General features: G+C 31.6%; 4 protein-coding genes and 2 pseudogenes across 4 annotated transcripts; 2 read left to right on the top strand and 4 right to left on the bottom strand.

Annotated features, from left to right (window-relative positions):
• The first annotated feature begins 6,133 nt into the window (after positions 1–6,133).
• LOC111619906 lies at positions 6,134–6,580 on the top strand. Its single transcript, XM_023361732.1, has one exon. It carries the CDS (start codon positions 6,134–6,136, stop codon positions 6,578–6,580), a length of 447 nt encoding a protein of 148 aa, XP_023217500.1.
• Positions 6,581–8,643: 2,063 nt separating this feature from the next.
• LOC111619907 lies at positions 8,644–10,364 on the bottom strand (annotated as a pseudogene).
• A 3,424-nt stretch (positions 10,365–13,788) lies between these two features.
• On the bottom strand, positions 13,789–15,336 carry LOC111619878. The gene has a single exon (XM_023361701.1). It carries the CDS (start codon positions 15,257–15,259, stop codon positions 14,102–14,104), a length of 1,158 nt encoding a protein of 385 aa, XP_023217469.1. The 5' UTR covers positions 15,260–15,336; the 3' UTR covers positions 13,789–14,101.
• On the bottom strand, positions 15,283–17,950 carry LOC111619908. Its single transcript, XM_023361733.1, has 3 exons — positions 17,701–17,950; positions 15,398–17,505; positions 15,283–15,303 (listed from the first exon to the last, which is right to left on the bottom strand). The coding sequence occupies exons 1-3, from the start codon at positions 17,948–17,950 to the stop codon at positions 15,283–15,285; spliced, it is 2,379 nt and encodes a 792-aa protein (XP_023217501.1).
• Positions 17,951–21,751: 3,801 nt separating this feature from the next.
• LOC111619909 lies at positions 21,752–23,879 on the top strand (annotated as a pseudogene).
• A 4,945-nt stretch (positions 23,880–28,824) lies between these two features.
• On the bottom strand, positions 28,825–33,308 carry LOC111619879. The gene has a single exon (XM_023361702.1). It carries the CDS (start codon positions 32,294–32,296, stop codon positions 29,912–29,914), a length of 2,385 nt encoding a protein of 794 aa, XP_023217470.1. The 5' UTR covers positions 32,297–33,308; the 3' UTR covers positions 28,825–29,911.
• Positions 33,309–72,089: the final 38,781 nt, after the last annotated feature.

The following is a 72,089-nucleotide window of genomic DNA, read 5'->3' on the forward strand; positions in this document are numbered from 1 at the left end:
AAGGCTTAAAGCTGATAGCACTTGGATCTCAGATACTCTGAAAGCCTGCTGAAGGTTATACTCCTCTAGAAAGGACACTCAGGTACAGGTGAAGTCTGAGATTGGATGAAAAGTGCAGACAGCCTATCCACAGTCCCAAAATTATTGAGGAGGCATCTTATCCCTGATTATTCCAGTCTATTCTTAATTGTTAGTGTATCACTCGGTATAGTGTGGTGCCATAATAAATCTGTATGTTTACAGTAAATAAATTATACAGTGGGTGATCAGTTAACGAACAAATCGGATAATGAACACTTTCGCGAAAGACTTTTATGTTCAGACAACAAACACCTCACAGAACAAACATAAGAAGAAGCAACGTAAAATAATGAATACCGATTGGTCTTCCCTTTTCTTCAGGCAACGACTCAAAACTTTTCAGAGTGCGGGAGACGTCGACATCAATGCACAACCCGGTATATACTGATTGGATAGTATTCCTCCAAACTTTGAAACTCTCCCTTGTAATTCCAGCTTTTTATTTTTCTGACAGAAACAATTTTTTTGCAGTATTTGTGAGACTGTCAGACAGGCACTTGTTAAGTTTTGCATTGGTTTTTATTTTCAAAAGGTGAGAGTATAATAGCAAAGGTAGAGATTGGGCAGAACATGTCTGATGTTGCTGAGCAGTATGGCTTGAACAGGTCTACAGTAGTCCACAGTTCAATCTTATCTAAGAAAGACACTATAATCAAGAAGACTCAAGCAGATAAAAAAGTACCAAAAATTGCATCTGAGAAATAAAGAACATTGAAGAGCTCATAATGGAACCCAAAACTGTTCTGACAACAGAAAAATGCCAAGAACTCTTGAATGAAAAACACCAAGAAACTCAGCAAGATATGTTTTTTTCTGAAAAAGAGGATTAATGCCAACATCTGCTATTAAAAATCTTTTGAAGAAGTGGGAGGATGTCAGAACAATGATCTTAGGATGGCATTCGAACCAGTTTGAGGTTAATAGGCTTGGGGATCTCTACAATTACAATGCTATTAATTACTTCTGAAAAATGCTGAAGAAGAGAGAAAAGCAATCAATATTAGACAGATTCTCTAACCTCCACAAATGGAAAAAACATGACTAATAAAAATGCAAGACTGTGTTATTATTACATATGAATAAACGTAGTAAGAAAGTATATATTTTTTATTTTTTGGGGTCTCCAGAACAAATTAATCAAATTCCCATAAAAACCTATAGTAAGTCGATAATCAGTTAACAAACAATTCGGATAATGAACAAAGTCTTGGAATGGATTATGTTCTTTAACCACTGTATATACTGAATCGAGTTGATTGTGGAGAAATATTTCCTATGAACCTACAGTACATTTTGAAAATCTCGGGCACTGCTTACTCAAGAAATCTGCTTGAGAAGACAAATGACAGAGAGGAACTTTCATTCTAGGAAAGTTTTACTTTTAACAATGAATGTGTTACCATGTATAAAAAATTTAAGTAGATTGTACAATTCCATAAGAAATAATAATAATAGATTAATATTAACAATCACTGGGAGTCCAAGATTTATTTCAGATTTCTTTTTGTGGTTTGTTTTATAGTCTGTTATGCATTCAAACATTTAAACAAGTTGTCTAAAAGCAAATAAATTATTATTTAAAACATTAAACCATATAGTAAACAGAAAATAAAAATTAATTTTACAATTATCTTACTGTTACTAAAACCAAAATAGATAAAGTGTTATCACATGAGAGCTCAAAATTAATTGTTTGTTAACTGAAAGTGTACAAAAGTACAAATTTGGCACACACAAAGTGATTTAAGGGTAACAAATTATTATGTACAAATGAGCAAGTTGTCTAAAAGTTAAGGACTGCTTATAGAAATGCATATTAAACAAAAAGTGACAATTTATACTACATCTTTAATTATTATTAACACAAATCGTTTTTCATAAATATAACTCAGTAAAAATTATCTGACTTAAATTTGTTAATTTATAATATTCAAAAGTTATTAAGTTCATAAATTTACAGTTTATATAGTATAGGACTATGCCATATATACTATGCCAAATATGCATTTATAAATATGTGTAAATATTTTCTAAATTTTAGGTGAATACGTTGCACAAATAATAATTTTTTCCAACAATTTTTCAAAAGTAAAATAATACTCACCAACAGCAGTTGTAAAACTATTTGGAAAAGATTTATCAGTTCTTTCTCTTAAAAATTTCCATTGGTTATCTTCAAATTTACATTCTATTATTTTCTTATCATACAGTCTTAATGTTTTTGTTACCTAAAAAGCAAGTATTTCATATTTTAAATATATAATTTTTTTATTTTTATGATACATTTTGCTATAAACAGATATAAATAAATTCATTACATGAATATATAGTTTTTCAATTAAGTAAATTATGTTATGTAGTAGGCCTAGCAAAACTAATGCATATAAAAGTACATAACATATTTGCTTTTAAATGAATTTTAAAAAATATTCTATATAGTTTCATGAATATATTTATGAAAATCTTTCTATGAAAGCTTTATTTTTATCATTCTTTGTTATCTGGAGAAAGAATTCAGCTAAGAAAGTTCTTACATATATTTTATTGTTTGTTTCTTATATAACAAACAATAATATATTTGGAAAAAATTTCACATATTTTCTTCCTCTTAACTGTATTTGTATTACTGTCTTTTCTTTCAAATTTTCTTCATAAAAAAATATGTAATGTTCAAATTAAGATATTTTAAAATCTTTAGCTGTGCATTATGATATAAGTTAGCAAGAAGCAAAGGAATTATCAAGTTTGTAACTTAGAGATGATGAGCGAAAAATGACAAATTTATACTAATGATTAGTATTGCAAAGGATGATTGACAAAAAACATTGATGACTTAAAAAAAAGTCAAACTAGACAGATAAAACAAAAATAGAACAATGATGAGAACATAGAATACTAATAATGAATATGTGCCATGTCAAACTTCACAAAAAATGAACAGCTAGAGAAACAGAAGTAAAAACTTATACATGATAAAAATATCAAAAACTATTTTAGTAATTTCAATAATTGTAGCTCAGTAATTTGATTAATTATACAAATCTTTTATAACTTGTATAATTATTCAAATTACTGAGAGTACAGTTAAATTAGCCTTATTAATCCACCTGTTCCCAAAAATCATGATGATATAATAGATAGCTTAATGTGAGATACCAGCATGTGAAGTTAGCTAAAATTATACCCATTATGGATGGATCTGACCTATGATGAGATTGGCCAGCAGACACAAGAGATGAGGAGCAATGCCCAAACATCTGCTATGACGAATTGTGAAGTCTAAGTTAATTCAAATCCAAATCCTCTTCGGAGACAAGTTACTACTCAGATATCTAGATGATAATACTTTAATGGAAAATAAAAATTCCATGTGTGGATCATTATATAAAAATTTACAAATATTGCATATATGCCAATGTAGAAGTTAACCTCAGAATTTTCAGTTCAAAATTCTTGTTTAGACCTATACTTGCCATATATCAACTCCCAAACATACTATAAGCTAAACTGAAATGTAGCCATGGTATACAGTACCTATGGCAAAAGCATATACTACATCCAGATACTACCCTCAATATCTTTCAAATATCATCACTGGGATATTCACATATCCCATGAAGGATTTCAAATATTGTGCTTTGTGATGTTCTTTAGAAAAATGTTCTTTGAAGTGGTTTTGGTACAAGTGCTTGTAGGTAGAACAACTTTCCACAGACAATCATCATCTACAGGATTTGTGAAAATTAACATCTTGTGTCTGCTGTCAGTAATAACTGTGCTGGGACTTTTTTGTATTTACCTGGGAATACTATCATACCAGAATCTTTTCATGCTGTTCTAATTGAAATTGTCCTTCTGGACATCTGGACATGAAGTAACAGAATTTATTCAGCAATAAAGTCTTCATTCAGTTGGATGGAGTTCCATCTTATTGGGCATGAAAATTCATGCAGCTTGAAATAACCTCTTCTCTGGACACTGAATTGGGCATGATAGTGATATGTAATGGCCTATGAGATCACCCAACATTACCACTCTGAATTTCTCCCTCTGGGTTTTGAAAGTCCAAACACTGCATTGACATTGCATGCAGCTGAATTGAAATAAAGTGAAACTCAAAAATCCTTCACTGAGGTATGTTTTGTAATATCATGTAATTTAATGTGTATGAATTTCAACACAATTGCTTTAAAATAAAATAAGGACATAATTATGCCATAACATGTATATTATAAAGTTCATAAAAAATAGACACAGGCAAAAGGATAGCAGTTTTTTGATATCCTATATAGGATATCAAAAAACAGTTAATAACTTAAAATTTTTAACAGTTTTTTGATATCCTATATAGGATATCAAAAAACTGTTAAAAATTTTAAGTTATTTTGTTAGGAATTCTGTATATACTACTGATAAAAATGTAACTTCACTATTATATAAAAGTAAAACAGCTCTTCTGGTAAAACTATTATACAATATAAGATAACAAAACATTGTACAGTGAGACTGCTGTATCCATGATCTCAGCAACCATGGTTTCAGTTAACTGCAGTTCACAAAGTGCTGTATAGGAACAGTTGTAAACTTGTCAAAATGCATTTTGATTACAAAACTTGTGATTTTTTATATGTGGTGCATAATTTTATTTAGTTTTGCTTGATTTATTGAATCAAATAGTTGTTTTTTCTGTCTTTTTTCATTAAACCAAATTTAAAACATTTTTATTCAAGTAAGTTTTTTAAATAAATTCTAAAATGGATTCTAAGCCTAAAAGATGATGCAAAGTACTAATTATAATTGAGAAAGTGAAAATTCTCAATATGGTTGAAATAGAAAAAAAAATTGTTTGCAGAGATTGCCAAGCCACATGGAAAAAATGAATCTTTGATACATGAAGTAATGAAGAGCAAAAATAAAATTTGTGCCAGCTTTTCTGTTGCACTCCAATCCACAAAAGTTTCTTATACAGTCCATAATAAGATGTTACTCAAGATGGAAAAGTGTTAAATCTGTGGTATAAGATATGATTTCAAAAAGAGTGCAACATGTTACAGTAAAAGGTACTGAGATTATATGAGGACATTTGGTCACAAGACAGTATGGAAGAGAAAACTAAGCCATTTACAGCAAGCAAGAGATAGTTACATAGATTCAAAAATAAGTTTAATCTAAAAAATATAAAAATTATTAGAGAAACTGCATCTGCTGACAAGAATGCTTTTGTTGATTGTGTTTAATTCTGCTAGATAGCAGAGTTAAAAAAAACCATTGAGGAGAAAGTCTATAATCCTAAGCAAGTTTTTAATTGTGACAAAACAGGCCTTCTTTGGAAAATATGCCTGAGAGGACCTATATACACAAAAGTGCAAAACAGGCAATAGGTTTTAAACATACAAGGACAGATTAATGCTAGTACTACATGGCAATGTGGCCAGACATATGATAAAACCTGAGTTGTTTACTGAGCAAAGAATCTTAAAAACAAAAATAAAAAGTATATGCCTGTCTTCTAGCAGCACAATTCCAAGGCATGATTATAGTTGTATTATTCACTGCATGGTTTCATAAATGCTTCATTTCTAAAGTGAAGAAATATTTGGAGAATGAAGGGTAACCATTTAAGATTTTATTGGTAATAGATAATGTGTCTGGTCACCCTCATCCATGTTATGGTAAGATCTGGCAACACCAGAGAGAGCGCGGCACGTGCAAGACAGACGGCCATGTTTAATGTATGCAAGTGTAGATCGTCCGTTCCGAATAAACCCTGAATAAAGTATTCAGAGTAAGTGTTTGCATTCCTGTCTTACGGGGGGTCTTAAGTGCGTCACGGACGGCGTGGAAACACAAAGTAAGCCATATAAAACATGGTGGCAGCGGATAATTAAGCCAGTAAAGGAAACGAGGCTTAACGAACATGCGCCTGCTTAACTATACAAGTAATTAGAAACTTCGTTCAAAGGTTGACGCTGCGGCAGACAGACAGTCTCCTTTATATAGTAATATAACGATTACTTTAAAGTAACAGGAAAAAAAAAAAAAAGAAAGCGAGATGAATAGTTTAACTCCTCCGGAACCATTTTCCATGGACACGTCGAATCCAGAAAATTGGAGTCTATGGAAGCAACGATTTAATATATATGCAACGGCTATAGATTTACCTGCAAAAAGTATTCCACAGCAGAGAGCTATCCTGCTCCATATAATCGGAGAAAAAGGCTTAGAAATATACAATAATTTCCATTTAGACGAAAATGCCATGAATCCGACAGTGGATGAAATCTTAGCTAAATTTACAGACCATTTCCAGCCGTATAAGAACACTATCTATAGTAGATATGTATTTTTCTCGCTTGTACAGAAACCAGGACAAACTGTAGACGAATTTGTAACAGAGCTACGTACAAAAGCTCAAGGATGTGATTTTGGCACCCTAACCGAATCTCTTATAAGAGACAGANTGTACAGAAGCCAGGACAAACTGTGGACGAATTTGTAACAGAGCTATGTACAAATGCTCAAGGATGTGATTTTGGCACCCTAACAGAATCTCTTATAAGAGACAGAATTGTCTTGTCTTAGGCACACAAGATGATGGTATCAGACAAAAAATGCTGCAAGATCCGACCTTAATATTGGCCAAAGCAATAGACATGGCAAGAGCGTCTGAACTGTCTAAGCATCAATTATCTAAAATCAGGGCAACAGAAATAGCAGTGAACAAGGTGAAAAGTCAGTTTCCAAGACAAAAAGATAAACCGATAAAATCGAATACGTGTATGGTGAATAAAAATAGTGTCAAGAATAAAAAATGTCACAAATGCCTAACTATACATGAGTATGGAAACTGTCCAGCTTTTGGCAAATTTTGTAATAAATGCAAAAAGAAAATAAATGAAATTGATGATCCTAATTCCATCGTCATCTCAGATAAGGAAGATTATCTATTGGATAGAATCGTTGTGCTGAATGAAGTCATGCATGAACACTGGGAAGAAGTCATTAAAATAAATGGGACTCCCACTAAAATCAAATTAGATACTGGAGCGGACACTAATGTTATTTTTTGGATGTATTTGAAGCAGTGGACCAATTCTCCAAAGATAAAACAGAGTAAGGTCAAAGCCTATACCTTCAAACGTGAGAGAATACCTATCGTCAGTGAATGTCACCTTCGACTCAAGTCTGAAAGCCATGAAACCACAAGCAAATTCATCGTCATCAGGACACGTGGGCTACCTCTACTGAGTGGAGATGCATACAGAAAACTAAACCTTATTAAAAGGATAAATTCTATTACACCTGAACTTAACCCAGAAAATATTTTGAAATCCTATTCCAGTATATTTGAGGGAAGTGGCAAACTCAAACATGAGGTTATAATCAAATTAAATCAAAATGCAATTCCAAAACTTCTCTCCTAGAAGGATCCAGAAGCTTTAATTCTTGTTTAACTTCTGTTTTTTAGAGGATCTGGTTAGAAAAGGAATCTTAAAAAAGACAGAAGAAACTTCTAGTTGGCTCCACTCAATGGTCATTGTTAAAAAGAAACAAGGAAAATTACACCTGTGTATGGATTTGCATGAGTTAAATAAATACATTATCAGAGATAATTATCAGATACCATCACCAACAGAACTGCTATCAAACATTCCAAAAGCTAGATGATATACAGTTATGGATGCTAAATCAGCCTTCTTTCAGTTACCGGTAGAAGAACAATCACAAGAACTGTTAATAATGAATACACCTTTCGGAAAATATAAATTTACAAGATTGCCGTTTGGAATCACAACAGCATCAGAGCATTTTCAAAGAGCCATCGACACAATACTTTCAGATATTGAAGGCATTTACACATATATGGATGATGTTCTAATCTACGGCGACACATTAAGAGAGCATAATCAAAAACTGATAGAAGTCTTACAAAGAGCAGAAACTCTTGGCCTTAAATTAGAAAAAAGCAAGATCCAACTGGCACAAAGGCAAGTCACCTTTGTAGGGCACATAATAGGACCAGACAGTATAAAACCAGAAGAATCAAAACTTATTGCCATTCAACAATTAAAAGAACCAGAAAACCAAAAATGTCGCATCAGGCCGATTCTTGCCCCGTGTGATGATTGATTAATTTTCGTAAGTCTCACCTGACCGTCTTGTTCGTACTCCAGGTTCCCGTCGTATCTCCAACCAAGAAAAAGTTCACCAAGTTTGTCTTTTTGATTTTATTTACACAAAAAAACCAACAAATCAACTATGTACAACAATTCGAGAGGAAAGAGCACTCCTCTATATTCTCGCGCCTTTTAGTAACTCAACACCACTGTCTTGGTGTTGCCAACTCTCTCCAATAATATTAACCATAAAAAAACCATTAAGACTGCCCGCCATCTAGCGGGATGGACGGGTCATCCTCCCACCTTTGATTTTGTTAGGCAAAATCAAATCAAACTTAAATTTAAATTCAACAAAACACATACAGTATAAATTGAATGAGTTCGAACCAGTTTATAGATTCAACCGATTGGGAGTCTTTATGGGTCTGCCCCTTTTTGATACTCAATGATTCTCAGATGAGTTTGTAACATCACTTCCTGCAGTGGCAGAGGTCATTCGGGACTGATCACAGGACCCCTCGCGATTGTTTTCATCAGAGTCTGCAGTCTTGTCATGAAATTCTTCTCGCATAGCTTGCTTTTCATCCCCCGAAGTGGTCTCCAAGGGGTACAATCTCCTAACAGGACGGATGAGAAATCCAACTTGTGTTTTTATTTTGGCTACTCTTACCAATCCATCTTTACCTGGATAGATCTCGACAACTTTCGCCAGAGGCCAATCAAGTCGTTTTTGGTTGTCATGCCCAACCAAGACGATATATCTCTTACAGCAATAATTTTCGTGCCCTTCGCCATCCCCCTCGGGTTTTGCAATTGCGCCAGGTACTCAATTCGAAATCTATTTCGTAAATCTTTTCTCAACTTGCATAAATAACGGAATCTCTTCCCAAGATTGACTCCTAATATGTTTCTGCAAGGAGTAAAGGAAACTGGACTTCCCGATTTAGACCATATGGAAAAGGTCAAAGGAATTAAATCTTCGGTATCTTCTGAGAGAGTAGTAAGTGGTCAAGAGTTCATCAAACCCTCTACCTCATAGATAATGGTGTAGAGCTCTTCGTAAGTTAACGAAGCTCGTCCCAAAATTCTCCTCATAACCTGCTTTACACATCCTACCAACCTTTCCCACCAGCCACCCCACCAGGGCTAAGCTGGAGGAATGAACTTCCAGGTAATGTCCTGAACAAGAATTTCATCTTTAATCTTTGTAAGNCTTAAACTGTAATACAAAAACATGAGAATTTCACCATTTTCAAAGCTCTTAAATGTTACCTGCAACTTTGAAAAGTCTTTCACTTTCAATGGAAGATGCTGAGGGACTTAGATATTTCATAGCTATTTTGCTTAAATTAGGAAAAACTTTTGAACTTCTCCACAAAAAAAAAAGGGTCGCTATGTCTTTGTATAAGAGGTAAATGTAAATAATATTCTAATTCTTGATTGAAACGTTTGTTTCTTCGTTTTGTTTTTTCTTCCTTTTTAAAAGCATGCTTTTATTCATTGTTTCGTTCACCAGAGGTTAATTCATCAAAGAAATTAGAAAAACTCAGAGATTATCCTCCATCTTGATCGTCTCCAGAAGCAGAAGCTTCTTGAGATTTTGAATTATCAACATTATCTAAGCTATTGATTGTCCATCTTTTTATTTTCTCTATCACTTTTTTAAAATTTAATTTTGGATCTAATAAGGATGACAACTATAAAGACTTGTTTTCTATATATGCTGAAAATCTTTTTATATTGTATTTTCTAGTTCTTCTATTGTGGAATTAAATGCCACTAATGGAACTACTGCTTTTTACTTTTGATAATATGAGAGACCACTGATATGTGCTCAACGTGGGAATTTTATTATCTATAGCATATATGCACAAGGGCTTTTTGCTATTCAAAGTTTCTTTGCAACATGCAGTAAGTAGAATTCTAGCGAGTAGGAACATCTTGAATTAATTTGTGTTTCTGCAAACCTAACTTGTCTTGCAAATCTTCCAATTTACTTATAGCTACAGAAGAATGATTAAAATGTGTGACAATATTTCTATTAACTGTGATTATAGTTTTCATATCTTGTTGAGAAAATATGCATTCGTTTAGTGTCAGCTGCAGTGTATGTGTAAAGCATGATAATACTTCTAAGTTGCAATTCCTGATTCCAGCTACCATATTTGCTCTGGAATCTCTCAGTACTAAGAATATCTTATGACTTTTGTCAACTTATATCGTTCAAGAACTATCTTTATCTGTTCACTGATAAGTGTAGCTGTGTGGGAACCTTCAAAGGAAACAATTCGCAAAACAGCTCTTGCTGAAAATTATCCTTCAACCAGTGAGGCTGTTACATTTAAAAAAGGAAAATTATTTGTAGTTGCTGTCTAAATATCAGCAGTTAAATACTGTACATTTTGAATCATCAATAGCTTTCTGAATTTTTGACTGAACTTTTTGAAATATATCACGGATGTTATTTTCAGATATATATTTTCTGCTGGGAATATTGTAATTAGGAACGAGTTTTTTTAGTAATCTTTGAAATCCTAAATCTGATACAACAAAGTATTCTGTATATCTACGCTTATCATTTATCCAATCAAATAATAAACTTCTTTGTATCGTTGATATTCCACAATTTTTTCTTCTCTATTAATTGAGTTAAAGTAGCTTGTCTTTGGATATGAGTTTCCGTTGTTACTGATGAACATTCAGCTTCTTTCGTTTCAGAACTTTCTCTTTTCATCTTTTAAGTTTATTTTAAAAAATTTTCATGATGACATTTTTCCAGATGATTTATCATGTTTTTGGTGGCGAAAGTTTTAGCATTTTTTCCATCTCTCGAAATAAAAGACTGGCATAAATTGCACTTGGAAAACTTCTCGTTTTTATCTTTCTTAAAAAATTTCCAAGCAATACTGGAAGCCATGGGGGTTTTGGATTTAGATATTAATTAAAATTTAAAAGTTTATCAAAATAATAATTTATCATTTTAATTTAATACATAAATCTGAAAAAGAAAAAGTAGCTTCATATTGAAAATTATTTTTATAACAAGTTGTTACAAAATTATTTTGTATCATATGAAATGTTATCTTTTTATTAAGAATATATAATTACATGCGATAATAATCATAATATAATTAACTGTTTTTTTTAAAATACTCTTTCTGCCCTGTGGGCACTAAGAGGGCCTCTTATAGCAGGCCCAACATGTCTGAATGGACCCCCCAAAAATTTCCTGGGGACTTTTCGACCCATTCGGATTTGAGCCCGGGTCCCCCAGAGCGGTGGGTTGCCACCTTGGCTGCTTGGCCATCCGGCCTAGGTGGCAACTATTAACACAAAAAATTATTAACACTAATCGACCGATTAATCGGTCATTTTGCTTATTGGTGCATCCTTAATGATACTCCTCCAGAATCTTTTTCCATGGACACGTCAAATCCAGACAATTGGAGTTTATGGAAGCAATGATTTGATATTTATGCAACAGCTATAAATTTATCTGCAAAAAGTATTCCGCTCCATATAATCAGAGAGAAAGGTTTAGAAATATACAACAATTTCCATTTAGAGGAAAATGCCACGAATCTGACAGTGGATGAAATCTTAGCTAAATTCACAGACCATTTTCAGCCATATAAGAATACATATCTACTATAGATAGTGTTTTTCTTGCTTGTACAGAAGCCAGGACAAACTGTGGACGAATTTGTAACAGAGCTATGTACAAATGCTCAAGGATGTGATTTTGGCACCCTAACAGAATCTCTTATAAGAGACAGAATTGTCTTGTCTTAGGCACACAAGATGATGGTATCAGACAAAAAATGCTGCAAGATCCGACCTTAATATTGGCCAAAGCAATAGACATGGCAAGAGCGTCTGAACTGTCTAAGCATCAATTATCTAAAATCAGGGCAACAGAAATAGCAGTGAACAAGGTGAAAAGTCAGTTTCCAAGACAAAAAGATAAACCGATAAAATCGAATACGTGTATGGTGAATAAAAATAGTGTCAAGAATAAAAAATGTCACAAATGCCTAACTATACATGAGTATGGAAACTGTCCAGCTTTTGGCAAATTTTGTAATAAATGCAAAAAGAAAATAAATGAAATTGATGATCCTAATTCCATTGTCATCTCAGATAAGAAAGATTATCTATTGGATAGAATCATTGTGCTGAATGAAGTCACGCATGAACACTGGGAAGAAATCATTAAAATAAATGGGACTCCCACTAAAATCAAATTAGATACTGGAGCGGACACTAATGTTATTTCTTGGATGTATTTGAAGCAGTGGACCAATTCTCCAATGATAAAACAGAGTAAGATCAAAGCCTATACCTTCAAACGTGAGAGAATACCTATCGTCAGTGAATGTCACCTCCGACTCAAGTCTGAAAGCCATGAAACCACAAGCAAATTCATCATCATCAGGACATGTGGGCTACCTCTACTGAGTGGAGATGCATACAGAAAACTAAAGCTTATTAAAAGGATAAATTCTATTACACCTGAACTTAACCCAGAAAATATTTTGAAATCCTATTCCAGTGTATTTGAGGGAAGTGGCAAACTCAAACATGAGTTTAATTTTTAAGTTATAAACATTTAATTTGTTTATAACCATAAACAAATTAAATCAAAATGCAATTCCAAAACTTCTCTCCTAGAAGGATCCCAAAAGCTTTAATTCTTGTTTAACTTCTGTTTTTTAGAGGATCTGGTTAGAAAAGGAATGTTAAAAAAGACAGAAGAAACTTCTAGTTGGCTCCACTCAATGGTCATTGTTAAAAAGAAACAAGGAAAATTATGCCTGTCTATGGATCCGCATGAGTTAAATAAATACATTATCAGAGATAATTATCAGAAACCATCACCAACAGAACTGCTATCAAACATTCCAAAAGCTAGATGATATACAGTTATGGATGCTAAATCAGCCTTCTTTCAGTTACCGGTAGAAGAACAATCACAAGAACTGTTAATAATGAATGCACCTTTTGGAAAATATAAATTTACAAGATTGCTGTTTGGAATCACAACAGCATCAGAGCATTTTCAAAGAGCCATCAACACGATACTTTCAGATATTGAAGGCTTTTACACACATATGTATGATGTTCTAATCTACGGCTACACATTAAGAGAGCATAATCAAAAACTGATAAAAGTCTTACAAAGAGCAGAAACTCTTGGCCTTAAATTTGAAAAAAGCAAGATCCAACTGGCACAAAGGCAAGTCACCTTTGTAGGGCACATAATAGGACCAGACAGTATAAAACCAGGAGAATCAAAACTTATTGCCATTCAACAATTAAAAGAACCAGAAAACCAAAAAGCACTACAAAGATTCTTGGGATTAGTGAACTATTTAGGCAAATTTATACCTAATTTATCAAATCTCTCACAAAATCTTAGGCAGCTGCTCAGGAAAAATATTGAATGGACATGGACAGAAGAGGCAAGAAGGGATTTTAATTATATAAAGAAAATTCTAACGCAGCCTCAAACATTAGCACAATTTGATACAAACAAAATTATAACCCTACATACAGATGCCAGTCAACANCGTATCTTCAACCAAAGAAAAGTTCACCAAGTTTGTCTTTTTGATTTTATTTACACAAAACCAACAAACCTTCTATATACAATGATTCAGTAGGAAAGAGCGTCCCGCTCTATATTCTCGCGCCTTTTTGTCACTCAACACCACCAGCTTGGTGTTGCCAACTCTCCAATAATATTAAACATTAAATAAAAAAAACTATTAAAACTGCCCGCCATCTAGCGGGATGGACGGGTCATCCTCCCACCTTTGATTTTGTTAGGCAAAATCAAATCAAACTTAAATTCAAACTCAACAAAACACAAAGTACAAATTGAAGGAGTTCGAATCAGTTTATAGATTTAACCGATTGGGAGTCTTTAGGGGTCTGCCCCTTTTGGAGACTCGATACTTCTCAGATGAGTTTGTCACATCACTTCCTGCAGTCCTGTCACGAAATTCTTCTTGCATATCTTTCTTCTCATCCCCCGAAGAAATCTCCAATAGGTACAATTTCCTAACAGGACGGATAAGAAATCCAACCTGTGTTTTTAATTTTACCACTCTCACCAATCCATCTTTACCTGGATAGATCTCGACAACTCTCGCCAGAGGCCAATCAAGTCGTTTTTGATTGTCATGTCCAACCAAGACGATATCTCCCACAGCAATCATTTTAGTGCCCTTGGCTAACCCCCTCGGGTTTTGCAATTGCGCCAGGTACTCAATTCGAAATCTATTTCGTAAATCTTTTCTCAATTTGCATAAATAACGGAATCTCTTCCCAAGATTGACCTTTTCCATATGGTCTAAATCGGGAAGTCCAGTTTCCTTTATTCCTTGCAGAAACATATTAGGAGTCAACGGAATCAAATCTTCAGTATCTTCCGAGAGAGTAGTAAGTGGTCGAGAGTTCATCAAACCCTCTACCTCACAGATAATTGTGTAGAGTTCTTCGTAAGTTAACGAAGCTCGTCCCAAAATTCTCCTAATAATCTGCTTTACACATCCTACCAACCTTTCCCACCAGCCACCCCACCAGGGCGAAGCTGGAGGAATGAACTTCCAGGTAATGTCCTGAACAAGAATTTCATCTTTAATCTTTGTAAGTTCAGCTTCAGAGAAAATTTTGGCGGCACCGACAAAATTTGTACCGTTATCACTATAAATAACAGAAGGGCGTCCACTTCTTGACACAAATCGTCTGAATGTTTGCAGGAACGCCTTCGTTGACAGAGACATCAACAACTCGAGATGCAAAGCCCTGTACACTGCACAGGTATACAGAACAATCCAACACTTCTGCCTATCCCTCAAGTACAGTGGACCAGCTAGATCAACGCCAATAACCTCGAATGGCGCAGCATCTCTTATGTGATCCACAGGCAATGGCGGAGATTCAGGGTGGGCTGAAGACACAGCAAATCTTCGACACCTAGAGCATCGGAGTGTGATAAGCCGGATATATTTTCTGCACCTTAGTATCCAGTATTTCTCGCGCAGATGATTCATTAAAATTTGAACACCAGCGTGGTTTAATTCTCTGTGTTTCCACTCTATTAGTTTTTGTACAATATAGTGATTCCCAGGCAAGATAATGGGTAAACGGAAATCTTCACTATCTTTACTTCTGAATACGAGAGTCTTTACTCCAAACACTACCCTGCGATGTCTGAAAACTTTCAATTTCCCAGGGTCGCCACCCTCCCACCACAAGAATCTGAGAAAGTTGCGATCCGCTTCACTTATCTCTATCTGCAAAAAAGCCTTTCGAATATCAGCTATTACTCCGTATTCAAATAATCGAAATTTATTCAGGATACTGGGTATTAGTTCAATGTAGTTAGGACCTTTTGCTAAACAATCATTTAAGGAGACATTGCCCCTTTCTTTAGCGGAGGCGTCGAAGACTGGACGAATCTTCGTCGTGGAATGCTCTTTGATGACAGCTCTATGTGGAAGGTAATGACAGTTGGTCTCCTTCACTTTAACGTTTTCCACTTCTTCTATTATTTGATCTTCAAGCCATTGCTCGAAGACTCCCTCGACCAGGCCCTTCTTTTGTAAAGTCTTCACTGTTGATCTTAATCTTCGCTCGGCTAGAACCTTATTATTTGGTAGAGCTTGGCAACCTTTTATCCAAGGCAAGGATACCATATACCGACCATCACTGTCTCTCTTCAGTGTCTTTTCAAAATGTTCGATAGATGCTTGTTCCAGTTCCTCCTTTGATTGTTTTTCGGCAGGGTCCTTTATTCCAAGAATATCTAATTCCCAAAGATCAGGAATTCGCAAATCTCCAATTATCATCGAAGTAACAATCAAGTCTTCAGTTGGTACGGAATGCTCCTTTGCACATCCTAAGATCGTCCAACCCAGTTTCGTTTCAATAGCAGTTAATCCCGATTTGAGTCTCTGGATTCCTCCCGTCATCAGTTTGCCAGCAACATCTGCTCTTATGAGCAGTTCGATGGGACCTTGACAATCGCTCAAGGATATCCCCATATTTGACAATTCATCTTGACACAGTTCCTGGGAAACTGGGGGAATGGTTAAACAAATGGTCGATTGGTCCAAGACATCAAAATTACAACGATATTTATCATCTATGCACGAGAGGTGTACCTTGTACACATCGTGTTCGCAAATATCCGTACAAGAACCTCCAAACAACGAATGTTTCAAATTTTCCTTTCTCATTGGTTGGTAACCGACTCTTTCCGCAGTGCTCTTCAAGATATAGGACCTTTGAGAGGCAGTATCAATAATTGCACGGATTTTAAGACACCTTTCCTCTCCCCTCAGAATCACAACCAAAGTCTGTAGCAAGACACGTGGAGTTGATGACACATTAGCCAATGCCTGCTCACATACTGTGGAGGCGCCGTCACCTTCACCAACAGAAGTGTTGTTGGGAGATACCTTTCGGTTATTCCTACAGAGAAGAACGTGATGCGGTTTGCCACAAACTGTACAACTGCACTTTGCCCTACATGAAGAAGATATGTGATTCAGTTTTAAGCATTTAAAACAAGCTCCTCGCTTTATAAGGATTTGTTTCCTTTGATCTAAAGTCAAATTTTCCGCCTTCCTGCACTCAGCACTAGCATGAGATTTCTCACAGAATACACACTGCTGATCCCTAAATGGTTTCTCTTGAGCAGAAGTCAAAAGTTCCATTCCAGTTGGCACAGTCTTGTTATAGGAAGAGGTAGCCTTAATTTTACCTTGTACAACCTTCTTGGTTTTGTTTTGAAAGCCAAACCCACTTGTGGCTAAGGAAATTTTCTCCTCACTTTCAATTTCGTTACGCAAAAACTGCATCAGAGTTTCTAATTTGTTGAAATTCTCTTTTCCAGACTTGAGTAGCATCGAATTTAGGTGTCTTTCCCAAATTCTCAGGAGATCAGTCGGTAAGCTAGATTCAACTAAAGGGTAGAGCATTGAAGCACACTTATCCATAGTAACACCAAGCATTTTAAGGGATCGCAGTTGTGTCTTGATACGATCATAAAGTTTCACAATTGGCAATTTGTGCTCTTGCACTAACGCATTATTTAGCACTAGACTCAGGAGTTCTCTCACGTAAACCTCGATGAGCACATCTTCTCTTCCGAAACGCGAATTTAAACACTCAATTGCTTGAGGGTAATGCTCGGCTGTTACGGGGAACGATTCGATTACTTCCCTGGCCCTTGAGCCCTTCAGAGTCGACTGAATGAGGTATTGAAATTTATCCAAATCCGAAATATTGGGATCTTCATGTATTTTCTTAAATAGTCCCCAAAAGGAAAGATAATTTTTCAAATTGACATCAAATTTTTGCAATTCAATCTTTGGTAGCTTAAAATTTCCCTTAGAACAGCCAGTTTCGCCTTCACTTCACGTTTTATCTAGCTCCTTCGACGTATTCAAACGGCGCTCTAGTCTTGTTTTCAAGTCTACGAATGTACCATTGTAATTCTCAATACCCTCAACTTCCTCATCCAACATCTGTTGAGAACACTTCTCATCCTTTTGTAACTTATCTAATATTTCTTTGTCGATGGTTTCTATTTTAGAATATTTTTCCTGTAACTGGGCCAAAAATCCAGCACACGAATCGAAATCTTCAACCTTCGACGTCAAAAACTCCTGCACCTTGTCGGCGAACTTTGTAAAAGCGCCTCGGTAGGATCCACGTAATCTGATTGAGGGCTCCATGACGTGAATCTTATTAATTAAGCCAAATAGCAAATGCAGACAATGATAGACATAGAGGCAACCTCGATTCAAGCTCAAATAGAAATAATGCGAGATGTATTTCCATCAAATCTTTCAATTAGCACTCATTTTCCACATTAAGTGAGTGTTTCCAAATGTAAACAATGTTGGAGAACAATTGGAGAATATTTATCTATACAATAGCTTTGGGTAACCTGAGTCCCTGTTCGGGCGCCATTATGTCGCATCAGACCGATTCTTGCCCCGTGTGATGATTAATTAATTTTTGTAAGTCTCACCTGACCGTCTTGTTTGTACTCCAGGTTCCCGTCATATCTCCAACCAAGAAAAAGTTCACCAAGTCTGTCTTTTTGATTTTATTTACACAAAAAAACCAACAAATCAACTATGTACAACAATTCGAGAGGAAAGAGCACTCCTCTATATTCTCGCGCCTTTTAGTAACTCAACACCACCGTCTTGGTGTTGCCAACTCTCTCCAATAATANCTTTTTGATTTTATTTACACAAAAAAACCAACAAATCAACTATGTACAACAATTCGAGAGGAAAGAGCACTCCTCTATATTCTCGCGCCTTTTAGTAACTCAACACCACCGTCTTGGTGTTGCCAACTCTCTCCAATAATATTAAACATTAAATATTAACCATAAAAAAACCATTAAGACTGCCCGCCATCTAGCGGGATGGACGGGTCAAAAAAGCATTACAAAGATTCTTGGGATTAGTGAACTATTTAGGCAAATTTATACCTAATTTATCAAATCTCACACACAATCTTAGGCAGCTGCTCAGGAAAAATATTGAATGGACATGGACAGAAGAGGCAAGAAGGGATTTTAATTATATAAAGAAAATTCTAACACAGCCTCAAACATTAGCACAATTTGATACAAACAAAATTATAACCCTACATACAGATGCCAGTCAACATGCTCTAGGAGCAGCAATTTCACAGGAAGGAAAACCCTTAGCTTGTGTATCATTCAAAGATGACGATGAAAAACAAAACTATTCCTGAATCGAAAAGGAACTACTCGCCTTATATTATGGATGTAAAAATTTGATCACCTGCTATTTGGAAGATTGTAGCATATACTGACTACCAACCTTTAAGTGCATTGTTTCCCAGACTGCAGAGATTAATGCTAAAGTTATTGACATACAACTTCAAGTTATATTACAAGCTGGGAAGAGATAATCTCATTGCAGATGTTCTTTCAAGGGACGTAAGGCTTTCAACATCAGACCTAGACAAACAAGTATTAATAAGATGGTATGAAAATTACAGACACCAAACTCATTGATCTTGTCTTGTGTTTTTCAGCTAATTCTAAGTCTACAGACTCTAAAGAAATACATATCAGAAGGATGGCTGGTACATAAAAATTCTGTCCCATCAAACATCAAACCTTACTACGATTTTAAAGAAGACATATACCTATGGAAGGATATTATATGTAAAGGACCTGCCATAATAATTTCAGAGAAACAAAGAACCAGAGTTCTACAGCAAATTCATGCTGCACATCTAGGAATCAACGCTTCTTTCAGTAGAGCGAGGAATAAGGTATACTGGCCAGGAATGAATCGTGACATAGAAGAAGCAGTAAAATCTTGTAGACAATGTCAAAAGGTTCGACCAGCTCAGAAAAAAGAACCTCTGATACCCCACAGAATTCCTACATATCCATGGCAAGAAGCAACAGCAGATATTTTCTATTTGGCCAACAGTCCATATTTGCTAATTGTGGATAGATACAGTGCCTATCCAGAAGTTTATAAAATGCCATTGACTGATGCTTCCAAAGTTATTCCCAAGTTCAAAGAAACCTTTTTGTGATTAGGAAGTCCAGAAATATTGATGACTGATAATGGTCCCCCATTTTCATCAGTAGCTTTTAATGGCCACATAGAACGGCATGTGCAAACAATAAAAAACATACTTAAAAAGACAACAGAAGCAAGTCAAGATCAGTATTTGGCTTTGCAAAACTGGAGAAACACTCCTAGGAACTCGTTACCATCTCCAGTCTGCTGTGCATTGTCAGGAACTTAATTGGATGATTGGCATTGGTGATAAGGTCAACACTTCCATGCAAATTTTGTAGAGAGGATATCCAACAACAACTGAAGCAGAACCAGAACAGGATGTCAATGTATTATGACAGAGATAGTGTTCCCCTCAATACGTTGAGACCGTCAACGCGAGTTTTAGTGCATACAGTTAAAGAATGGTCTCCAGCAACTGTTGTAAAACTCTAAATGAACCCAGATCATACTTAATAGAAGACTCACAGTACCAAAGAAACAGAGTGAATCTGAAACCAAATCACAGTCCCAAAAAAGCACCTCAAGAGAGAGGTGAAGAGAAACAAGTAAATGGAAAGGAACAAACTGAAGAAGTAACAATCTCAAAAGAAAAGGAGTTTCAAACTCTGACACAAACAACTGGATCAGAAAGAATCATTAAAGCTCCTGTTCGACTCAATTTGTAAATATGTATGTATTTAAGTTGTGTGTGTTTAGTCATTTAAAACAAAAGGAAACATGTTACAGGAAGATCTGGCAACACAGAGAGAGAGGGACCTGACTAGTATATAAGAGTGGAGATCACCTGGTTCAAATAGGACCTCGAATAAAGTATTCAGAGTAAGTGTCTGTATTCCTGTCTCATGGGGGGGGGTCTTAAGTGAGTCACGATGGGTGTATAAACATGAAGTAAATCACATAAAACAACTTCCAACAATTTGCAATTACATATCATCATTGCAATTCACATTTCAATGCATTACAAACTAGATATCAATGTAAGCAGTAAATAAGCCTGTCAACATTTTTCATTTGTACTATATGACACTAACAGATATGCTTAAAAGAAGCAAGGTATAATACAGAGTATAATAATCTCCATTTGCAAGGAATTAATGTATAAAAGCCAAGAGCTTATTTTTAAATATAAAATTTTTATCCCCAAAATAATATTTAAAGCAACATAAAGAGACTAATTAAATTTAAGTTNAGAATCAAAACTTATTGCCATTCAACAGTTAAAAGAACCAGAAAACCAAAAAGCACTACAAAGATTCTTGGGATTAGTGAACTATTTAGGCAAATTTATACCTAATTTATCAAATCTCACACAAAATCTTAGGCAGCTGCTCAGGAAAAATATTGAATGGACATGGACAGAAGAGGCAAGAAGGGATTTTAATTATATAAAGAAAATTCTAACGCAGCCTCAAACATTAGCACAATTTGATACAAACAAAATTATAACCCTACATACAGATGCCAGTCAACATGCTCTAGGAGCAGCAATTTCACAGGAAAAAAAACCCTTAGCTTTTTCATCATCAAATTTTTTACATCCATAATATAAGGTGAGTAGTTCCTTTTCGATTCAGGAAAAGTTTTGTTGTGTATCATTCAAAGATGATCACCTGCTACTTGGAAGATCATTTGTAGCATATCCTGACCACCAACCTTTAATCACACTAATTAAAAAACCATTAAATGCATTGTCTCCTAGACTGCAGAGATTAATGCTAAAGTTATTGGCATACGACTTCAAGTTATATTACAAGCTGGGAAGAGATGATCTCATTGCAGATGTTCTTTCAAGGGACGTAAGGCATTCTACATCCAATTTTTCAACACCAGACCTAGACGAACAAGTATTAATAAGAACAGTTGGTATGAAAATTACAGACACCAAACTCATAGAATTAGCTGAAAACACAAGACAAGACCAAAGTCTGCAGACTCTAAAAAAAATACATATCAGAAGGATGGCCAGTACATAAAAAGTCTATCCCATCAAACATCAAACCCTACTACGATTTTAAAGAAGACCTATACCTTCGAAAGGATATTATATGTAAAGGACCAGCCATAATAATTCCAGAGAAACAAAGAACCAGAGTTCTACGGCAAATTCATGCTGCACATCTAGGAATCAATGCTTCATTCAGTAGAGCGAGGATAAGGTATACTGACCAGGAATAAATTGTGATATAGAAGTAGTAGTGAAATCTTGTAGACAATGTCAAAGGGTTTGACAAGCTCAGAAAAAAAGAACCTCTGATACCCCACAGAATTCTTACATATCCATGGCAAGAAGCAATGGCAGATATTTTCTATTTGGCCAACAGTCCATATTTGCTAATTGCGGATAGATACAGTGCCTATCCAGAAGTTTATAAAATGCCATTGACTGATGCTTCCAAAATTCTTTGAATGTGGGAATAAACCTTTTTGCAATTTGGAAGTTCAGAAATATTGATGACTGATAATGGTCCCCCATTCTCATCAGTAGCTTTTAGTCTCTTCTGTGATAAATGGAGTATCAAGCATTGTACTGTACATCTAGTCCTCAATATCCCCAGAGTAATGGCCACATAGAACGGTATGTGCAAACAATAAAAAACATACTTAAAAAGACAACAGAAGTAGGTCAAGATCAGTATTTGGAGAAACACTCCTAGTAAATCATTACCATCTCCAATTCAGCTGTGCATTGGCAAGAACTTAAGGTCAACACTTCCATGCACATCATCCTATTATCACCAATGCCAGTTTCATAGAGAGGATATCCAACAACAACTGGAGCAGAACCAGAACAGGATGTCAATGTATTATGACGGAGATAGTGTTCCCCTCAATCCGTTGAGACCGTCAATGCGAGTTTTAGTGCTACAGGAAAAGAATGGTCTCCAGCAACTGTTGTAAAACTCTAAATGAACCCAGATCATATGTAATAGAAGACTCACAATACCAAAGAAACAGAATGAATCTGAAACCAAATCACAGCCCCAGAAAAGCACCTCAAGAGAAAGGTGAAGAGAAACAAGAAAATGGAAAGGAACAAACTTGAAGAAGTAACAATCTCAAAAGAAAAGGAGTTTCAAACTCTGACACGAACCACTAGATCAGGAAGAATCATTAAAGCTCCTGTTCGACTCAATTTGTAAATATGCATGTATTTAATCAATGTATTTAAAAAAAAAGGAAACATATTACAGGAAGATCTGGCAACACAGAGAGAGAGGGAGACCTGATTAATGTATAAGAGTGGAGATCGGGATCCTATTTGGACCGCGCGAATAAAGTATTCAGAGTAAGTGTCTGTATTCCGTCTCGCGGGGCATATAAACACGAAGTAAACCACATAAAATAACTTCCAACAATTTGCAATTACATATCATTGCAATTCACATTTCAATGCATTACAAACTAGATATCAATGTAAGCAGTAAATAAGCCTGCCAACATTTTTACTATATGACACTAACAGATATGCTTAAAAGAAGTAGGTATAAAAGCCAAGAGCTTATTTTTAAATATAAAATTTTTATCCCCAAAATAATAATAATTAGCAACTTAACTTTAATGTTCACTAAATGTATTTTTATGTTGCTTTAAATAAATTTAAGGTCTCGTGTAATACAAACTGCAGGTGCATTTTAAAACCACAAATGCAACAAAGGGCCAGTCAAATACACATATATCAGACGAGTGCTGTATTCATTATTATTTGGTAAACCAAAACATACTGTAATTAAGGCCTGGCAACAAAAGGGCCTTTTGTTAGAACCTTTTTTTAAACAGTTTGACTTAAAACACAATGTTTGAACTTTTTCTAATCTCCACAAGATGTTAGAAATGTTGATTTTTAGAAACAAATCAAGGCCACTGGCTGAACATGAAGTCTTCACAAGCAGTATACGGGCTGCCAATTTGCAACTCCTGATCTAGGTATTCCAATAGTTCAACAATGAATTTGTTAAAAGAACTTGCTGGTCCATGGATTAATCTGTAGTGAACAATTTAAACTGGATTCATACCAGCAATCAATGTGATGTTCCATCTGTCCTCTTATTGTTGGAACTGTTTGTAAACTTTTGTCCTTTCCCACTGTAATATTTATCGATGAATGTTGGTTTCGATCTTCATCTTAGATGAAACAATAGTTAATTTCAGCTGATCATTAGGTGTATTTTCAGTGAAGAATATTTGTATTGCAAATCAATTGTATTATGAACATTAATTCTATCCAATATTTTATAGCTTATTTTCAGAGAAATACATAGCATATAGTTGCTAGAGACAACTTCATCTGATGTTCCTCTCACATGAAATTAGCAATAGTTTTCAATGTTATATGCCCATTTTTCTCAATCTTTTTTTCAATATCCTTGACTACTGTAGATGTTATTGTTTTAAAATGTTGAATTGGTGCTGTAGGCCTCTTGTCAAGTATCCAGTGTTCCTATATTTTGCAACCATGTGTCGAGCAAGGACATAAATAAAGCTATGTAGCATTGTAATGCTTTCAAAGTAATTGTTTAAATTCAGTCAACTTCTCATTACAAATTTGAGAAGCAGTAACAGCACAATGTACAGTACTTGCCATCAAGATATCGTTCTGCAATGGAAATGGATGGACTTTTATTGCAATGCCAGTCAGAAAGAATAAAATTAACTGTTTTTACCAAGTCATGTTAATGTACTGTACATTAGTTCTATGAGACTAAGGAAGGAGATACCGTATTTACATGCATATAAGAGGAGGTTTTGATTTATTTTTCACTGCTTCAAAAACCTAGGTCATCCTATACGTGTGAGCAAAGGATTCTTTGCATTTTTGCAGTAATTATTGTGAACCATGTATTTATATTTTTTACTGGATGCTCACCCTCTGCTCTTTAAAAACAAAAGATAAAATACTTTTGTTTTAGGTTTATTGCTTTCATCTTTACTTCTGGCAATGCACAAGAACGATTCAAAGCTTTTGAATTGAATTCCAAATTGAAATTTCATAATCGCACAGGAGCCCAATATAAGTTTTTCCATGTGGGAATGGATTAATAGGTGATTATTTGGAAATTAGAATTCAGAGAAGCTCATAAGTGTAATCGACAGAGAGTGGATTAGACTATTAAGAATTGGCAAAAAATGTTCTTGATTGTTCAGCTTTAAGGAAAAATCTTGTAAGATTAATTTGTTCATGTAAAGTTTGAAACGCCAGTAATTTTTGCTGGACAATGTGTGCATTTACGTGCATTTGATATTTTATTTGTGATTAAAGATCAAAATAAAGAAAATTAGATTTATTAATACAATTCTAATTTCATTTTGTTTAAAGTCACCCCTCATCTTAAACGTGAGTAAATACGGTGTATATTTTTTCCCACTTTTTTATGATTTATATATAATTATTTTTAATTAAACATTAAACATAANCTTATTTTTAAATATAAAATTTTTATCCCCAAAATAATATTTAAAGCAACATAAAGAGACTAATTAAATTTAAGTTGCTAAGGAAGGAGATACGATATTTACATGCATATAAGAGGAGGTTTTGATTTATTTTTCACTGCTTCAAAAACCTAGGTCATTCTATACACGTGAGCAAAGGATTCTTTGCATTTTTTACTGGATGCTCACCCTCTGCTCTTTAAAAACAAAAGATAAAATACTTTTGTTTTAGGTTTATTGCTTTCATCTTTACTTCTGGCAATACACAAGAACGATTCAAAGCTTTTGAATTGAATTCTAAATTGAAATTCCATAATCGCACAGGAGACCAATATGTTTTTCCATGTGGGAATGGATTAATAGATGATTATTTGGAAATTAGAATTGGCAAAAAATGTTCTTGATTGTTCAAGCTTTACATGAACAAATTAATCTTACAAGATTTTTCCTTAAAGTTTGAAACGCCAGTAATTTTTGCTGGACAATGTGTGCATGTACATGCATTTGATATTTTATTTGTGATTAAAGATCAAAATAAAGAAAATTAGATTTATTAATACAATTCTAATTTCATTTTGTTTAAAGTCACCCTTTGTCTTAAACGCGAGAAAAAATTGGAAAAAATATACACCGTATTTAATGATTTATATATAATTATCTTTAATTAAACATTAGTGTAACAGTCATAAAATTACCTGTATATGATATTCTCATAGCTCTAACTGGTACTCCTGCAACATCAATGTTACGAATGTGAAGAAAAGGAAATTCTTTATTGGTGACAGGATTATTGGTCAATTTTGAAAGAACTTCTCTAGAAAGAGGACCAGCAATTCCTAGACATGCCATTTCATCTGTGACATTTTTGAAACTTACTTGACTATTCCATTTAGAGGCATATTCTTTCATCCATCTAAAAGTTATTAATCAATCATGTCAAATATAATTAATTTGAAAAGTAACTTACAAATATTCAGTTTAAATGGAGTTGTATATTCAAATGAAGTAGTGAAATATCATTTGCTTTCAATGAGTAAATAAATGACATAAAAAATTGCTCCAGTCCAAAGAATTTTTCCATTTTAGACAGGTTTTACAGTATTTGTTTCATTATACTAAATTTTACTATAAGCCAGAAATCTGTTTAACACTGAAATTAAGTTTGGTTCTTTGTAACTAAAAACCTTTATGTACTGCTTTATCCAGGTTAAGATTCAACTTGCAGAGAATAATATAAAAAAAGACATTTTGTCTGTATATCCCCTTGTCACATGACCTTCACTTCTCTAACAAGGTTTGAAATTAATCAGGAGCAGAATCAAATGAGTTTCTGAGAACAAACAATGAACATAATTTGTGAAAACAATGAGAATAAGGTAATACATTTCTGCCAATTTGTCTTGGTGCTCGGTATTACTAATTACTTTATACAAATATTTAAAAACAAGTTGATAATCATTTAGTTCAATCTCTGTAATCAATTAGAGTAACAGTGCCAAACTGTGGCCCACAAACATAGTTTACACATAATTTATAAAAGATAGTATAGGATGTTATTTGTGCTTATGGTAAATAAAAACTCCATGAAAGGAAAAGGAAACTAGATGACTTGATTTAACCAAAGACAGCTACATGGAGACAATGACTTTATGCATAAATATCACAGTATAGTGTATGTGGGTTACAAAAGTGACCCTAAGAGACAAAGAAGAGAGCCAATGTTTGTCCCCTCTTTTGGAAAGAAAAAAATTTATTGCATAAAAAGTCTTTTGTATCAGTATTTTTTACAATGATGAAGTCTGTATCACTACAATAGAAATAAGCCTACTTTTTGTATATTTGGAATACACAAAATGTTTGCTGTTGGCGTGGCTCAAAGATTACATCCAAGAAGTACACCAATTCTTTGCTTAATGTTGTTTCGGAATGATACAGTGCATTTGTCAACAACTGTATAGTATCATCTGTATAACTTGTAATCATTACAATTATCATTGTTGAATGGCAATTAGCCTATGATAAAATTGTTTTGTTATACATTATTTTAACATCACAGTTTTAAAGAATCTATCAAATGACTTGCTGTATTCAAATACCCAGTACAGGTTTTTGGGAGTAATAAAACCTTGCATTAAAACCTTCCATTTAAACCTTCCATTTTTAGTTGGAACCACTTTGAATTAAATCTGATATTATAAACATAAAAATTTTATTAAGTGATTTTACAGTGTTTGTTTCTGGAAGGCCTACAGCTTAAAGGTTTTAATTTGTCCAGTTTTCTTAGAAATTGTGAAATTATGATGAAACAAAATAAATTTATAAAAATATTTGCGAGTATTTTATTTTAACGGTTAAACACAAACTTTACAACCCCACCCAAACTTATCCCCATCTTATTCCTAGGCTAAGAGTGACAGAAAATGTATTTTTAAAATTCTAACTTGCAAATATCTCTGGCAAATATTAGGTTTGTTCCAACACAAGTCCCTAATTGGTTTAAAACTGGTATGTGCATTGTTCAGTTCTTGTAAAATGACATTGCACATGCCTTGTACAGTTTCAAATTCAAACCAGTCTGGGACTTGTGTTAGAACAAATCTATTGTAAAGAGAGTGTGACAATTCAGTTTAAAAGTTCATAATTTCTATTTTAATTATTTAATTTGAAAACCCAAAAAAAGAGAAAGCAAACTTGTAAATGTAATAAAGATTGGCTGACACAAAACAAATTTCAAAAATAGTTACCATCTGTTTGAGATGATGATGCCACCTTTTCAAAATTGCTGATCCAGACAGGGACAGCAATTTAGAAAAGGTGGCAATACTGTTTACATAAAATTTTTAAATTAATTTTTCTATAAAATGTTTGAAAACAATACTTATAAACAAAACTCAAATGTTAATATACTCAGGATTTGTTTGCATATTTTAATGCATTAGCCCATATTAGCTCTCTAAAACTTAAATATTTTAAATGGCTATTGGAAAAATATGATAACAGAAATCACTATGGTAATAGTCTCTTAAAAATATGCCTAGAATGTTATAAACAAATTTATTGTTGAACAGTGTTTAATTGATTATAATTCTTATGCATATTATAGCAATTAAAACAAAATGAAAACCAAACTGTAATTTGATACTTGATCAGAGATTATATTACCTTATTTGAACTTTCTAGAATTACTCCTGCAACATCAATGTTACGAATGTGAAGAAAAGGAAATTCTTTATTGGTGACAGGATTATTGGTCAATTTTGAAAGAACTTCTCTAGAAAGAGGNCATTGCATTTAATGGTTTCCAGATGATGAGAACAATGTACAGTAAGGGCACAAAGTGTGAGATTCATAGAAAAGTTTTCCTAAGAATATTTCCAAGAGAAAATGGGTTAGGGGGCATTGGGTATAACTTTATGGAACAAAGGGGGCAGTGCATTGAAAAAGTTTGAGAATCACTGATATAGATGATAATATTCCCATACACTTTCTTTGTTCTGTAGTTTTGAAGATCATCACAGGATCCAGATATAAAAGAAATTTACCAACTTTTTTTTTTATATCTGGTTTGTTGTTATGAATATTTTCTTATATCAAAAAGCTTTAATTTTGTGTATTCACAATGTTTCCCCATAACTGATGAAAGAGTTTGAGTATAAAATTATGTCAATGCATTTTTCTCATTTATTGAATTTGAAGAACTGTTTAAGAAACTAAGAAAAATAGGTAAGTTTCTTAGTAGATCTAGTAATAAGTTTAAACCATGGTTTAAAAGAAAGAGTGTATTGCGAAATAAGTATCAAGTTTAAAATATTACTTTACATAAGTTAAATTCAACTGATTAAAAGTTTCAAAATATTCATCCAAATGTGGTGGTGTGGAGGACAAAAGAAGGATGACAAAGAAGTAACCATAAAATTAAACAGGATATTTATTCAACTACAGCTACTTAGTCCTTCGTACACCTGGTTCGTTTACACTAAACACACTTGATCCCAAACTATAGTACGTGCACAAGTTCGAATCCGTCCGACAAAATTCTATATTTTCACAAATAGAACACGTGCTCGCGACAATAAAAAGATTATGGTTTAAGATACTACGACTACTTAAATCTACCTTAATCTAGCTTATATGCTAAGGAAGAAGGGTAAAGAAATTAAGAGATATGAAGAGAAGAGATAAGTATAAAGGACAGATTTTGTGGGGGTACCCGGGTAAACTTGGGAGTCTCCGATCTTCTCTATATTGGTACTTGAATTAACTCAATTTCCTTCCTCTTGATTCCGTCTCTTGAGAATTCGGGAGCGTTTTTTCTTGAGGTCTTATGGCTGGATGTCTTTCTAATTTTCGTCCGTTCGCAGACGACTTCCAAGCCTTCTCCGTTTGTCCCACTAGGCGACAAACCTCTAGCTTGCTCTTTCCTACGTCTGCACACCTCAGACGCTGACCCAAAAGTATCCAGTTCGTTCTCTCTGATGGCCTCAGGGCTTCTTAATGTCCCTTTTGTCTTCTCCCCTTTGTCCTTGGACAAAGGTCGTCCCCCACCCACAGAAAAGGAATAGGTTAGAAAGTTCTAGAAACACGTTAAAGACAAAGGAATTTAGGAGAAAATAAAATTTATATCTACCCCTATTTACAAAAACATGGCGTACCGCCACATATGCCCCCCCTTTAGAATCAAGCACCATGGTGCAACTTATGGTAATCGATCCTCCCCCTTCGCAGGTTATAACGAGGCTGGGGTCTCACATCATTTTCCCCCGCAGTCTTATCTCCTACTTGTTCTATACTATCTCTTCTTGCTTGAGGTGGATGCTCACGATGTGCTGCTGCTCTTGAACGGATCCATGTCGCTATTTGTTCGTCCGCTTCTTCGTCCTCTTCGTCGTTCCCTTCTCCATCTATGCTTCCCATTTTTTTTTGGAGGCGACGACTGTTCCTTTTTGGTTCTTTATACATTGGGGAGTAGCAGTTTTTTATGCGATCTGTGTGCACAATATACCTGTCTTTCTTACAGTTACCCCCCAGCTCCACCGTAACTGGCCCTAGAATCCGAGTTATTCTGTACGGTCCCATATATTTAGGCGAAAATTTTCCTTTCCTTTTGCCTTTACGCATGAGCCAAACCCTTTGGCCTTCCTTCCAGCTGCTACATCCTCTATTGCCATTTATCCTTTCTCGATTTCTCCGATTTCGCCTCCTTCCCAGATCATAAGCGGTTTCCCTTAACATGATTAATCTTTTAACAAAACCCCAATCTTGATCGCGTTCATGACCATTAGCAGAGGTTTCGGTTTCTTGAAACGGGGCACGTCCCCTATGCAAGTTATGCTTTTGACATATCTTACACCTTCTTATGACCTGTTTAACTCGATTTTTCAGATCTCTTATGTAATAGTACCTATCAACCAGGTTACAAGTCTTCTCCGCACCTAGGTGCCCAGAGAGAGGAGAGCTGTGGAATGACCAGATTACTTGATCCACCATTTCCTCACCTACGCAAACACGTACCTTGTTCCCGAGCCCCATTCTTCCTGGCTTTATGTGCACAATCACATCATTTTCCATCATGAACTCGGGTTGCATCCCCCCGATTAATTCGTTATGCTCGCGTCTTTGTAACTCGCGTTTTTTTCGCATCTGCTTAAGGAACTCGTCCCCCCATTGAGATGTAACGACCTTTTTCCAAATCTCATAGTTATCAACCACATTACTAAATACAGTGCTGTCCCCCTCTTGGACAACTTTAGCCGAGGCATGTTCTGTCGACTTCCTCACCCCGTCGATAATTTCATAAAGATTACTTATCACGTCCATGCCTAATATGCCATTGAAATCAATGTGTCCCGGTAGACGCATGCAAGCAATTGTCACATTGCATGCCTGGTCTTTGTATCTCACCTCAGTTCTTATGGTCCTTTCACACTTGGTGGTGCTACCATTTATGCCCCTTATCCCTACATTTTCGTTTTCCGGGGTGGCTCTAATGACCTTAGCCTCAGAAATACTTTTCACCGAACTTAGGTCTAGTATGGATCTCTCTGCCCCCGTGTCGATCAAAAAAGAGAATTTTATACCTTCCACCTCACCTTCAACAAAAGGGAGCCCATTTCGCGATAGTAGAATCTTACTGGCCAGACTGATCTTAATATAGGAAGCGCCGGGCTGACCTCTATGATTTCCTTCACTTATTTTTAAATTATCATTCGCTCCCTTTGGGCATCTACGGGAGAAGTGCCCTATTTCCCCACACGTGTAACATCCTTTGTTGACCCTTCTTGGCCCTTGATCCTCACTATTTAACAGCTTACTTATAGCTTCGGTTAACGCGTCGATTTTTCTTCCTAGCTTTTCTATCTTATCGTTACACTGACCCCCACATATTTCTACTTTCTCCCATTCTTTTACAGCTGTATTAGTTGTCTCCTCAATCGCTGAACTAACAGCCCTCCTTTCATAACGGCCGCCGGCCTCGGCCTCAATCGATTCCTCAGCTTCAGCAATCTCGAATGCCTCATCCAAAGTTTTTGGAGTTTTTCTCATTACATTACTCCTTATGACCCCTCTCAAACCCCTTACAAAACGTTCCAAAATTATATCGTCCCGTAACAGACTTATACTTTGGTGACTTATCGCCGCCCTGGCAAGTAAGGTTCGCATACGAACTGAATAATCTGTCACCGATTCATTATTCCCTTGTTTTATGGACATTAATTGATCTATTATATCTCTGTCACCCATCTCCTTCTTACTAAAGCATTTTATCAGGTCCCGCTTAATATCCATATATGACTCGGGGTATTGTTCAAGTAAGCACATAAACGTTTTTAATGGTTCACCCTTTAGTCTCGATTGTAGCACGGCCACCTTAACCTCATCATTCCAACCTGCTAGTCGCGCAATCTTATCAACCGTACAGAAAAATTGTTTCACATTCACTACATCGCTCTGTAATCCAGAAAACATGGGTATCATACCCAGAAACCCTGTTACGACCAGTGGTGAGCCGGGGGTAACACTTTCACTGAAGCTCGAACTTTCCACTGAATTACTAGTGGCCATTATAACAAAAGAAAAATATTATATTTATATAAAATAGGCGATTAACAACAGGTAATAACACGCTTATTTCTAGTCACCGACTTCAAAAATATCAAGAACCGTGCACCCACACTATAGTTGGGATCCTGTCGCGGACGCCATTGTGGTGGTGTGGAGGACAAAGGAAGGATGACAAAGAAGTAACCATAAAATCAAACAGGATATTTATTCAACTACAGCTACTTAGTCCTTCGTACACCTGGTTCGTTTACACTAAACACACTTGATCCCAAACTATAGTACGTGCACAAGTTCGAATCCGTCCGACAAAATTCTATATTTTCACAAATAGAACACGTGCTCGCGACAATAAAAAGATTATGGTTTAAGATACTACGACTACTTAAATCTACCTTAATCTAGCTTATATGCTAAGGAAGAAGGGTGAAGAAATTAAGAGATACGAAGAGAAGAGACAAGTATAAAGGACAGATTTGTGGGGGTACCCGGGTAAACTTGGGAGTCTCCGATCTTCTCTATATCGGTACTTGAATTAACTCAATTTCCTTCCTCTTGATTCCGTCTCTTGAGAATTCGGGAGCGTTTTTTCTTGAGGTCTTAATCTGGGTGTCTTTCTAATTTTCGTCCGTTCGCAGACGACTTCCAAGCCTTCTCCGTTTGTCCCACTAGGTGACAAACCCTTTGCTTGCTGTTTCCTACGTCTGTACACCTCGGACGCTGACCCGAAAGTGTCTTGTTCGTTCTCCTGATGGCCTCAGGGCTTCTTAATGTCCCCTTTGTCTTCTCCCCTTTGTCCTTGGACAAAGGTTGTCCCCCACCCACAGAAAAGGAATAGGTTAGAAAGTTCTAGAAACACGTTAAAGACAAAGGAATTTAGGATAAATAAAATTTATATCTACCCCTATTTACAAAAACATGGCGTACCGCCACACAAATACTTGTATAAAATATAGAGTACACATGAAATTATGAATCTCAACATTTTAGTAAGATATATTAAATAGAATTATTGTAAAAATTATAATTATTTGAAATTTCTATTCACATCTGTAAAAAATTCTTTTTAATAATTTTGATATTTTAATAATAAAGTTTATTTTTTAATAAACTTAAAATTAAATAATAATAAAAAAATTAACGTTAAAGAAGATAATTTCTTTTTTAAATCAATTTTTTTATAATTAAATTGAAATAAATTTACAGTGAATATATTCAAAATTATTCAAAAACTTTATAAAAACATTAAAATACCAAGTCAACCCTGACTTTCAGATGTAACACTAAAAACGTGTGCAAAAGTTGAGCAATAGGATGTTAGAAAGGGAATCCTGTTCCTATTGTGATAAAAACAATTTTTATTTTAAGGTAGAAGAGTTATAACATTTATTATTTTTATGGTGAATAGGTTAAGTTGTCTAAATCAAATAATATTTGATTTCAAATAAATATAAAACATTAAAACCATATGTGAAAATTAATTTTTGTATGTTACTGAAATCAAAACTGACACTGTATGATAGCTCAAAAGTTGAGTATTATACAGTGTGTATATAATTCTTATAAGATGATATTCTCATAACTAAAATATTAATACAAAATTTATTTATTATGAATTGTTAAAAATTAATAAATGTTATAGTAAAATTATACTAATTTATCAAAAATCAACAGAAGTAATATTTAACTTTAGTAGTAAATATATATGGAAATATAAAATTATTGATATAAAAATGCCTTACTTTTGGTACATTATTTGCAACAATTTTATCCAAAAATGTTGTAGCATCCTTTCCTAGCAACTCTAATTTTCCAAATGGAGATAAATCAATAATACCAATAGCATTTAAAACTAAATTACATTCTCTGCCTACAGGTTCAAACCAATTTGTACGACGAAAACTAGGAATATATCCTTTTTGGTCACTTTTTGATGCAAACCAAGCTGGTTGTTCCCATCCTAAATGAAAATTATTATATGCATTATTAAATAAGACTTCTATTTTAACATTAAATAATAATAAAATTACAATTTTACTTTTTTAGTAAAGTGATTTAGTTGGTCTTTTTTTTACCATCTATCATATGTCAAGGTTGTCATGACACTTATCTAGAGAAAGCTTTGTAGATTCAGTTTGAATTTCTGGAAATTTTTTGGTGAATTATGATTTTAGCTTTAACATTATCTATATGGGAAACAATTTAATTGTGTCAATTGTAACCTAATTCAAATATTACTCATATAAAAGAACAGGGTATAGTTAGACCAACTATAGTAAGGGTGACTCTAGCAAAATGTAGCCTTACTAGGAGTCTAGAAGTTACAGAATACCTCAGAGAAAGTGTGTCCAGAGCCCTTCCATTGGAAAAATTTTTAAAATTAATTTAATATAATACTATTAAATAATGCATAAACAAAACAGTACAAAAATATTTAAAATTTAAATGTTAAAAATTGTATCTACAAATTCTGTTTGATTAGTTAGTTTTATCATTTGGAACAATGGATAGGGCAACTGAACCACCTCTGGCCCCTCTACTTCTATGCCTGGACAGAACTAATAAATTTTAAAAAATCATGCCATTTAGAGAGGAAAATACAAAAAGGTAAACTGCATTATATAGAGTCACTATATAAAGATTATAACTTGCATAAGCTATGATTCAAATAGTTTTATTGATCATGGAAATAATGTATTATATGCTGTAATGAAATTTGATCAGTTTGTATGAATGGGCTTATTGATGACATTCTCCTTTTATAGTTTCCTCTTTTGTCACTTTTGTTAGTGTTATGTATTGGCAACACCATTTCCTCAGGGTTTGAGGATATAAAAAAATGGCTAACAAAGGAATCCTTGTCCTTTCCTTGGCAAGTGTCTTACATAAAAGAAGTGCAATAAAGACAATTGTAAAGAGTCACGGACTTGTTCTTTTTCTTAATAGTTAAGACATAATAGTTTAAAAAAATCACGTTACAGTTTTGCTGTTTTTATTTTAATTAAAAAAATATTAATTTATAAAATAATGAAAACAGAAAAACTGCAACATAATTTTTTTAGCTTACTAATAAGAGTGACAAAAATGAAAACTATGACAAGGAAAATATCGTTGATAACCCCATTCATATACACACTGATCAAACTTCACTGTGATATTGTACAATAATATAAATAGGTGAGTGTCTATAAATATAATATAAAAAACAATTAATATTGAAGGCATATGTTTAACTTTTTGTATCTAATTAAAACTAATCTTTTGATAGAATCTATTAAAAATGGATTTTATAAAAAATTAAAAAAACAATAAATACCTGCATGAAATCCCATTTCTGCACCAGAGTTTAACAACTGATTATAAATAGTGGGAACTCTTGTTGTTGGCCTTCCTGCCCATCGTTCCTCTTTAGGATAAGTATAGCTATTGTTCATTCCATATGATTCTCTTGCTTTTTCAAACACATAATTCCTTTAAATAAATAATACAATGATATAGTTAGACACATTTTTAGATAGCCAAAACAATATTAATTATAAATGTAAGATGCAACTGAGCTGGTAGTAAAGGATCAGTGAATGTATTTTAAGCAACTGATATTTAAAAGCTGATTGTTTTTATAAAGAAAATGTATACATATCTTATTGATTTAGATCATAATGTTGTGAATAAAAAAGATGCCAAAGCAATTTTGAAAGTATGAAAGGATTCATAAGGAGAAATAGAAGTAAGGAGAAATTTAACACATTGTTTAGAGCTGTAAATACCTAACTACTTTAAATCTCAAATCCAATACATATATAAACATTAATAAAATATTTAAAATTAAATACTTTCCATTTATAATTTATTGTAATAACATAATTAAATTTATATGTTTACTCAGACACCTTGCGTTAGTTCCAGCAGGTTCATTTTATTGGATAAAATAAACATTTTTTATCACTTTTGGAGACCTTTGTCTTTTTTTTGTTTCCATAAATCTCTTGCAATTAATTGAACAAATTTTTAAAGAAGGAACATTCTACATGAAATGTGACAATATTCAAATATCACATTTTGTATAAAACATTCCTTGTATGCACTGACGTTTTATCTTGTTTAGATATTAATGTTTCATCACAATCAATTATCTATAGTAACCATTTAAAATGTTACTAACCTTGTTGTCCATTTACTGAAACGGTTAGGATCAGTTTCGATAAGGTCATATGGTGGTTCTCCTGTGATTATCCAATCAGCTAGATATTTTCCTATTCCACCAGAATGAATAATTCCATATCTATTTATGAATAAATATATGTATAAAAACTTGTTGCATTAGTAATAATAATACATTGAACTGCAAGATATGTAATTAAAACAAACCTTTACCCCAAACCAACAGCCATCCATAAATTAGGACAATCTATAAATGGACCGACTAAAGGCAATAAATCTGGTGTATACATTATTGGACCACTAACTGTTGTTTGAATATTGGCAGTCCTTAACACAGGTACTAGGTCCATTGCAACTTCTAAATGGTCTGTCAACCTATCTAAATCTGGTTGGAATAATTCTTTTCCAAACCCTGTGCAAAAATTGAATTATTATTGTTATGATTATTAGAACAGACTAATAATTAAAATGTATTAGTTTAAATTATAAGCTTATTAGAAATGACAAACCTAATTTTTATTTTTCTTAAACAGAATAAATCATTGCAGATTTGACTAAATCAAAATAATAATAAATTTCTGATTTCTTATTATCATTAAATTACAATAAAAATAAATACAGGTAATTGGTCCTCTCTAACAATTTTATATTTTTACGTGCAGATTGCTCTGGCATTGCCTGGGGAAAAAGTAACAACAACAAACATTAAAACAAAAACCATACAAAGAATTTGGTTATTTTAGTGTCACGTTTATCACGATACTCAAGTAGTACAAAATGACACAATTTCATTGATCAAATAGGCAGAAATTGAAGATATGATATCCTAAAAAATTTAAAGATATCATATTTTTTTCTAATATTAACTCTAATTTACTGTCCCATTCACAAGCCAAATATCAAATGGAAACCTGCCAATAAATCAAATTTTGCAAAAAAATGGACCAAATATTTAAACTCTGCACTCTCAAAAACTCCTTATAACATATTTTGTGCTTGCTGGTAACTTTGTATTCTATAATTTTTCTATTCAAACACCACCAGTTGGTCTGATAGAAAGAAGGGGCTAAAGTTAATTTGACCAAAAGTAGTCATTGACCTCCTTCTGGAAGAGTGGATGGTCAATGACTACTAATTAATACTGGTCTACTGCTACTACTACTTAGTCCTTTCAGAGGGCGTGGCAATATTATGAATTGATGGCTTTAATTGTATCCTTTCACTTTTCACACTGTTGTGCTATCTGAATGGCCTTGTGTTATATGTTCTGTAATTGCCATTTACTTGGTCTGCCCACCTATTCCGAAATCTGCCTCTAGGGAATTTGCCATTAACCTTACCTTTCAGAATTTTTTCTCAAATCCATTTTTGCATCTGGAAAGATGTTCCAAAAAGCGAAGGTAGGATTGGTGGATTATAGTGGTAAGGCATGTTGTGATTTTCAGTTGATTTAGGACAGAGTAATTTGTTTGGTGTTCCATCCAAGAGATTCTTAGCATTCTTCTATATGTCCACATCTTAAAGGAATCAAATTTTCTCCGTGAAGTGGCAGTTATGGTCCAGGTTTCTGTGGCATACAGGGCAATTGTGTGAGGTTAGCCAATTGGGGAGAAAGTGTTGCAACAGTCGAGCGGTCAGCACTGTCGTGTGGGAGTGAAAAAACTTACTGAGACAGGTTCTCCATCGTATACCGTTTAATAAATATAAAAATTTTTCTTACAACAAATTCTTATAACAGCATAACGCCTATCCAAAGTCGAGCAACAAGTTTGTAATACAAAAAGTTCAACTGNGCACTATCGTGTGGGAGTGAAAAAACTTACTGAGACAGGTTCTCCATCGTATACCATTTAATAAATATAAAAATTTTTCTTATAACAAATCCTTATAACGGCGTAACGCCTATCCAAAGTTGAGCAACAAGTTCGTAACACTAAAAGTTCAACTGTTCTGACGATAGTTTTTCTTCCGGCGATGGAGGCGTGAAGACGTCGACTCCGGGCTGCACAACACTATTTGAACCGAGGTCTTCTATCTACAAGGTAGACTTTAGCGATCTTGATGGCATGAGAGGGTGAAGACAAGTCCTCCGAATATCCAATAAGTTCTCGTGGGAGAATGTTCGGATGACAAGAATCCTGGAAAGGAGCACTGTGAACCAAAGGCCAAGAACGTCACATCCTTTTTTTGCGCGGTTTTTATAAGTTTTTTCTGCGTCCCAGATCAAACATTCTGATAGTTCGATGCCGATCTGCCCCCATTCTCTAATTGGTCTCCCCTCCTCGTTACGAATTGTAACGGGATCGGAGCCCAGATTGCGGGGCGAGTTCCCCCCGACTGACAATTTGATTCCTATCGAAGATGTTCGATCTAAGTACTCAAATTCATCTATTGTTTCTTTCTGAGAAATTCGTTTTTTCTCAGAAATTTCTACAGATATGACTATATATGGACATTAAACATTCATTCTGCGTTTGATGGTTTCTTTTTACAATATAAAATAATGATTATTATTATAAAAATTTTTTTTCTTTTTTTAATACGAAATTAAAACATTTTCTGTGCACGATTTTTGACCCACTTCCGGAGCCTCACAATTGGAAATTTAGCGTTCTTATGAGCTTTAGTTTATTAAAGTTAGAAATCGCAGAATCTTTCCAAATTCTATACAATTTAGAGGTTGCATTGCAAGCAAAGCAAATTCTGCATTTTATTTCATTATCACATCCTTCTTTATTCGTGAGAAGTGAACAAAGGTAAAAAAAATTCATTGACTATCTTATAGACCATTTCCTTAGCCTGTGTCAAGGAATGATCAATTATCATGACTTTTGTTTTATTTCTGTTAATTAGTAATCCATATTCCCTGCTCACAGTTTCAAGTCTTTCCATAATATATTCAAGTTCTGATTCACTGGATGCTATAATAAGAGTATCATTAGCATACCTCAGATTGAAAAGGTCTACTATTAATATTTGAAAAGTGATAGGCTGCGATGGACCCTAAATGTGATCAAAGTTGCTAACTTTAATGTTCAAAAGACTTCCTATAAGACTTGTTTAAATTGCTTTTCATTTCTATAGAGAAGAATTGCTTTTAAATGATAATAAAGTGGTAAAGTTACTTTTTAAATGATGAGTTTATAAAGTACCTGTCGCAGTAATTGTTATGCCTGGCATTATTAATTGTAAATTTCAAAAATGTACGTGGTAAAACTTATTTTAAGTACATTATTACAATGCCTATAAAATACATGGGAAGTACTGTACATTCTGGTAAACAGAGAGTTTATAGTAAAATTATTAGAATTAGTTTGGTGTATTTGGGTATGGCAATGAAACATATGAACAATCTGCTGAGGGGATGCCTCCCAGGAGGACTTTAATGGGAAACTGGCCCCTATTTAGATATTATTAATATGAAAAAACTGGAAAACTCCACATTGTCAGCCTGTTGGCCATGCACAAACCCACAACCAACTACCAGTGTTTGGTAATTTTAGACAATCATCCACTGGTGGGCACTTATTAGAATTAAGAAAGTACTATTCAGAAATGAAAAAATCAGAGCTGTTAGATGTAGAAAATTAAACACTTCTATAGTTTTTACAGCGTAATTTACCACTTTTGACACCATGCAGGTGAGTGCTATCTGCTACCAGTAATAATATAGAACATCTACTTTGTGCTATATCATTGTCACAGAAAATAAGTGAATATAATAAATTTTTTTTAAATTATCTTTTTTTGTATATATTATATTTAGTTTATTATTTTTTAAATTATTTGCCAATAGATGGTGCTAAATGTAAATCCAGCAAATCGAATGTAGACCGAAATTAATTGATATATAGAAATCCAATCAATATTTTGGTGTGGCATGTATGACATTATCTATGTTAGGAGTATGTGAAAGTAACTGCTGAGTTTTGTAGCAATTGGTCAAATAGCCAAGGAGTGCTTAGTGAACAAACAAATATCCTCATTTATATTTAAATATATAAGATAAAATAATAATAAAATTGTTTAATTTCTATTTGGGAAATATATAGTAAAATCGTTTTTACCATGTAATAAAAGTACTTTATTACTAGGTTCTATTCAAATGACTCTAAAGTGATTCTAAACAAAAATGGTAGTGTTTGAATACAAAAGTCAAGAATTATTTGATTCTAAAAGTTTATGCTGTTCCTGAGAACTTGACATAAGTATTTGAATACTGAGTTCTCATATGTGGTCCTTATAAGTTTATGTGGCAATGAACAAGCTAATTTGAAGAGCAAGAACTAGTGTTGTGCTCTTGAAACTGCTAAATGGCTCAGGCAAATAAGATGTCAGCATATTGCTCTGGAAATCAGAAACTGAATCTGAGTAAGCAACATTCCATGAATTTTTCATGTGTGGTCTGTGCTGGATATGTTGAGGTCACATCTCACCACTGATTTACAGATTTTACTGAACTACAAAAACATTTTTATCACAACATAAGAACTTCAAAGAAAACATAAGGGGATGGTTTTACTTGTAAAGTATGGTAATCTAATTTTTGAAAAATTATATTTGATCTGATTATGATGATATACATTTTCTCACATATTATATATTGTATTAATTAAGGAAAACAGGAAAAAGACATGTTTTAAGAGAAATTAATTCAAATTAACAGAATATTTCATACTATAGTTCAGGTGATACTTAAATTGATATTATAACAAAATTCAATTGCACTAGTACAAATATTTAGACTATTATTTACCAGGTGGTACACCATTTATGATCCAATCTTCACAGAGTTTCATTTTATCTTGATGTTCATAAGGACCTACAAGTAAGCCATCTCGCTCTTTCCGAAGATAAAATGAACCTTCCAAATGCCTCAATACAGGTGGTTCTTTCTAATCAAAATAATGTCAACTATAATTTGTTAATGTGCTTTAATAATCACTGAAAACATTTTTCACATAATCATTAAAATGTAAATAATTTATAACTTAAAGTATTTTAAACAATATATTAAAAATTGGAAACTTAATAATTTCAATCAAGTCATATGTAAAAATTTAGATATGAAGTCATAGAATCCAGTTGATGAATTAAAAACCAAGCTCATTTTAAGTATTTAAAAGTAGTAACAACAATTTGCCAGGGAAAAATTGCTGCATTCAAACTTATTTGTTTAATCAAGAGTATGTACTTTTAGATTAATATCATGGTTAATAAGCTGCCACCTTAAACAAGGAATTCACTATCAAAGTTCCACTGAAAGAAAATTGACAAATTAGCACACATTTTTTTTCAATGAAAAGTTTTCTTAATTTTTTTTGTTTTTCAATAACAAATTTTTGATATTCAATTCAAGATAAATTATTTCAAAAATCTCTGGTCAGTTTCTGCATACATGCAGGAGAACATAAATAAATTGTGCAAGGTCTATGGTTTTGTTGACAATCATGGTCAGGCCTGAGCGATTGGCCTATGCAAACCTCTACACTATGTAATACAGGACATACCTTGTCAAAAGTCAATGTGGATTCTGGATAGATAATGACAATTCTCTGATATTATCAACAATATATTTGAAATAAAAATTTTTTAAGTATTTATATCAAGTAATTCTTTACATCTGAATTTTTTATAGTGTCGAATTGTTGGGCATGAAAGTTAGAGAGAGAGAATGAAATTATATCAACTGTGTACAATGGTCAACCAATTAATACAATTCATAACAAAGATTTTGATAAGGACCAACATTTATTATACTATTAATTCTAAGTTTATGCTGTTCTGAGAACTTGACATAAGTGTTTGAATACTGAGTTCTCATATGTGGTCCTTACGAGTTTATGTGGCAATGAATAAGCTAATTTGAAGAGCAAGAACTAGTATTGGTGCTCTTGAAACTATAAACTTCCTTTTCGCCTTTAACTCTACTCTTACAGTTTGAACCTTGCAACTCAAATTTTATGAGTCACATGATATTTTCAATTATCCGTTTATATGGGTGAAGTGTTTTCAATTGTATAACCAATCTGAATTTAGGTGATTATCTTTACCCAGCAAACTCTGAACTAATGACAATGTATCATCTCTTGTGTAAAAATCTTAGCAATAGTGGAAAGATGTTAAGCTTAGATGAAAATCACAGAGTTAAAGAACTGACTTAATTGGCTTTCTAATACTTTGTTCTAAGTCAATTAAGAATTTCAGAATCTCACAAATGAGAGATCAATTAATTCATTTCATTATGGTACAGGAAATATTCATTAATTTGAACTTGGAGGGTTCGAAATCCCATTAGTTTGTAACTGTACTAGTTGTGTGGCCGGAGATATAGAAATTCACATGTTAAGGAATTCAGTTAGTTTGAAATAAGGCTATTTCAAAATTTGAAGTGAAAATTCTGTCCAAACTGTGATATGAGTATGTTAACTAATTCATCAAAGTGCTTCCATACCATAAGAGAACAATAGACCAAGAACAACTGTAATCTGGTGAACATGGCTTTTCTTATACCACCGTATAAGCAAAGCCATACTTCTATATGCATTTTCAAGTGTTACCTTACCAATGGAATACCCTTTTTTCTCTTATCTCATAAAATGTAGCTGGGTTACTACTTTTTGGGTCACTTTAAAAATAATTTGGGCTACATTTTGAGATTACATCTTATAAAATCTATCTGGAAACCTGTTAGGTTCTCACCAGACACTTGCTGTTTACCTGAAGTTTATTTATATTATTAATTAACAAACGTAGCATTCTTTATAGCCTTATTCCATTAGTTTAATAAATTACATCAGTTACATGGCATTTGGCATATTGTACAGATATATGTAAATCTCGAATAATTTGAAACTCAGTAATTCAAATACATGATTATTTTGTCCCTTAAACTTCAAACTAATGAGGATTTCCTGTATTAACAAAGAATAGATTAATAACTTTGAAGACTCAAATTCTCATAATATAGAATCATATTTTATTATCTATATAGTTTAAAAACTGAAATAACAGTCAAATAAATTACATTACAATTTTAAGAAATTCACTTTAATGATAAAATTCATATATATCATTAAATATATATATATATATTATGAATTTAACACTGTTAAATTTTACATTTATATCCTTATTTTTTTCTACACTTGAACAATATCTTATAGATAATTTGTATATTAATTGTATAGACAAACAGAAAATTATTAAAAGTTAGCCTACATTAAAAAAATTAGCTTTTATCTTTTTTTTATATTATTTGTGTAATCAATTCCCTTTTTAACATTTATTTATTTAAACAAAATATTGACAAAGCTTTAATTAATTGTTTTGTACAGGTAACCCCCATTATAACACGGTAGTTACGTTCCAAAAAATTGCCGTGTTATGCAAATCCATGTTATGCAAAACAAAGAACTAGTACGAAAAGGAGGGTTAGGTTCCAAAAATTAAAAAACATGCTGCTATATTTTCATAATTAAGATAAATATCTTTATTAAAATTTTCTTAAGTGATACATATTAATATAAACAATGTTTTCTTTGTCATTACTAAAAGCACTATTAACCGAGAGCGTTTTATTTTTGGCAAGTTATTGTTATTCTCAGCATTTTTCTGCATTATTTTCAGATTCATGTTTTACCTTTTGCAACAAGTGTATGTAACTTTAGATTGCTTGCTTCTAGTTAAAAGATCTTCATAATTTTCCTTATATGGTGCTAAGCACTTATGGAATAAGGGAAAAACATCTGGCAACACCAGAAGCAGAAGCGTCGAGATCTGGCAAAATTGAAACAATTTTCGCNAGTTACTTAGCTCTATATTCCTGTACGTATGATTTAACTAAAGTATCATATATATACAGGTAACCCCCGTATAACACGGTAGTTACGTTCCAAAAAATTGCCGTGTTATGCGAAACAAAGAACTAGTACGAAAAGGAGGGTTAGGTTCCAAAAATTAAAAAACATGCTGCTATATTTTCATAATTAAGATAAATATCTTTATTAAAATTTTCTTAAGTGATACATATTAATATAAACAATGTTTTCTTTGTCATTACTAAAAGCACTATTAACCGAGAGCGTTTTATTTTTGGCAAGTTATCGTTATCCTCAGCATTTTTCTGCATTATTTTCAGATTCATGTTTTACCTTTTGCAACAAGTGTATGTAACTTTAGATTGCTTGCTTCTAGTTAAAAGATCTTCATAATTTTCCTTATATGGTGCTAAGCACTTATGGAATAAGGGAAAAACATCTGGCAACATCAGAAGCGTCAAGATCTGGCAAAATTGAAACAATTTTCGTGAAGGACCATATGTATGGAGACAAGAATAGAAAATTTACACACTGAAGTACTAATAGTTCACTAAAATTATTATTTTCGTGAACTATTAGTACTTCAGTGTGTAAAAATTTATTACATTTCATGTTGTAGGAGGGTTTTACCCATTTCTCGAACCGTGTCAGAGTGAATCCGTGCTATAAAAGTAACGTGTTATACGGGGGATGGTACCAATTCTCAAACCGTGTTAGAGCGAATCCGTGCTATAGAAGTGCTGTGTTATACGGGGGTTACCTGTATAAATTATAAACTGTTAATTTTGAAAAACTTATTGAATGATTATAACAGATTTCTAAGCAAACATTTGCTGAAATTTTTACCTAAAAACTCAATTTAAAAATAATATGAGTGGAAATTAGATATTTAATTTTGTTATAAAAAATTATAACTTGAATGATTATTTTAAAAAATAACAATTTTCTCAGAGTTGCTTTTCATAAAAATATAAACTATAGTTTAATAACTTAATGATTCAAAAATATATATGGCTGTTTTATTTATTATTCAAGGAAAGTTTTTAATTAAAATAATCAAAAACTTTCTTTGCATAAATATTTGAGTTAATATGTATAAGAAGCAGATTGAAATTTTAAAAAGTTTCTAACTTATTGCATTTTACTAAGCTAAAAATACTATCTTGGCTTCTAATAACATATGTACATATAGTAATAAAACATTTTCCTATAATTATAAAATGCTTTGTGGAATTAAATAATGTAAGCTCTTTTTGAGATTCACACTTTACTTACAATTAAAATAATCTTGTTTATCTAGTTTTCAAATTTTAAAAATAAAACTATTTATTGCTTATCTTTTTGCTATTTTAACTAACTTTTATGATATAAATTGTATTTAAAGCAATTAAATAATTAGTTAAAATGATCTTACTTTCAATGCTTTTACTTCAGGAATACTTGATGTAACAATATATTGATGGTGAATTGGTACCAATGGTAATTCCAAATCTATCATTTTTCCAACTTCATAAGCCCAAAATCCTGCATAAAATATTACTTCCTAAAAAATTGCCATCAATGTTTAATTTTTACAAAAACATTATTTTTAAAATTATATTATTTTAATAAATGAGTATCATTTACAACTTTTTAAATTAAATACATAATAAACAAGCAATTATTTATTATGGCTTCGTCACAATGCCAGGCTGCAATTTTTAATTAATTTAATTTAAAATATATGCTTTCCATCTCAAATTAGTAGTGGCTTGCTCCTGTACATTGTACTTTTCCTTTGACAATAGAATTGTGCCAGTTATTTATCTAACACCTTTCAGGGGAAAATTTTGAATTGAAATAACATGACTTTTGGTTTGCATCAAAAATTTGTATACAGTTAATCAGGTCCTCTTATCCCTAATCTTTCCATATCTAGTCTTGTCTTCCCTCTAACTCTGTTCTCAAGATTAAGGAAGGACAGACTGACAACAGTGGGAATTTATAGGTCTACAATTTTTTCCAATTGCAGCCCAATTAATCTGTAATTTTCTTATTAAATCATTTTAATACAAAAAACAAATTACAATTTCTAAAGTTACAGTTGTAATTTATTTGAATTAATATTTTTAAAATATGAAAATATATGTTTGCAAAAACTCTCAACCTTCAATTATGATTTTTGGTAGATCAACAATTACACTTTAATTTTGAATAGAGTAAAGAAATATATTAAAAAAAGGAGTTTTATACTTAAAAGATACATGTCAATCATGATCATGAGCATGTTGGATTATAAACTGATGAGTGAGATTTTGTCAATGCAGATGGTTAATAAAAACAAGATACTTGTACTAACAAGTTATGTGACAGTTATTTGGTTATGAGAAGTTTTTCACTTATGAATTATACTGTTTATAAGATTATTGATCAACTTTAAGCAATAAATTCCACTCTTCAACAAAGTCGAAACTTTTATTCATCTCTTCTAAAGAATCCTTCATAAGTCCAATATATTACTTATAATATTCTGGAGAAATATACTATATGTTCTATCAAGATGGTTTCAGAGATCTAGCTCAATCTCTAGATAATATTTTGTTAATTAATAATTTCAAATCATTTTTATTCTAACATAATATCTGTATACTATTTCATAATTTTTTGTAAAAAGTTTTTCTATTATCTAATAAAACGCTAGTGATATTAGTCTCTAGTGACAATCCCTTAGGGAACCATTTAGTCATGGTGACTTCCTTTTATTTTTCCTTTCTAATGCTGACATTCTATTTAAAGAAGTTACATATATAATAAGTTGTATCACAATCATCTACATGCTTAACAAGTCTAATACATTTTAAATATGTTAGACTTGTTAAGCTTGTAGGAGATTGTGATGTAACTGGTTAAACAAACTGGTTAAGTGAACAAAAAACAAAAATTACAAATTATATCCAAAGAAACTGTTGTCAGGTTGAATAGCAATAGTTTCAAAGTTTTTTCTATGAGCTTGATATTTCCTTGATTTCCCAATCTTCCTACAGTTTATTATTTTATTGAATCAAGCAGAGAGAGAGAGAGTACACTCCCAGAGAGAGAGCCAAAGTGCCCTGGCAACCCAGAGAAAAAGGAAAGAAGAAAATACTAGAAGATTTTCTAAAAATCTTTTCCTAATTAAAATTCATTTTTTTATTTATATTATGTTATGTCTCCTACTTTTATATTACTTATGAATTAGCAGTCACATAATGTGAGAATTTTATTGAATTCATATTAAAAATTTTTTTATCCATTCAACTTGGCACCCCCATAATTAAATCCTGAATGCACCACTGGAATCAAGTAAATATGCATAAAACATGATTTTTTTCTCATTTCTATTGAGTTCTATTGAATTCAAAAAAACCCATTTAATTTTAACTCTGGTCAAAATTTTGAGATAAGTCAGCTGAGTGTCATCTAGCATGTTTCATTGCATTGCATTCAAAGAAACAAATATGACAGTTTTATTGAGTTTTCAAACAATAATTGTTATATATTTTTCTCAAGTATTTCAATCATAGATTTCATAATGTATTTACTTATTTATGAGATCAACAAATATAATACTTCATAGTTATCATAAAAATAAATTATTTTATACTTTGTACAATCAAATTAAGAAAAATACTGTAGCACTTATTTTGGTATGACATATGTCATAAAATAATGTCTCATAACAAAAAATGTTAACATTATTGTATTTTATTTTAGAATAAAATATTTATTCTAATAATAGTACAGTAGAGCATCGATTATCCGACTCAATTGGGGACTCAGGTTGGTCGGATAACTGAAAAATCGGATAACCGAAAAAAAATGAAAAAAATACATTATTAGTATAGTATATTAGTATATTGCTATTAACCAACTTCGCATTGAATTTTCATCGGTGTTAAGCCTAATAAGTTTTTTTTAAAAATAATAATCGTCGCTATCGTTAAAAATTATTTTAAAATTATTTTATTGCTCACAAAACAAACAACCACTCATAATTAGAAAATTAAGTCTCGTTTAAATACTGGCCACCCTTTAATGGTCGAGCCGTGTTGCCAGCTAAAACATGCAAAAATTTAACAAAAATAATATTAAAGTATCCAAGACATAGCCAAATATTGTAGCGCCGCATCACTAGCAGACATTTGAAATTTGCCAACTAGAACTGTTGGTTAACTGATGTGACAGTTAATCGGGGGTCGAATAATCGATGCTCTACTGTAATAAAATATCTAAATATATTTTATATACTGTTTCTAAATCATTACTATTCTTAAAAGATAGAAAGATAACTTGTAATTATCAAACAATTCCTATCATACCAGTTGCATTTACAACATGTTTTGCTATAACAGTTCCATCACTTGTATTAACTTCCCATTTTCCATCGTTACAAAGTTTCAGTCCTGTAACAGGTTTTCCGCAAACTATGTCTGCTCCATATTTACGTGCTCCTGATGCTAAAGCCATTGTAAGTGAATATGGATCAATATGTCCATCTAAAGGATTATACAATCCTCCAAGTATCTACAAAAGAAAATAAAGTTTACTTTATTGATACTAAAGAATAAATTTGAAATTATTTAAAACATTTACCTTATCAGTGTTTAAAAGAGGAAAATATTCAAGTATTTTTTGAACATCAATTATCATCTGTGGAGCTTGGTGCCAACCTTGTCTTTGCATTTGATAATGGAATTCATCCATTCTTTTCGCTGTTGTGGCTAAACGAATACTTCCAGGTCTATGAAAACTAAGATTCTATAAATGAAATATATAAAGTATTATTTATTAATTAGCCTAAATTAGACTTCTACATGTCAACATAATTTAAAATATATTATTTTCAAGAAAATGAATAAACTAGATTTTACATCTATGAAAAAAAATTTTCATTATATGAAAACAGCAGCAAATGAATAAAATGGTTATGTTCAAGTTAAAAGTATTGAGTTGGGTAGATATAACAGAACATGTGAAGCAGAACATGATAAGTTAAAGCTACTAAAGAACAAAAACTTAATATTTATCTATTATGAAATGATACATAATACAAAATCAAACTAATTGAAATTGATTATATATAAAGATTTACAAAAACTAAATATTTAATATATCTGGTTTGGCAAAAAACATTGTTCCAAATTATACAAAATCAATCACTAAAATATTTTAGAGCTTACTTTTTGACTTAAGATTGTTAAATTTAATTTTATTGAATTTAACAGAATCACCTTAAAAATTAAATTATCTGAAAAATAATAAATGAAAAGTCATGCATTTTGGAAAATCTGAATTTACTTTTTGCCTTTAGAATACAAAATTTTTTCACAATGTGTAATAGTAATTGACTAAACTAACACTTAAAAACTTTAAATCTTTTTAAACTTCTTAAAAAGATGATCCTAAACAACATTAATACCATAAGAAAAACTTAGCAAGCATTTAAGTGAGCAAATACAAAGGATGATCAGATTTTATTAACTAAAATGTAAAGAGTTGTTAAATATACAGTATTCAGTTGTGTTGTCCTTTTGTGTGTTCAGTCTGTTTTCCCTGGGGATATCCACAAATGATATGTTAAAATTCCATATTTTTAATTCCCTGCTTCTCCATGTCATTCATTGTCACATTGTGATGAAGTTCTTCACAAATTGCTTTTCTAATGTTTTCAGCCAGTTTGAATGGCCTTCAATTTTTAAAGGTTTTTGTGTTGAGGTGTGAGTATTAGTTGGTTGCAGTTAGAGAAGAGTGTCAAATCAATACAAAAGTCAAATCAATAAAGAATTAATTATTATAAATTAACACATACCTGACCAGTTTCTTCTTCTAACTGACTGAAAAGGTTGATACTATAGTAATGCACTTTCTTCATATTTATTCCTGGATGATAAAATGCAGTTAAACCTGCCTAAAAATTGGAACTGATTATAAATTTTATTGTATAAATCTATTATTGAATTAATTCAATGAAATATTTATTCAGACTTTAAAAATTAATTGTATATTTTTATTAATCTATTATATAATTTTTTTAATTATTAACATAATTATGTATATTATACTTGATTATAATATATACAATATTTTGTCATAATTCATGTAAGATTAAATTTAATTTTATGTAATAAATTTACTTATGTCATTAAATTAACATACTTTTAATATATTGTAAAGATCCAAAATGTACTTTTTATTAAAACAACTCTAAATAATAAAATATATTTATATTTTAATAGTAAATCATTAAAAAAATCAAATGTTGATAAAATAAAATGTATAGACATATCAATATCTGATTTTAATTAAAAAATCTAGATTTTATTTTTATTTCTTGTATTTTTGTGCATATAACACACAGTGGCATGTTGTATTAAGTAATAACAAATCAATACGTATTTTATATAAATTTTGTATTTCATTTATGCATTTGTATTTTGTTTTATATTAATATTGTATTTATCATATACAATGGGTGTATACTTTGTGCTAAAAATAAAATAAATAATTTAAATAGGAATTACAGCATGCCAGGTGGATCCAGCTGTCAGTTCTGACTTTTCCAGAAGTACTACATTAGGAAGTCCTAAACGAGCAAGATGATAGGCAATGCTAACACCTACCACACCTCCTCCTATTATTACAACTTCAGCAGAATCTTTAATATTCTTATTAGATGAACTAGAATTGGAAACAGAAATATATTTATTTGTTTCATAGCAAATTATAAATTTTAATCCAAAGTAAATTAGTAATTTCAAACAGATTTTCATTTACATTTTAAGTTCAATAGTTCAAAAATAGTGTTACAAACTTTAATAATAAACTATGATAATTCAATGAAAATATAAAGCATAAAATATATTTTCTCATTTGATATTTTTCTGCTGAAATGAATATTGAAAACAATTTGATGATAGAAAAAAATAAATAGCTAGTATGTGTGAAACATTGCATTGAAATCTCTTTGAATGAATTTAAGAAATCATACTTAAAGATATAAAAAAAATTATAAATTTAATATTTACAGTAGCTTCATCCCATACTTTCTTCTATTTTAATTTACTATAATAGACATTTCTGACAACTCTCTTGTTACAGATAGAATATCAAAGATGTAATTCCTTTGGAAGACAATAGTTATCAATGCAAGTGAAATGTTCTAACTTGCTCTATATGCATTTAATCTGCTATAATTTAATCTTATACTATGTTTAACTTTTCAATACTTACCAAAAGATAAAATGAAAAGTTGACTATTTATTATAATGCAATATTAGGTTTCTATAGTAATAGATAAGATATTTTAGTTTGATTGATAATGAGCTATTGAATCAAAACCATCTATTGTATATTACTGATTTTAATCATTAGCATGGATGAACCAAATGATGGCAGTTTTGGAAGTGGAGATGGAGTGATGACAATGAATATAATAATGTAATCAATCCAGTTAAGAAATTTTTCAGAACCTGATGCATCATTACCAAATGTAAAGGAGGATTCTACTAACAATACAAACAAAAAGCAAACACGACTTTCGATTTGGCATCTCTATTGACACAGAATATCCATACTGGAATAAAACTTTTTTCAGGTAAAAGAGGAGGCAAATAGATTATTTTCTCTCTCTTTTACGTGAAGCTCTAGATGATTATAAAAAGTTTTTTTATGAATTCTGTTTGGAAGAATAAAATTATTATTTTAATCTATCAGAGCTATTATGCAACTATAATATGTTTTCTTAATAATGTATCTATAATATATTGGATCAATACAGTGTTGTTTTCAAAAACACTGTAGGCCTATGCATCCAACACATTAAAATATTAATGTCAACTCTCAAAATGTTAATTTCTGTATGCCATAATTTCATGAAAATTAAACTGTATTTTTCAAAATAAGCGAGATATTAGGCAAACTTTTCCTATTGTTGATGGATTAAATGTACTTATAAAATCTGCAATAGACGATTTCTATCAGATCTCAGTAAAGGGAATAGAAATTAGACACTCAGATTTATCATATTTAATGTTTATAATACAGCCATTATTTATTCAAAATAATCTATTTATAATGAAATCGAATCGTGTCGTTACGTAAAATTATTACACTATTGGAATAATTAAAAGTGTTTATATTTTTTTAAAAAGTTATTGGAATTGCCAATGTTATTAGACATGCAAAAATATACTTTTTGTACTTTGTTCGGATTCCCAAGCTCTTAGCAACAAATTTTCTTTTATCAATGCAAAGTCTACTTTACGATAAGTTTAATATGACGTGAGCAAAAAGTTTTATGACTGTCATTTGACGAAACAGGAGAGTGACCGATAGAATTCAGATCGGTCACTGCTACCTACACTAATGTTATCTACATGTACTTTTCGAGTAGGTGCGAAAAAAGTCGAAACTATAACATTTGAACCTTAAAATAATTGGATGTTCTATCATACAGTGACAGAGAACAAAAAACAATTGCAGGTCTACGGAGTGGAGTCTTTATTAATACTAATAAACGGCAAGAAATTCGTCATCCTCTATGATCGCTATGCTTTTTAGCCACAATGACAAATTCCTCCCTTAAAAATGGAATTTAATATTTGTAAAAATATTTATTAGAAGCAGGAAAATAATTTTACAAATTATTTTTATATCTAACATCGGAAATGAAAGTTATCTAATCCCAAACAGAAGTGTAATCAGTACGTGATCACGTTTTATTGACAAGAAAAAGCATCGTCAGTTTTTATATAACATGCTTGTAAAATAATCCTGCTGCGAGAGCAAATAAAAATACATTTTAAAGAATTGAAAATACACTAAAATTTCCGATTATCCGTATTAATTAGTGCATGGGTGTACACGGAAAACAGGGATAATCCATTTAAAATATATTGAATGGCGCAGAAACAATCCTTAAAAACAATAAAACTGAAACTTAAAAATTGTTGTTTGTATTACTAGTTCTTTGTCTCTGATAAAAGGCAGTCGAAGAGTAAAACAATCCAACAATTTTAAAGTTTAAATTTTTATTGATTTTTCGGATAATCCACTAAACACACTATACAGTATTGTGCATTCAATTCTTTACACGAATATAATTACAACTGAGACGAACATGTATACCAGATGTGGACAAACTTTTATCCCTTAGGGACTACTTTTTTGGTAAAATATAGTCTGCGGGTGACTATGGATATGGGCAAACAATTTTAGGGTTTTTATATGCGCATGCGTTAACATTCATTTGCATCGGGATAAATACAAACAGTATGGGTACGTTGCACAGACAGTCTATTACTGTAAGAATAAATTATCGAATTAAGATTTTTAAACATTAATTTAAGTGAAAGCAAATTGTTGAACTTTAGCTTCGCGGGCTACTTTCAAAACCTTTGCGGTCGACCGCGGTTTACGTGTTGGCCATTCCTGATGTATACAGTACTGCCATAAACATAATTGTGAGTCAAGATCTCACAATCCCCCAACTTTGCCTACTGCACAGCGATGCCCGCAGACTATGAAAAAGGGATACAAGCTATAAAAAAGGGCATATATACAGTATATGTACGATATACAGTTTACAATATATATAATATATATATGTTGTAAACTGTATTATACCGAATTCCCGATTATCCTTTGATTAATGACACACTTCACTTTCATCTTTAGAATTGACAGATGAGGGAGGAAAGAAAAGCTGAATGTTGCTTATGATACTTTGTCATTTTACAGTAATTCTAATATTTTGCACAGATAATTCACAAAACGGATAATCGGGAGTTCGGAATAATAGAATTATTGGCATATCTAAAAGAAAAAGACCACGTTCATCTCTTCAATATTACAATTATGTTCATGATTATGTTTGTTTAATAATCAAACGAACATTCTCTTCTGAACAAATTCACTGAATCCACCATTAAAATGAAATTTCAAATTTACATTTCACGTAAACATATCGAAGTCTGTTGAAATAATAAAGTGGTGTTTTATTTTTCTTACTGTTCGCTATTGTCTGTAGAATAAAACCTCAGACTGTAAATTTGGGTTCTAGAATATTCAGGGGTATTTATGTTCCTAAATTGTTAGTTCCTATTGATACTTATAGGTCTTATTGTCGTTTTTAGATATATAATTCGGATTTTTCATATATACAACTTATTTTTATAGATTAACCTAGCTACATGTGACCGGCATTATTCGAGTATTTGAAGCGGTTGGAGATAGTTAATAAAACAATTGTTTTTCACCAAAAATGTACATTTATTTCCTTCAGTATTTACAACAACGAAACTGCAAAACACATAATTAACAGGAGATGAAACCCCGACAAGTTTATCCCGTAGAGTTAAATGTCTCTTCAGCAACATTATCTACAGGATAAGAACTTTCATTCGATAGCCGAACTGTATTTTTAGCCCAGGAGTTTATCCAAACTGAAATCCTGTTTCATTTAATATATAAATTGAGAAAGTATATAATGGAGAAAGGGTTTAATCTGGATAACTTCCAAATTTTCAATTAAAAATATTTTGGATAGCCGCAAGTTTTGATAATAAAGTAACGAAAATAAGTATCTTTGCATTTCTTTTTTTATTTTTTAATATCTTTATTTAGCGGTGGGATATTTTGAAAAATATAACCGATATGCAACAAAAACATATATTCGATTATTGGTAATTATTATGGAGCGATAAACGGCGAAGGTCGATGACAGATGACGTAATAGGACGAGGATGTTTACAGAAAATTGACGTCAATTCATAAATATCCTTCGTCGCTTCTCTGATAAAGTTTACAAAATTTCTTCCTATAATTATTATTACTTTTATTTCGATAATAAATAATATCTTGTTTAATATCGAATCATTTTAGAAACATGCATAAGATTAATGAAATCCTTATTTTTATTTCTGAAAGGAAATCTACTATTTATATTTCCAGAATGCAATTCTATCATTTGTAACATTGAAGTGTCCACACACGAAGGCCCCAATCCTTAAAGTTAAGATAGGAGATTGCTCGAATAAATTGGAATAATCAATTTAATCCGATAATAGATTTTTTAACAATAATATTCGGTTTAAATGTATATAGAGGCTTATAATAATGTTAATAAATACAACCAATAAAAGAACTGTCATCATAATATTTGCAGTGGCGCGTTTTAGTCTCTTGGGGGGGGTCCATGCTAATTTGAATTAAGGGGCCCCCATGTATTGTACACAGTGCTAATTTATAAAAATAAAAACATGGTTAACAATCTTATATAAATTCATCAAAGTTTTGGTTGGCTTATATAATAACAAATAGAGAGATAAAAGCCAATGATTGATATAGGCTATAATCTAAACAAGAGAGTAACTTTGATCTTTCTGATAGCAAAACCGAAACAATTAACAATTAATTGTTTATGTTTCTGTTCAACATTTTATAATTGTTTCTCTCGGAAATAAATTAAAAGATTGCAATATTAAAAAAAAAAAACTATATTTGATTTACACCATTTCTCCAAATATTAATTTTTGCATTTTAGAAAGAGAGTTTCGAAAGTTTTTGAACTCCGCTTTGTAGGCAATAAGAGGGCCTAATTAATCATATTCATTATGGGTAGATGATAGTCCCGATATATCAGGAACACCCTCCCTCTCCATGAAAAATTCTTGGAATTACCTACCGGATTTAATCTCAGGGCCTTCAGAACGGCAGACTGACGCTTTTATCGCTTTGGATCTGTATATCGAGTCAGAATAATTAAGGAATAGTTTTCATCCCTTATATAGGGAATCATTTAAATAACAGACTTCTAGGAATATTCGCAGAAGTGTGATCTTGGAACATCTCTGAGTCGAATCTCTTCCGATTCAATTTTCAATAAAATGGTTTTCTATCCTAAAGAACTCTCGTCATTTAGCTCAGTTTAGTTTGGATTGATGGAATAACTCACACAACGCGAGGATGTGATCTCGCGGGAGAACTTTCTACAAGGAACCTTATCCTATTTAGATGTTAGATACGTGAAGAAAATTCTACGTGGTCAGCCCGTTGATCAGTCCCAAACGTTTTAGCGATCCAGTATTCAGTGGTTTTTATTCATTCGATCATTCATGGGCCCTCGGCTAGAGGATTGCCTTAATAGTAGAAATGGGCGTTGGCGATCTGCCGAGAATGAATGCCTCCTTGGAGGACTTTCACGGGAGAAAAATGGCACCTATTTAGGTGGTGCAAACTTGAAGAAAAACCGGATAACGCCAGGACCAACTACGAGTGTTCAGTGTTTTTATGTACTGTACTTGGTCACTGGTGGGATCTAGTAAAAATATACTGTATCTTTATACAGTGCGACTCTCCAGTTTCTAGAACAAACTTAGATAACGTAAAGATATTTTTATATATTCCCACTCAATTCTTAGCTTATTTAATTATTTAAAAATAAAAAAAAATATATTTAAATAATTAACTTAACTTAAAAAATTAAAAAAAAATCAGTAGCTGATCCACTACTGTAAACTATATAATTTCAATATTACCGCAATGTTTATTATCAATTATATATAAAATAATATTAGAATAGCAAGATATGATTAGGCCCTATAATTACGTTGGAGTTGCAAATTTTTGTGGTATTTTGCGAAATCTTTATTACATATTTAATCTAGAAAATGTTTCTAGATTATATCGTGCGTCCAGTAATTATTATATAAAATATATAATCTTAATGCAATAATAATATAGAAGAAGAGTAATCGAGATCTCTTACATAATTTTTTAACCATGTTGACACGCGCTTTAAATATGAATTTTAACGTATACTTTTCAAATTTACAGTATTTAATTAATAATATAATCGAATGTTCAACCAATCAGAATATCAACCAATATTAATATCTTCAGTGGTGCTTTATGGGGGGAAGGGCAATTGCCTGAGGCCCCAACTAACAGGAACCTCAAACCAATCTTTCAAAAATTATTTATTGATATTAAAGCTGCGAATTACAAAAAAAAAAAAATGTTTTTTTAAGTGAGAATAGTGACATAATCATTAATTAATTAGCAACAATAGTAACAATAATGACGTATTTATTAATTAAGTAATTCGAATAGTTCGAAAACTTTAGAAAAACACTCGATAAAGTTTTATATAATTACCAAAGACGAATATCCTTGAAATAAGATAGATAAAGTAATAATATCAACAAACTCTGTACCAGAAAGAACGAAATGGTCGAGCGATATTCTATCAATTCGTTTTAACGATGTAGCAACAATTAAAAATTTGTTCAAGTACGAAAATCGGTGGTAAAGGTTACTTAAACATAACTTAATATCGACGCAATAACGAAGGACGATCTGAGATAGTTATTTGTTATCGTAAACTTTAGTTATTCTGCTATAAAAGTTTTTTTTTTTTTTAATATTTCGTACAATAAATTTCAAAATATTCCAATAAAATATTTAGTTTATTTCCTTAAAATTACAGTCGACGAATCGTAAACATTTTGAAGTACGAAATCATATTAATAGCGAGGTTACGGCCGAAGTTTTCATCTTTAAAACGTGAACGTCGAACGTCGAGCGCCACTTACAAGATAGGCACTCGACGTTCACGTTTTGAGTTAAAGATGAAAACTTCGGCCGCAACCTCTCTATTATGCTTTTAAAACTGCAATTTCCAATTTTAATTTATAAACGATAAAGTAAAACATTTTTACATTTTGCAGCCTGTAGAAGCTGCCAAATAGCAAATATATTGCCGTTTCTATAAGCTGCGAAAGCAAATTAAATTTTTTTTAAATATTAAAACAAGGAATATTAATTACTATTACTATACTCAACTGTTTTAATATAGTTTTGGCATCAGTTTGCCGCCAGATTTGAGTTTGAACGGGCTCAAATTTTCACGAATTATTTGGATCTAATGTCATGCCATGTTCTAAAATACTCGACTAGATCCAAAATGGACCATTCTGGACAGTGCTGGATTAAGGAAGTTTCCGATCTTAAGTAAAAATCGAGATTAGGACCTCAAAAAAAAAAATGTGTTGTTAATTTTATTTGTTATATTTACCCCTAAATTTTCTCTGTGACACTGCAAATTTTATGTTTACATTATTTATTGGTCATTTAGAATTTTGCTTACTCGTATATGAATTTATATATCAATTTACGACTTCCTGTTAGATCGGTCACTAAGCAAAATTGCTGAGTTTTTCCACGTCCAAGTCCGATCCTAACTGTAGACCTAACCCATGACGAGCTTGAAAAAGCCCTCTAAATATCTGCAGAACGGCGTTCAGAAAGTACAAATTATTACATTTATCATTATATAGAGTCGTGCCAGGTCATCTATGTAACACCTTATGGATGGAAATTTTTGAATTGAAATAATATGACTTCCGATTTGCATCGAAATTTCTTATATAGCTAATCGGGGCTTCCTGCCCCTAAGGTTACCATATCTGGTCTCGGTTTTCATCATCTGATTCCGTTCTCGAGATTAAGGATGGACAGACAGCGGGAATTTATAGGTCTACAATTTTTTCAAATTGCAGTCCAATCGGTAACAAATACAGAGGAAGAGGTCTGTTTATTTCATTTAAAGCCAAAATTGTTATTAACCCACCAATGAAAACTGAGAACCAATGACCGATTTCCTTCTTCGATGAAAATTAGTTTCAATTTCGACTTGAATTTCTAAGAAATTCGATTTAATCAATCTCATCTTTCAATATCCTGTGATAAACATTCATTGTGAACCTTTTTGTCTTTTAAAAGTTCTAACTTACACAGTAGGCTTTATGAAGAATTCGATTTTAAACTGTATATTGAATATAGTTTCTAATCTTTGACCTTATAAATGTTAGTAATAAAAACTATTAAGTTATGTGTTTTTTAAATAGTTAATATAAACCTATGTTACTTACTAGAAATCTAAGTAGAATCGTATATTCAGATACTAAAACATAAAGTGCATCTATATTTGAGTAAATACGGATTAAACATCACAAATCTTTTACATTTATATGTAAATTAATATAATAATATACAAATTGCCTTATATTTTATAGTTTTAAGGCAATGAATATTTTTTAAACTCATTCAGTGCCTTAAAACTTACAGCCTATTATACTGTATAGGCCTATAAATAGAATTATGCAACCCTTGCAGACTTACAGTACACATAAATAAAAATGTGATTTCAATATATTTAAGCTATATAAAAAAAAATACTATGTCAATTTTTAAAATCAAATCCTTAATTAAAATTAAATCAAAATACGATTTTGCATATATAATAATATTTAGGACTATATTTGCACAGTCTGAACATTGCAAATATATTACACCGTCGACTCTCTGTAATCCGACACCCGATACTTCTTGTAACAGTTAAAACATTAAACCTATAAAAGTTAACTCAATAATCCGACATCAGTCTATTCCGAATTCCGACGTTTTCACGAAACAGTAGTGTAATAAATACATGTAATATTTCCTTTCTAATCCGACAATCGCATAGGGAATGTCGAAAGCTTGTTTACTATATTGTCAAAGGCCCCAGGGTTGTTACCGTCAATCCAGTGCTTACAGATTACCAATACAAAGTGTCACAAACAAAAACAGTGAAGAAATAGTTGCAATAGAAGATTGTTTATCAGATTGGAAAGATAATTTATTACAATAATTTCGACCCGAGATAAGACAGAACAAATATGCTAATTACCTCAGTAAAGCATTAAAATTAATAAATAAATTTACTGTTTTTGCAAATTTTTGATTTTTAATGTATCAATTTAAGCAGTTTTAATGTTTCTGTAATACGACACAATTTTATAAACTTACTTCATCAGTGTCGGATTAGAGAAAAATGCAATTGTATTACTATATATAATAAATAAATATACATATAATATACATATAGTAAGCTATATATTTGCATCCATGTAGTGTATGCAAATATATACTTTTACTTTAATTAACAGACCTTAATTAATTCGAAATACTAGAGAACATAAATTTAAACAAGGATAAATGAAAAAATTTATATATATATTTCACAATATTCGTTAAAAGTCTAATATGAACTTTATACAATTGATAAATTATTACCCTCGATCTTCATTTCTTCCATTCGCTGCCGAGACGTAAGGACGAAACCAGGAATTTCGAGAATTCCTAGACAAAATTCTTCTACGANATATCAATATCTGATTTTAATTAAAAAATCTAGATTTTATTTTTATTTCTTGTATTTTTGTGCATATAACACACAGTGGCATGTTGTATTAAGTAATAACAAATCAATACGTATTTTATATAAATTTTGTATTTCATTTATGCATTTGTATTTTGTTTTATATTAATATTGTATTTATCATATACAATGGGTGTATACTTTGTGCTAAAAATAAAATAAATAATTTAAATAGGAATTACAGCATGCCAGGTGGATCCAGCTGTCAGTTCTGACTTTTCCAGAAGTACTACATTAGGAAGTCCTAAACGAGCAAGATGATAGGCAATGCTAACACCTACCACACCTCCTCCTATTATTACAACTTCAGCAGAATCTTTAATATTCTTATTAGATGAACTAGAATTGGAAACAGAAATATATTTATTTGTTTCATAGCAAATTATAAATTTTAATCCAAAGTAAATTAGTAATTTCAAACAGATTTTCATTTACATTTTAAGTTCAATAGTTCAAAAATAGTGTTACAAACTTTAATAATAAACTATGATAATTCAATGAAAATATAAAGCATAAAATATATTTTCTCATTTGATATTTTTCTGCTGAAATGAATATTGAAAACAATTTGATGATAGAAAAAAATAAATAGCTAGTATGTGTGAAACATTGCATTGAAATCTCTTTGAATGAATTTAAGAAATCATACTTAAAGATATAAAAAAAATTATAAATTTAATATTTACAGTAGCTTCATCCCATACTTTCTTCTATTTTAATTTACTATAATAGACATTTCTGACAACTCTCTTGTTACAGATAGAATATCAAAGATGTAATTCCTTTGGAAGACAATAGTTATCAATGCAAGTGAAATGTTCTAACTTGCTCTATATGCATTTAATCTGCTATAATTTAATCTTATACTATGTTTAACTTTTCAATACTTACCAAAAGATAAAATGAAAAGTTGACTATGTATTATAATGCAATATTAGGTTTCTATAGTAATAGATAAGATATTTTAGTTTGATTGATAATGAGCTATTGAATCAAAACCATCTATTGTATATTACTGATTTTAATCATTAGCATGGATGAACCAAATGATGGCAGTTTTGGAAGTGGAGATGGAGTGATGACAATGAATATAATAATGTAATCAATCCAGTTAAGAAATTTTTCAGAACCTGATGCATCATTACCAAATGTAAAGGAGGATTCTACTAACAATACAAACAAAAAGCAAACACGACTTTCGATTTGGCATCTCTATTGACACAGAATATCCATACTGGAATAAAACTTTTTTCAGGTAAAAGAGGAGGCAAATAGATTATTTTCTCTCTCTTTTACGTGAAGCTCTAGATGATTATAAAAAGTTTTTTTTATGAATTCTGTTTGGAAGAATAAAATTATTATTTTAATCTATCAGAGCTATTATGCAACTATAATATGTTTTCTTAATAATGTATCTATAATATATTGGATCAATACAGTGTTGTTTTCAAAAACACTGTAGGCCTATGCATCCAACACATTAAAATATTAATGTCAACTCTCAAAATGTTAATTTCTGTATGCCATAATTTCATGAAAATTAAACTGTATTTTTCAAAATAAGCGAGATATTAGGCAAACTTTTCCTATTGTTGATGGATTAAATGTACTTATAAAATCTGCAATAGACGATTTCTATCAGATCTCAGTAAAGGGAATAGAAATTAGACACTCAGATTTATCATATTTAATGTTTATAATACAGCCATTATTTATTCAAAATAATCTATTTATAATGAAATCGAATCGTGTCGTTACGTAAAATTATTACACTATTGGAATAATTAAAAGTGTTTATATTTTTTTAAAAAGTTATTGGAATTGCCAATGTTATTAGACATGCAAAAATATACTTTTTGTACTTTGTTCGGATTCCCAAGCTCTTAGCAACAAATTTTCTTTTATCAATGCAAAGTCTACTTTACGATAAGTTTAATATGACGTGAGCAAAAAGTTTTATGACTGTCATTTGACGAAACAGGAGAGTGACCGATAGAATTCAGATCGGTCACTGCTACCTACACTAATGTTATCTACATGTACTTTTCGAGTAGGTGCGAAAAAAGTCGAAACTATAACATTTGAACCTTAAAATAATTGGATGTTCTATCATACAGTGACAGAGAACAAAAAACAATTGCAGGTCTACGGAGTGGAGTCTTTATTAATACTAATAAACGGCAAGAAATTCGTCATCCTCTATGATCGCTATGCTTTTTAGCCACAATGACAAATTCCTCCCTTAAAAATGGAATTTAATATTTGTAAAAATATTTATTAGAAGCAGGAAAATAATTTTACAAATTATTTTTATATCTAACATCGGAAATGAAAGTTATCTAATCCCAAACAGAAGTGTAATCAGTACGTGATCACGTTTTATTGACAAGAAAAAGCATCGTCAGTTTTTATATAACATGCTTGTAAAATAATCCTGCTGCGAGAGCAAATAAAAATACATTTTAAAGAATTGAAAATACACTAAAATTTCCGATTATCCGTATTAATTAGTGCATGGGTGTACACGGAAAACAGGGATAATCCATTTAAAATATATTGAATGGCGCAGAAACAATCCTTAAAAACAATAAAACTGAAACTTAAAAATTGTTGTTTGTATTACTAGTTCTTTGTCTCTGATAAAAGGCAGTCGAAGAGTAAAACAATCCAACAATTTTAAAGTTTAAATTTTTATTGTTTTTTCAGATAATCCACTAAACACACTATACAGTATTGTGCATTCAATTCTTTACACGAATATAATTACAACTGAGACGAACATGTATACCAGATGTGGACAAACTTTTATCCCTTAGGGACTACTTTTTTGGTAAAATATAGTCTGCGGGTGACTATGGATATGGGCAAACAATTTTAGGGTTTTTATATGTGCATGCGTTAACATTCATTTGCATCGGGATAAATACAAACAGTATGGGTACGTTGCACAGACAGTCTATTATTGTAAGAATAAATTATCGAATTAAGATTTTTAAACATTAATTTAAGTGAAAGCAAATTGTTGAACTTTAGCTTCGCGGGCTACTTTCAAAACCTTTGCGGTCGACCGCGGTTTACGTGTTGGCCATTCCTGATGTATACAGTACTGCCATAAACATAATTGTGAGTCAAGATCTCACAATCCCCCAACTTTGCCTACTGCACAGCGATGCCCGCAGACTATGAAAAAGGGATACAAGCTATAAAAAAGGGCATATATACAGTATATGTACGATATACAGTTTACAATATATATAATATATATATGTTGTAAACTGTATTATACCGAATTCCCGATTATCCTTTGATTAATGACACACTTCACTTTCATCTTTAGAATTGACAGATGAGGGAGGAAAGAAAAGCTGAATGTTGCTTATGATACTTTGTCATTTTACAGTAATTCTAATATTTTGCACAGATAATTCACAAAACGGATAATCGGGAGTTCGGAATAATAGAATTATTGGCATATCTAAAAGAAAAAGACCACGTTCATCTCTTCAATATTACAATTATGTTCATGATTATGTTTGTTTAATAATCAAACGAACATTCTCTTCTGAACAAATTCACTGAATCCACCATTAAAATGAAATTTCAAATTTACATTTCACGTAAACATATCGAAGTCTGTTGAAATAATAAAGTGGTGTTTTATTTTTCTTACTGTTCGCTATTGTCTGTAGAATAAAACCTCAGACTGTAAATTTGGGTTCTAGAATATTCAGGGGTATTTATGTTCCTAAATTGTTAGTTCCTATTGATACTTATAGGTCTTATTGTCGTTTTTAGATATATAATTCGGATTTTTCATATATACAACTTATTTTTATAGATTAACCTAGCTACATGTGACCGGCATTATTCGAGTATTTGAAGCGGTTGGAGATAGTTAATAAAACAATTGTTTTTCACCAAAAATGTACATTTATTTCCTTCAGTATTTACAACAACGAAACTGCAAAACACATAATTAACAGGAGATGAAACCCCGACAAGTTTATCCCGTAGAGTTAAATGTCTCTTCAGCAACATTATCTACAGGATAAGAACTTTCATTCGATAGCCGAACTGTATTTTTAGCCCAGGAGTTTATCCAAACTGAAATCCTGTTTCATTTAATATATAAATTGAGAAAGTATATAATGGAGAAAGGGTTTAATCTGGATAACTTCCAAATTTTCAATTAAAAATATTTTGGATAGCCGCAAGTTTTGATAATAAAGTAACGAAAATAAGTATCTTTGCATTTCTTTTTTTATTTTTTAATATCTTTATTTAGCGGTGGGATATTTTGAAAAATATAACCGATATGCAACAAAAACATATATTCGATTATTGGTAATTATTATGGAGCGATAAACGGCGAAGGTCGATGACAGATGACGTAATAGGACGAGGATGTTTACAGAAAATTGACGTCAATTCATAAATATCCTTCGTCGCTTCTCTGATAAAGTTTACAAAATTTCTTCCTATAATTATTATTACTTTTATTTCGATAATAAATAATATCTTGTTTAATATCGAATCATTTTAGAAACATGCATAAGATTAATGAAATCCTTATTTTTATTTCTGAAAGGAAATCTACTATTTATATTTCCAGAATGCAATTCTATCATTTGTAACATTGAAGTGTCCACACACGAAGGCCCCAATCCTTAAAGTTAAGATAGGAGATTGCTCGAATAAATTGGAATAATCAATTTAATCCGATAATAGATTTTTTAACAATAATATTCGGTTTAAATGTATATAGAGGCTTATAATAATGTTAATAAATACAACCAATAAAAGAACTATCATTATAGTATTTGCAGTGGCGCGTTTTAGTCTCTTGGGGGGGGTCCATGCGAATTTGAATTAAGGGGCCCCCATGTATTGTACACAGTGCTAATTTATTAAAATAAAAACATGGTTAACAATCTTATATAAATTCATCAAAGTTTTGGTTGGCTTATATAATAACAAATAGAGAGATAAAAGCCAATGATTGATATAGGCTATAATCTAAACAAGAGAGTAACTTTGATCTTTCTGATAGCAAAACCGAAACAATTAACAATTAATTGTTTATGTTTCTGTTCAACATTTTATAATTGTTTCTCTCGGAAATAAATTAAAAGATTGCAATATTAAAAAAAAAAAACTATATTTGATTTACACCATTTCTCCAAATATTAATTTTTGCATTTTAGAAAGAGAGTTTCGAAAGTTTTTGAACTCCGCTTTGTAGGCAATAAGAGGGCCTAATTAATCATATTCATTATGGGTAGATGATAGTCCCGATATATCAGGAACACCCTCTCTCTCCATGAAAAATTCTTGGAATTCCCTACCGGATTTAATCTCAGGGCCTTCAGAACGGCAGACTGACGCTTTTATCGCTTTGGATCTGTATATCGAGTCAGAATAATTAAGGAATAGTTTTCATCCCTTATATAGGGAATCATTTAAATAACAGACTTCTAGGAATATTCGCAGAAGTGTGATCTTGGAACATCTCTGAGTCGAATCTCTTCCGATTCAATTTTCAATAAAATGGTTTTCTATCCTAAAGAACTCTCGTCATTTAGCTCAGTTTAGTTTGGATTGATGAAATAACTCACACAACGCGAGGATGTGATCTCGCGGGAGAACTTTCTACAAGGAACCTTATCCTATTTAGATGTTAGATACGTGAAGAAAATTCTACGTGGTCAGCCCGTTGATCAGTCCCAAACGTTTTAGCGATCCAGTATTCAGTGGTTTTTATTCATTCGATCATTCATGGGCCCTCGGCTAGAGGATTGCCTTAATAGTAGAAATGGGCGTTGGCGATCTGCCGAGAATGAATGCCTCCTTGGAGGGCTTTCACGGGAGAAAAATGGCACCTATTTAGGTGGTGCAAACTTGAAGAAAAACCGGATAACGCCAGGACCAACTACGAGTGTTCAGTGTTTTTATGTACTGTACTTGGTCACTGGTGGGATCTAGTAAATATATACTGTATCTTTATACAGTGCGACTCTCCAGTTTCTAGAACAAACTTAGATAACGTAAAGATATTTTTATATATTCCCACTCAATTCTTAGCTTATTTAATTATTTAAAAATAAAAAAAAATATATTTAAATAATTAACTTAACTTAAAAAATTAAAAAAAAATCAGTAGCTGATCCACTACTGTAAACTATATAATTTCAATATTACCGCAATGTTTATTATCAATTATATATAAAATAATATTAGAATAGCAAGATATGATTAGGCCCTATAATTACGTTGGAGTTGCAAATTTTTGTGGTATTTTGCGAAATCTTTATTACATATTTAATCTAGAAAATGTTTCTAGATTATATCGTGCGTCCAGTAATTATTATATAAAATATATAATCTTAATGCAATAATAATATAGAAGAAGAGTAATCGAGATCTCTTACATAATTTTTTAACCATGTTGACACGCGCTTTAAATATGAATTTTAACGTATACTTTTCAAATTTACAGTATTTAATTAATAATATAATCGAATGTTCAACCAATCAGAATATCAACCAATATTAATATCTTCAGTGGTGCTTTATGGGGGGAAGGGCAATTGCCTGAGGCCCCAACTAACAGGAACCTCAAACCAATCTTTCAAAAATTATTTATTGATATTAAAGCTGCGAATTACAAAAAAAAAAAAATGTTTTTTTAAGTGAGAATAGTGACATAATCATTAATTAATTAGCAACAATAGTAACAATAATGACGTATTTATTAATTAAGTAATTCGAATAGTTCGAAAACTTTAGAAAAACACTCGATAAAGTTTTATATAATTACCAAAGACGAATATCCTTGAAATAAGATAGATAAAGTAATAATATCAACAAACTCTGTACCAGAAAGAACGAAATGGTCGAGCGATATTCTATCAATTCGTTTTAACGATGTAGCAACAATTAAAAATTTGTTCAAGTACGAAAATCGGTGGTAAAGGTTACTTAAACATAACTTAATATCGACGCAATAACGAAGGACGATCGGAGATAGTTATTTGTTATCGTAAACTTTAGTTATTCTGCTATAAAAGTTTTTTTTTTTTTTAATATTTCGTACAATAAATTTCAAAATATTCCAATAAAATATTTAGTTTATTTCCTTAAAATTACAGTCGACGAATCGTAAACATTTTGAAGTACGAAATCATATTAATAGCGAGGTTACGGCCGAAGTTTTCATCTTTAAAACGTGAACGTCGAACGTCGAGCGCCACTTACAAGATAGGCACTCGACGTTCACGTTTTGAGTTAAAGATGAAAACTTCGGCCGCAACCTCTCTATTATGCTTTTAAAACTGCAATTTCCAATTTTAATTTATAAACGATAAAGTAAAACATTTTTACATTTTGCAGCCTGTAGAAGCTGCCAAATAGCAAATATATTGCCGTTTCTATAAGCTGCGAAAGCAAATTAAATTTTTTTTAAATATTAAAACAAGGAATATTAATTACTATTACTATACTCAACTGTTTTAATATAGTTTTGGCATCAGTTTGCCGCCAGATTTGAGTTTGAACGGGCTCAAATTTTCACGAATTATTTGGATCTAATGTCATGCCATGTTCTAAAATACTCGACTAGATCCAAAATGGACCATTCTGGACAGTGCTGGATTAAGGAAGTTTCCGATCTTAAGTAAAAATCGAGATTAGGACCTCAAAAAAAAAAATGTGTTGTTAATTTTATTTGTTATATTTACCCCTAAATTTTCTCTGTGACACTGCAAATTTTATGTTTACATTATTTATTGGTCATTTAGAATTTTGCTTACTCGTATATGAATTTATATATCAATTTACGACTTCCTGTTAGATCGGTCACTAAGCAAAATTGCTGAGTTTTTCCACGTCCAAGTCCGATCCTAACTGTAGACCTAACCCATGACGAGCTTGAAAAAGCCCTCTAAATATCTGCAGAACGGCGTTCAGAAAGTACAAATTATTACATTTATCATTATATAGAGTCGTGCCAGGTCATCTATGTAACACCTTATGGATGGAAATTTTTGAATTGAAATAATATGACTTCCGATTTGCATCGAAATTTCTTATATAGCTAATCGGGGCTTCCTGCCCCTAAGGTTACCATATCTGGTCTCGGTTTTCATCATCTGATTCCGTTCTCGAGATTAAGGATGGACAGACAGCGGGAATTTATAGGTCTACAATTTTTTCAAATTGCAGTCCAATCGGTAACAAATACAGAGGAAGAGGTCTGTTTATTTCATTTAAAGCCAAAATTGTTATTAACCCACCAATGAAAACTGAGAACCAATGACCGATTTCCTTCTTCGATGAAAATTAGTTTCAATTTCGACTTGAATTTCTAAGAAATTCGATTTAATCAATCTCATCTTTCAATATCCTGTGATAAACATTCATTGTGAACCTTTTTGTCTTTTAAAAGTTCTAACTTACACAGTAGGCTTTATGAAGAATTCGATTTTAAACTGTATATTGAATATAGTTTCTAATCTTTGACCTTATAAATGTTAGTAATAAAAACTATTAAGTTATGTGTTTTTTTAAAATAGTTAATATAAACCTATGTTACTTACTAGAAATCTAAGTAGAATCGTATATTCAGATACTAAAACATAAAGTGCATCTATATTTGAGTAAATACGGATTAAACATCACAAATCTTTTACATTTATATGTAAATTANTAAATAGTATATAATGTGATCATCTTTAATTTGCTTTTATTGACTATTTACTGTTTGATCCTAGATTTAAACTCTATATTTTATATTCTTATAATAAATTATATTAAATCATTTTTTCATTTATATATGGCTCTAAATCTACCAATAGTATATTCTCAGAAAGTTGTTCATTATTTGACCACATTTCATCTTTTCCAAATTAAGGAAAAATTATTCAAAAAAAATGCTAAGAAATTGTATTAACAGTAAGCCAAAATTTAAATTAAGTTTTAACTTACTATTGATGCATAATCCTAGCATTTATTAAGTGACTTGAAATTCATTAAATTTGATGTTATGATATTCCAAAAATTTGCTGAGATGATTTAAAAAAAAAATGCAGACCACAGTCTAACTTCTACTAATCTACTTCTAACTTTATAGTATGTTTACTATCTATGATTAACAAAAAAAAATTATGATACTTTTCTTGAATTTTCAGCTGTAACTTCATCACATTGAGAATCACCAATAATAGAAAAATCAAAACATATGAAAGATGAGCTGGTAACAAAAGTATTGTGACAAAGTTATTTCATGTAAATCTTATAATATACTTGTGCCAAACTATTTTCATTTTCCAATTCAGTAGTATATTCATTGTAATTTAAATTTGCATTTATGTCAGACTGAATATTTACTATCATTTGAGAGTTTCCACCTGATATTAGCTGAGTTTAGAAAAGACATTAACTAATTTTTTTGAGATGAAAGATTAATGGAATTACGTTTTTAGGATTTTTAAGTCTAATTTAGAAATCCTCAAAATTTAGCTCCTTTTAATCTCGGCATCAAAAAAGTTAGCTAGTTCTGCTTACAAAGGAAACTGAGGATTTTTCGTTTACCTAAAACATTTGAGACACTGGTCAAATTGACTGGTTTTTGGCAGTTTCATGAATAGTTCCATTTGACATCTCAAAATAAATTAAAATAATTTTTATATAATAATTAAATATCATTTATTAAAAAAAATTAAAAATAGCAAATAGAAAAACAAAACTGGCTCAGAATAACCAGTTAGTAGTGCTAACAGAGGTCAGTATGTAAACTAGCAAAAAAAATTANATTCTTTATTTACTATCTGATGTTTTAGAATATGTATCTTAAAAAAAACTTTTTTTTTATCTCAAAGAATACTATCAACATCTCTGTTCAATTTTTTTGAAATAAAAATTGTATCCTCATAAATGTATAAATTGTCTTTTGGGCTTTTGTTTTCAATATAATACATAAACAAATTTCATCACTTGTTTATCCTATTTAAACAAAATTTAATATTTGTTCCATTAACACAAGAAATGCATAAATGAAGATGGTGGTAACAATTTACACAACACAATATCAAATCACTAGTACCGATGTATATGAATAATTAATATGCAAATAAACATTTAGAAGGGAACATTTGAACTGATCAAATATTAGAGAAAGTAACCATATATTTATTATGTCTTTACATGCTATAATGAATTCTGTTCTGAACTTAATTACTAATTCTTATACTAAAATCAAAATTATTTTATATTTAAAATTCTGTAAAACATTCATACTTGCGTTGCTCTCTGTCTAATTCATCCTTTTTATTTGCTAAAGCAAATATTCGAAGCTTACAACTTCCCCACTGAGATCGTGTAGTAAGCAAATAAGGGATCAGCATTGTTAATCCTAAAAGAATAAAGAATTTATTTTAATAAAAATAAATTTATTTTTATTTTTTTGAGTTTAAAACTGGTAGTAACTTACAATATCTTCACATAAAAAAAATTGAACCTAGTTTCAGTTATTAAATTTCATTTTAAATTAAGTATGTATTCAGAACTATCTTTTAAACTAATCACTATTGATTATTGCATAATACATTTTATAAAAAAAATCCATGCAAAACTGTAATACAGTGGTACCTCGGGATACGAAATTAATCCGTTCCGAAACTGAGATCGTATCGTGAAAATGTCGTAAGGTGAATCATCTTTTCCCATACGATTACATGTTAAACCAAATAATTCATTCCAATGCGAAAAACACATTCAAATTAAAGCTAAGTAGTACATTAAAAAATTAAAAAATCCTTCCACGACGAAGCAAACATGCGGACTGAGACAATGTACAGAAGTGAATAAAAAATGGTGCTGCGAACTAATGTAACGTCGTATGGTGAGTTTTTGTTCGTACCGCGGAGTAAAATTATGTTCGAATTTCATGTCGTATCCTGAAAATTTCGTATGCTGGGGCGTTCGTATCCTGAGGTACCACTGTAAAATCAATTTTGTATAATTTTCCAATAGCATAGATTTTCAAGAAATAAACTAGACACAACTGAATAAATTATGTTTAAAAAATGGTATTAAGATTTTAAAACAAAAATTAGTACCTCCATCATCATATAACCACCAGACATCTATTGTGCCTTTCTTTTGCTTTCGTTGGAACTGATTAGCAGACATTAATACCTCTTTTGGAATATCTTTTACTGGGCTTTTCAGATATTGAGAATTATTTATAACAGATGGGCTTTGACCAAGAGGATTGTGAGACACTCCTTCTGATTTCTGTATTCTCTGTACTGATGGAGTTGAAGGTGGTGATGATTCTCTTGAACTCTCAGCTGCAAAATATTTCAAAATCAGAAAAAGGATCATCATATGTGCATTTAATTATTCTGAGTAATTTAAATAGTTTATATGATTCAGTATGATTCAAAATTTAAATCATCTAAATTGACAATTTCTTGGGAAATTTTGCATTGATTGAATAAAAAATATTGAAAAGGTGTGTGATGAATCTGTAATTATA

Source organism: Centruroides sculpturatus, unplaced genomic scaffold (genome assembly GCF_000671375.1).
Source record: "Centruroides sculpturatus isolate CEXI.00-Female unplaced genomic scaffold, Cexi_2.0 scaffold160, whole genome shotgun sequence".
Lineage (NCBI taxonomy): Eukaryota > Metazoa > Arthropoda > Arachnida > Scorpiones > Buthidae > Centruroides > Centruroides sculpturatus.

Excerpts from the sequence above, each read along its gene's own strand:
- LOC111619908 (XM_023361733.1), bottom strand. The coding sequence starts at position 17,950 with ATGGAGCCCTCAATCAGATTACGTGGATCCTACCGAGGCGCTTTTACA. Across the intron at positions 17,506-17,700 it reads GGGTATTGAGAATTACAATG|ATCCCAATATTTCGGATTTG; the intron begins GTACATTCGTAG and ends AAATACATGAAG. Across the intron at positions 15,304-15,397 it reads ATCGCAGGGTAGTGTTTGGA|AGTGGAAACACAGAGAATTA; the intron begins GTAAAGACTCTC and ends AAAAACTAATAG.
- LOC111619879 (XM_023361702.1), bottom strand. The coding sequence starts at position 32,296 with ATGGCCACTAGTAATTCAGTGGAAAGTTCGAGCTTCAGTGAAAGTGTT.
- LOC111619878 (XM_023361701.1), bottom strand. The coding sequence starts at position 15,259 with ATGAATCATCTGCGCGAGAAATACTGGATACTAAGGTGCAGAAAATAT.